The 72,089-nt window shown below is 47.2% G+C and overlaps 1 protein-coding gene across 1 annotated transcript; it reads right to left on the minus strand.

Moving 5' to 3' along the window:
* Positions 1-1,074: 1,074 nt before the first annotated feature.
* Positions 1,075-28,674, minus strand: LOC146863779 (extracellular calcium-sensing receptor-like). The gene is made up of 3 exons (XM_085636750.1): positions 28,642-28,674; positions 27,279-28,124; positions 1,075-2,642 (listed from the first exon to the last, which is right to left on the minus strand). Exons 1-3 carry the CDS (start codon positions 28,672-28,674, stop codon positions 2,598-2,600), a joined length of 924 nt encoding a protein of 307 aa, XP_085492876.1. The 3' UTR covers positions 1,075-2,597.
* Between the last annotated feature and the right edge of the window lie 43,415 nt (positions 28,675-72,089).

Consider the following 72,089-nt stretch of genomic DNA (forward strand, 5'->3'; position numbering starts at 1 on the left):
AGCCATATCTGCTACTCAGGCTGAAGCGGTGAAAACTGACACTGTCCATATTCCATAGGTCTTGCAGTCCGTAATTAGCCAATAGAGGATCTGTTAACCAGGATTTATAACCTGATGGTTCATGAGTAGAGTATCACACGGTTATGTGGCCCAGCACTTGTCAATCACCATTTCAGAATCAACATCTACCTAAGGAGACCTTCACCAATCGAGGGTAGGGGAATCTCACCAGATATTCTTCAAACATCCCGTGGTGACCTGTCATGTGCAGTTGGTGCCCAAGCAGCAGGAGAACCAATAAGTTTGCACTAGGCACAATGCACTTTATACCCTCACCCTTGTAATCTTGGATATTGTGATTCCAAAATCTTAACTTTATTTGTCCAGTCTCTCTAGCATGTTTTAATTTTTTAATACCAGTAAAACAAATCAATTTGCACTCTTTAAAAATTCTTATAACATTCTCCTGGCTGTAAAATTAATTGTTTTATGCTTATTGCACGTAATGACATGTAATGATTTGAAAAAATCAAACACAAATAAAAATACTGAAACTTTATGGTGCTAGTGGTATTTCTTGCCTCTATTGATTGTGTTCCAGTACCACTGATTGGCTCTTAATGGTGCTTGTCTTACTCCAAGGCATGGCTGCAGTAGATCTGAGAGTATCTGTTTAGTAGGACTATTTCACTATTTTGGTGTAACCTTTGTGAATTGAATTTGTTTTACTAATGTTGGGTATTTTTTTCTAAATGCATAGTCCTCCCTAAACTCCTCTTAATATTTCCTTAAACCCGTTTCCATTTGGTAGCCACTTTCAAGTCTCTTTCCCTTATTCTAAGGGCATCTTTCCATGAGGATTCTGGTTTGCAAACTATGGCCCTCGTTCCTGTGCTGCAGTGCCATTCAATTAGGCACTACATTGCCTAATTGAATGGCACTGCAGTTGTAGGTGTGAAAATGTCAGCAGATTGGTAAAGAGAGCACAGGTATGGGGGCAACCCCTATTAAAAAAACAAGAAAGCAGTGTTGCTCAAATGTGAGTTTACCTTGAAAAAACAATGACAAGAGGAGTTTGGACAAACAGTAACAGTGAGTTTATTCAAACACTTCAACCGGTAGCATAGTAACAGAAGCGAAACTGAGGACTGTCTCAAAAACAACCAATTTGAACGCCATTATATACATTTCCTGGCGCAGCATAAAACAATGTATACATTCCTTTTGGGAAGAGGAATGTGGGCCTAGTCATGAAGTCATAAATCACTCCCACCTGATAACAAATGAAGGTGGGTCTCCATCTTGCATGGACACAATCAGTGGGTAACGTGTCTAGATGTCCGGCATGGGAAGCACATGATCACTGCATGTGCTGTGTCCTGATTGGCTGAGTGTTCCTGACTTCATGGCATCTAACTTTATGGTGATTTTGGATTGGCTGCCCCTCCGACCATGTCTGCTGTATTGGGGCCAATCTTCCTGGACCATTGTGGTGTCGCTGCCTATCTTTGGGATTATTCTGTATTTTTCCTGTTCGCGCATTTGTTCTGTTGGTTACATGCCACCACACCTGTGATCTGTCAATCAGTTGCCTCAGGTCTAGGTTGCAGGGCTTGCCTGACCACATACTTCTGACTCTGGGTTGATGGAGAGGTCATATCAGGTGATTTCAACAACAGTGATTCAATTTTGTTTTTATGCACACATGTATCATTGCGTACATCAACATCAATATTAACATTTCACCATCTAGTTGAATTTTCAACTACATAATTTACCCCAATATTCATGCTAGTCACATTATATGGGGCGGATCGTGCTTCAGTTTTAACTATTACTGCTTCCCTAATTACTTGGATTCTACCCAATTTAAGGACTGTGTTTTTACAGCAGGAAACCCTCACTTGGAAAGCATACAGAAACAATATGAAGATGAGAACGGGCAGCAATGACATACACAAACCAGTCAACCACCGGGGAACCAGGAAAACCAATAGTTATACCATTCCTGCTCTGGGGCACCTCCCTCCTAACTCATGTCTCTTTGTAAACCGTGTAGTGCTCGGATGGCTAGAGTCAAAGTCCTGTTGTCTATGACATTGCCTAGGATAAATGTGATATTTGTGGTCATCAAGTGATACACATATGGATGTTGAGTCACCATGAGGCGGATGGCTCTTAGTTCTTCCTTGATCATATTAAGGCCAAGCTCAGTACGGTTCATCATTTTCAACATTTGCAACCAGCGGGCGTTTGTTGTCGTCTGCATGGTAAAGAAGGGTATGGATCCTCCTGCATTTGCTTATGTGTAAGAAAACAGTCTAAATTCTTCCTGAATGTCCTTAAACTGCACCCAGCCAAAAAACTCAGCCGTTCTTTTCTCTCAAGCCTGATGCAATAGAGTGGTCTTCTTCTGTAGCAGATGTTGGTACAACCCTGACAGATCTCCAGGAATGACCAGGGTCAGGGTGTGTATGGTGACGAGGGAGTATTGACCCCATTATCGGGGGCGAGTTAGGTGTAGGCAAATTCACTGCACTGCCAGAAAGTATCCATCAGCATGGAGGTGCCCCATTACAAATCTGGTATGTGTAGTATTACGCCACAGTTCCCATTTGTGCCGAGTGGAATCGTTCCTTTACCTATGAAACACAAGGAATACAGTGTAAGTTTCTGTACAATTAGGGGTTGCCTCTTCCTCTCCAATCATGTGTACCTATCTATCTCAGTTATCCCATATTTCCTGACATGGGTTATCTGTGCTGGTGTTTAACCCTCCCCAATGAGACTAATTTCCCTTCATATCATCGAGGTGGAAGGCCCTACACTCGAATTCACTGGAATTCCATGTCTGGTGTCCATTTGTTATTACAGAAGACTGCCCCATATGCACTAAGGGTCACCCTGGGACCACAGAGGAAATCGGAGTGGAAGTGTTTGTGCACTGGTGCAGTGGCTTTGCAACTTCCAAGAATCTCTTTCCTGGAAAGTCTTGTGGCCCAACAATATCCTCACCTATGGTGCCCCTCCAGTTCATCCTATGTAGCTCTGTTTGAATATCGCTAGGCTCAGTGAAAAGGTGCAGTGCTGTGGGATTGGCCACGTAACGAGTCACATTCACAATTCTTCTTTGGGGTTCTACTCTGTTGGGTTGTATCTTGGCCCTAATCCTACACAGGTACAGGTGAAAAAGGCATTTAGATTTTTTGGGGTCTATCTCTTGGTGCAAGTAAAGTCTGTCTGCACCTACTGCATGCAGCATCAGTGAACAGACATAACATGATTTGGCTGATGTCTGGGTGTCCACAGGGGTCATGTGCTGATACCAAGTGTTGTCAAGAGTGCACCATGCAGTTAATGTGGGATGCTAGTGTTAGGTTCAGTGTAATTATGAGTGACATTGGAGATGCCCCTATTCGACCGCTGTGCGAATGTCGGGGTGGACTCCATTTGACTAGGCAGATCTTTGGCATAATATCGATATAGCCACATCCAGAGTAAACAGAGGGTATACAATTGTACATCAATACATAACGTATTGAACATTACAGGTCTTTGGAATGGATACAGGGATGATCTATGTAGTCCTACGGTGTTCAGGGGTTTCTTTACTTTTGGAAGAGTTCAAAACTTTTGTGGATAAAGATTGCAGTCTTTGACTTACACACTTGGGCCTTGTTATGATAATGGAAGTGGTCACCACAGAGATGGGCCACTGTAAGGGGGTGCACTCTGGTGGCTTGATTGCAGAACTGTTGGATAAGAGCTACTGTTAGTTGGTTAAGCTCAGAGAACATTTGCATCTCTTTACATCATCAATCATTCTTGGGGATTACTGTGCCTTTCTTTTTAGGAGGGTGCTTTATAATAATCCACATTTGTAAAGCGCGAACAATCAACCGTAAGGGTCTCTAGGCACTGAGGGGCCGTTGAGAAGATTAAGCAAGCTATTGCCCAGAGTTACATGGTGCTGGGCTAATCTGCCACCGGCGCTGTGGATCGAACCGTGATACCCAGATTCCGGAGTCAGTCGCCCTTGCCGCAGCGCCATACCTCTTCCTGCTTTTACATTCATACGTGCTATTTCAGTAGGGCACTGGAAGGTGGCCCCAATTAGGGTTTCTACTTTCTCTGGTTTCTAAAACATTGGGTGTTTGTTCATGGGTCGCCTTAATTCTTGCTTACGGTTCATCGGTTCTCCCCCATGACAGAAAAGAATAATTGTTAAGGGGTGGTCTTCATGAGCATGCAGCTGATCTCGGTTATTTAACTAATATTTTATGGGTGTCTCTAGACTTACAATGTCCTACCTTCCCTAGTGTGTGTGTGAGGGGTGCCTTTCGACCTACACATGTGCTGTAATTAAGTGTTGTTTGTGATTGCAACATGCTCTGGGGTCATGTGTATACCCCTCCAGTCCCAGCATTCAGTGGGACCCTCTTTATTGGCGCCAGGTATTTTGACTATGCCCTTTTTCGAAAAGGTTCTTTGGGGCTACTTTTGGGCTTCTTTTTACTGGTCTTTTGAGCCTTTCCCAAGGTTTCCATGAGATTTGCTTGCTTCTACTGTTGTGTACCAGAGGGGTCAGAGAGCTGTCATGCAGCCCCCATGTCTTTCTGATGTGGCGGTGTCCCAGACTGGGATATTTACCCCCAGACGGTGTGTGTAAAGCCTTATGTGTGTCAGCTGATCGCTAGGCCAGATACGGTGGTGAGCATATTTCTGAGTACCTTGCATGGAACTGTGATGGATTTTCGTGGACTCTCTCCTTCCCAGCACCCCCTCTCCCTCTGATGATGTCTTATCCAGGGTATTTGGGCCAACTATCCCCGGCTTTGGCCCGGGACTTCTAGCCGGTAACACAATACTGTTGTTTGTTTTGGAGGACATGACCCGACGAGCAGGCTTTAGATATTTATAAAACTTTGAGGGAAAGGAGGAGGTAGATTTTCACTAAATTGAGAATCCAGTGCTAGGCCAGAACGTGTTGAAATTTGACCGATACTAGTAATGGAAAAGGCGAGCGATTTTTCTAGTGAACTTCCCTACTGATTCGGTGTACTGCAATGCTTTGCGATCGGTTGGAGTTTGTCCATGCATTAGGGACATTATGGGGTCTTTGTCATTCCAAGTGTGTGGGAATCCTGGCTCAAAGCACTGAAACATTGCTTTGTTTTAAAACTGAAAGGAGGCCACCATTGGCCTGGAGGCTGTTGCCTGCAGTTGGAACCACACACCATGAGGGAATTTTGGTCCCAGGCCGGAGGCCCGAAAGAGGGGTCCGTTTGACCTGGCTGTTGGAACCCGTCCCAATTGGACATGGGTAATGGGACCTGTATGCCTGCTTTTATACACTGGATGGGGAACCGCCCTGCCCCCGTCAGACAGCCCTCCCCTTGTGGGGGTGGCCAGCCAACCTCGCCCTGGGGAACCAGCAGCAGATTGGGGCCTAGGCTTCTGCCAGCGCCCGAATGTCAGACCTTAGTGTGGATTCCTTATCGACAAAATGTACAGCAGCCCAGAGTTTCCCGAACACAATTAAAGGCTTGAATTCCCAATGTTGCCTTACTAGTCTTTATTTTTAAATTCTTTTGAAGTCTAATTGAAGTGGATGTTTTCACTCTGGGGGTTTTAACTTACTGTGTAGGTAAGTTTTGTGATTCTGTAAAGGCATTGCCTCCCTAGACAGTTACCCCTCCCTGCTGTGATCTTTGTTGAGCTGGGGACACAGTCTGCTGTATTCTTTTCAACTGCCTGATCCCTGCTGCTGTGGTTCAGTGGTTGCCTGACCTCCCTGCAGCTGAGTATTAGGTGCTTCACGATTATTCTATGCTTGGCTATGAGAATTGTTATTTTGTGGGGCCTGTCCTAGATTTATCGATTTCTGTCCGTGATATGCGTTTAAGCGGCATCGGTCGGCCATGTGGCCCATTTGGTGGCAATAATAACATTCACTGAGGTCAGGTTGCTGCCAACCTCCCTGACTTCTGCCATTATAACTGGATTGAAACCCTCTGGGGTTCTGTGGTGGAGCCCCCTTCAAGACTCGTGCCATTTGTACGTTTGTGGCCAATGTGGCCCCCTTGAAGGCTGTCTTTTCAATTGGTGTTGGACCAACTTGGCGGTGTCTTTCTGGGCTAATTCTTGTACCCTCCCAGTTGTCTGCTGTATGGAGAGTACATATGGTTCCCTGCCCATCTCATGCTCAGGATCCCTCCACAGGTGGTCCATGGGGACACTTCCTTGGGGTGGCTCCATATTTGCTCTATGTGACAAATTTCCTATGCTGGTTATGCTTTTGGGTATCGCATCTGGCATCAGCTAGGGGGCTTCAGGCATGGGGAATATACCACATAGTGCCAGGCAACCATGTCTGTACCACCTCCCCGCCACATGGGTGGAGGTGCATTTGTGATGGTAGGGGCTGAGCAGAAGGATCTCAGAGGTACGTGGGCTCTGGCTGTTGCCATCATGAGCCCTATGTACCTTGGCCCTGCTTCCTGCCCAGTCTCGGGGGACCGAGTATGATTGTGCATGTTACGGTCCCAACTCTCTTCCTCCTTGCATACCCTGATGGCTATCAAGGTTCTCATTCCTTTGGCTGCTTCAACTAGGAAGTGGTGTTCTCGACAAGCCCACTGCCAAACTAACCTGCATACTTTAAAGACATTCCCCATATATTCCAAGACTACCTCAGGGAAGCGGGTCTGATTGGCTGGGACTGTCCTTGCCTGTGTACATGCAGTGCAGGAATGCTTCGCTGGTCTAGGTACAAGGTAAAATGCTAAAGGGGGGGAGCAGGCTATAGTTAATTTTTTGGCAAACTGGATGGACTTAGTCATTCGGTCGCACCCTAACATATTAGTCAGGGGTGAGGAGAAATATACTAACTGGTCTCTTATTCTATTCCCTCATCTACAGCTCAAGGGCTTCTGTGAAGGGGATTCCAGCCACTGTACCCAAGACTCCTTGTATAGCTGTAGTGTGATGTGATAAGGGGACTGCCCCTTCCTGAGGCATGGCCTTGTCACCTCCGTGTCTACCAGAAAACTGTATGGTGTCTTGTTCACCAGCACTGTGGCCACCATATCTTCCTCTGAGAGGTCTGGGGTGGACAGCCAGATGTGTGTGTTTATGGGTATTTTGTCAGTTTCTGGCATAGGTTCCCTATTTTCCCCTTTGGTCAGCTGGGCCGACCTTGTAGCCTCACTCCTGAGGTCGATCCCAGGGGACTGGGGCCCTCCTCCTCCTCACTCTCGCTAGTCATGTTGCAGTCCAGACCCACTATGAATCTCCCTGTCACCCATCTGTGCTCACCTGAACTGGTGGTAGTGCATTTTTCCTGTGTTCGATGGCCTCAACATGATGGGGTGATGCTGGGATTGCCTGGGCATGCTGGTCTGTTGGCCTCCCATGTTTTGATCCAGCAGTTTATTGTTCTGTAGGGGTGCATGTCGCTCCTTCGTCCGGTGGATTGGTATAACCTAATGAAAGGATGGTAGGCAATGGGCTGAGCACCTGCATACCTACATATGGTAGAGGAGGTGCAGATACCTTGTTTGCTGGTTCTGGGATAGGATTGTCATTCTTTGGGATCCTCAAAGATGGCCCATAGTTCTAACAGTGCCTCTCTTCTGGTTGTCTTTTGCCCTGCATATTTTCTCCAAATGTGTGTTCCTGTCTGTTCAATAATGTTAGTGTTGAAGGCTCCCCCCTCTGGCCAGGGGAACACATGTACCTTAGTATGTGCATGCCATTAGTGGCAATTTGTGCTATGTTTTTTAACCTGCGTGGGGAACCTTGTGTTCATGTGCTTTAGCTGTGACTCCATATTAAGCTGGGAACTTTTTAGGGCACTGATACACTCCAGCTTCTCAGGATTACGTAATTTTAAGTTCTACTCTGATTGTGGGGAAATAAATATTTCGGATTACTCTTTACAATGACCTCCACATGCTCAATTCTATATATAGATGCATCAGAATAGAGGTTTAACAAACATAAACAACAATGCATATGAAGAGTCACAACTTGAAGTAAAGGGCAATTGTTAGTTCAAAATATGTGAATTCAGCAGAAAAATAGCAGACATCAAATAACGACTGTTAGAATTGGCAACGCCTTCATAAGCACGCTGAGTCATTAACAAAGCTCACCACTAAAGACAAAAAGACAGTTGCAACAATTTACCAGCACCACAGCATCAAGAATGCATCAATTAGTAACCACAATGAAGAAAGAGAGAGAAAAATTGACACAGAAAAAATGATGACTGTGTCCCCAAAAAATCCTTAGCCTGCTTCTTAGGAAATGCTACCAGATTATAAGGGGAGGCTCTACGTGGTACACGGGACTAAGTGAGCCCAATAGTATGTCAGTATCAGCTCCGGGACAAACAAACAACAATGTACTTGAAAACCAGGAAAAACTTGAAAACCACAGGCTCTTCTTGGCCTAGCACAAACTACACCTAATCTCCAAGGTCTACATTTCCCTAATGTCTGAAATACACCCTATATCCACCCAGGGGTCATGCGTACCATCTGTATCAATCCCAGCGGTCCAAGAGAACAACACAGCTCACTTCTTTCAGATACCTTCAGTGTTAAGAAACTGGTAACACTGAGAAAACCCTTTTAGACTAAAAAATAAGATCAATGTGCTGGCCCTATACCAGAACAGGGCCTATGCGTACCATCTGTATCGCACCCAGTGGTCCAAGCGGTGAAAGCTCGCCCCTGTATCACACCCAGAGGACAATCGTACCATCTGTGTTCAGCCCAGCAGTCCAAGCAGCTAACAACATTCACCTTTCCTAGCGTTCTATCGAAAAAAAGGGGACCTCTGCGGGATCACCTCCGAGACCACCTTGCTACTACTCAGTTTGGATACATAAAATGGGCAATATGTCAGATTTCTGTCTGCTGCAGGGTGGGCAGGTTACAATTTTGCACTTCTTCCTGGGTTGCTATATGCCAAAAGCTGGGACTCAGGATCAGATGTAGTCTCTTACCCACTTGGCGGCTTCAGGACTGACCTCTTCCCCATGGATACAGCATACCTGCCAATCACATGTGCTGTTTGCTCACTTTCCTTACTGCGCTGAGGAGAATCTGTGTAGTCGGGGTTTTTCCTGCAGCTGTAGTTGGGTGCGGAGCACCAATCTCTCCTGGCTGGCTAGCTAAAATGTTACTTGAATGTGAATTAACCTTGAAGACAAGAGGCATTTGGCAAAACAGAAACTGTTGGTTTAATTAAACACTTCGCCCGGGAGTACATTTACAGAAAAGAGTCTGAGAACTGTCTCAAAGTACAATCAATTTGGGAGCCATTATATAAATTTCTTGGAACATCAGAAAAAAATTAATAGATCCTTTTTTGGGAGAGGAATGTGGGCCTAGTCATGGAGCCATAAATTAGTCGCACCTGATACCACATGCAGGTGGGTCTCAACCTTGCGTGGACACAATTAGAGCCAGTGCGTAATATATACAGATGTCCAGCATGGGGGGGCATGTGATCACTGCATGTGCTGTGTACTGATTGGCTGAGTGTTCCTAAATGCATGTGGCATCTAATTATATGGCGTTTTGGAAACACGCGCCTCTTCGGCCATGTGAGCTTTACTGGGGCCAATTTCTTCAGACCATCGTGGTGTTGCTGCCTATCTGTGAGATTAGTCTGGGTTTTTCCTGTTTGCGTGTTTTTCATGCTGGTGACGTACCACCCCACCTGTGATCTGTCAATCAGTTGTCTCAGGCCTAGACGACAGGGCCTTCCTGACCACGTATTTCCGATTCTGGGTTGATGGAGAAGTCCTACTGGGTGATTTTGACAACAGTGATACGATTTCGTTTATATGCACAAATGTATCATTGTGTACATCGACATCATTATTAGCAACAACAATCACCACAGGGCAAACACCGACATTGAGAGTGAGTAGATGTTTGCCATTAGGTGAAATGTGTGCATATTTAGGATTTGAATCAGAGTTCATCAGAGTGCAGAGTAGTAAAACTACACTTGATTGTAGATATCTGAATGCAGTTTTTCTCTTTCGTCTGTCAATCAGACTCTGTATGTGTTAGTGTAATGGAAAACCAGTATTTACAACAAGGCTGTCAGAAATTGACTTCCCTGTTGTAATCAGGTTTATAGTGGCATATGGTAAGATTTTAGAGCAGGCATATGATTTCTTGGTGCTGCTACTATCTCGTAGTGACATGTGATTGACAAAATAGCCTGCATGTATCAATATCTTATTGGCATAGTTTATGAAATGAGGTCTAACCGAAATACAGTGGCGATTGTACAGCAGCTGGGGGAATAATACAAATGAAAGAGCACAGGAGTATTGCACAAAATGATAGATAGCTGCACCAATTTCCACATGCCATACAATTTTAGATCATGCATTAGTCACTGATTGTACATCTACTTTTCCAACCAACACCAGTATGTTTACATAGGCAACTGTCTGTCACAAAAAAGTCCCTATCACTTGTGGAGTCCCCTATGGTTCCATAATGTTGCCTGTCAGCTTCAGCTTCTACATGGAGCCATTTGATGCTTTGCTCACAGATAAGAGCATCAAGATTCACCAATACGCCAACGATAGACAATTCTACTAGAAACTCTCCTCTGCTTCAGACAAGCAATCCCTCAAATACTATTTGGACTTCATCCAGATCTTGATGTCTAGTGCCTACAGAAACTCAACCCAACTAAGACAGACTTAATTTTATGTGACGAAAAATCTTACATCACACCCTGGAAACCAGGCACAATAAGGTGAATTTTGATGGTTTTGAATCCTAATTCTCACTGAATGCCAAATCACTGGACACTGATCTCTCCCTCGAGAATCACGTTACCAAACAGAAAAAAACAGTTTGTTTCTTCCAGGAAGCGACTTGAGAACTGCTGTTTCAGCCCTTGTACTCTTGCATCTGAATAGTGGTAATGCCCTACTCTCTGACACCACGCTGGCATCCTTTAGGAGCACCAGCACATCTCATTCAGGGCCTCAGGAAATATGATCACATCATCCCTGCCCTGATGGAATTCTGTTGGCTCTTGTGGACGGTGCGCACTAGATGGATCATTTACAAAAATGTCACAACCAATATTTTGTAGCCAATATTCTCGACCCCCTATATTTATCTTCTTCCTTTTTTCACATTTTTCATGTTATTTGTGATTTATGTTGTTAGTGATATGATGTGTGTCATAATCTGAGATTCATGTTATTAGTGATGTGATGTGTGTTATAATCTGAGATTCATGTTATTAGTGATATGATGTATGTTATAATCTGATATTCATGTTATTAGTGATATGTTTTGTGTTATAATCTGAGACATCTGTGACTTTATGAGCATAAAGCCTCCAGCCTGCAGTCTAAATCCAGAAGGCCCTCCTAACCACAACCAGGAGCTGGTAAGAAGATCCGACCCCAAAAGGCACCCCTGCAACTGACGCCCTATTTGTGTGTCTAAACCAATGGTGCCTAACCAACCCTTAACTTCCCAAATTACCTCTCAAAGTGGTGGTCGCACCCAGAAGTCCTTTGTCTCCCTCCCTGCAGTGCTTTTGAAAACCGGAGGTTCTCCACTAAAAACAACAGGGCACCCAATGTCGAAACAGCACTCTGCACCCGGCTTTCTCAGGGCCGCTGAGGGTGCACCTTTTGTGCTACTTTGTTTCCTCATTTGCCCTGACCTGAAACCTAGGAGCTTTGCTCCCACAACCCAGTGGCCTGCTTGCCAGCAGCCACCAACCGGAGGCCCACTATACACCATTGGATAACATTGGGCCTCAAAACTCTGCACCTGGCCGCCCTAGTGCCGCTGAAGGTGTAACAAGAGGGCATCACTGACCCTGGGGGACCCCTGAGTCTAACACCAGAACCTTAACTCCCACAGTCGATAACTTACCAGTGAACCGATAACCTGTTTTTCCTCCATAGGATAACATTGACAATTTTCTTCCAAAAAGTGTGGAGTTTTGAAATCTAAAAATATTCTTGAAAAATCGCACGAATAACCAAAAAGTATTTACTTACCTGTTTGCAGGAAATGTCCCAGTGCTGAATCTGCGTATCCAGCACTGAGTTAGAAAAGTAACGTAAAAATAACTTACCTGTAATTTACTGAAAAAGCCTATTCATTTCAATGTACTGTATTTGCTAAGTATTGCAACCCACTGCATCCCCTGTAAATCAAACAAAGTACAATTCCTATTGCATTTTCAAACTGTTCTCTGTCAGCAACTTATTACTGTAAAGTATTTAATGCTTTCCTGTTTCAGGTTTGCTTGATTCTAAAAGAACAGTATATTTTTTATACAAAAACAATTGGTCTAGAGTTCAGTCCTTGAGTGTGTTAATTCATTTGCTGACTGAGTGTGTGCATTAAATGCTTAACACTGTCCTCTGAAACTGCCTTACTGCTCAACCACTCTATCACAAATAGAGAGTAAGGTTCTATCTAACTTTAACCTCCGCCTACCTCTGGGGTCACCTGGACTCTATACATACTATACCTCATTTTGGTGCAGTATATATAGAACCAGTTTCCTACATTGGTGGATCAGCGGTGGGATACACAACTTGCATTTGTTGGACTACTTGGCTACCACTTGATCATACAACAGAACTCTTCAATTGCCTTTAGAATTCAATTTTCAAATTGGCATTTTTACAAAACTACTAAAAGTCTTGTCAGGCCCTTTCTTTAGTCCCTTTAGAATTTTAGAAAATAAAGTCACTGTAGTCAAGGGTAGAGGGGTTAGAACTTTTTTGTTAGAATGTCTCAAAAACAGAACCCAGCTATTAGTGATGATAGCCATAATGACATACAGGACATGGTTGAGGAGCATGACCTCATCCCGTACCTTCACTTGTCTTTCAAGGAAGTAAGGTCCTTATGTAACATTAAAAATATACCAATGGGCCCTCATCCAACCAAACAAAAGCTCCAGGAGATGTTGGCTGAGTATTCAAAGGCCCACCCCTCTGAAAATGGTGATAACCAGTCAGAGGGAGAAGGAGGTGAGGAGGATGGAGAAAGGTGCCCACATCCACCACTTCCTAGGGAAGAGAGGAACCCTGTTCCCTTACTTCCAAGACTGAACCCATGGGGACCTACTAGCACATGCATCAAAAATGCCATTTGCGATTCCTTATTAGCGAAAAATAAGGATTCGCTAATAAGCAATCGCAAAAGCCTATGCATGTAGAAATCGCTTACAAAATAGCGATTTCTAAATATTTCTTAATTGTGAGTCGCAAATTGCGAGTCGCAATTAAGGAACACCTCCCCATTCGTTCCTATGGGCCTAGAGGCCCATAGGAATGAATGGGAGGACGTTCTCAATTTGCGATTCTCAATTAGAGAATCGCAAATTGAGAATGCAATTTCAAGGGTGCAAGGGTGTCAAAACGACATCCTGTTGCACCCCTGAAATCGATCTGTGTACAAATGTTGCGCACACACATGTCCAAAGGACATGTGTGTGTAACCTACCACTTTGAAAAATGCACTTTCGTGCATTTTTCAAAGTTTTTACAAATTACCATGAAGTTCAACTTCGTGGTAAATTTGCGCCCCCTATCAGCGAAATCGCTAATTATTTTACTTTAATGCATTGCATTTAAGGAATCACAATTTGCGATTCCTTAAATGCAATCGCAATTTGAGAACTCGCAATTAATTGCGAATTCTCAAATTGCGAGTGCCTTGACCCTTCATGCATCGCAAATGCCCTTTTTGCGGGCGCAAACGGACGATTTTTGCAAATCGCACCGTTTGCGCTCGCAAAAATGGTTGATGCATGTGCCCCCTAGAGTCCACACAGGTGACTCAGGTTCTGGTGAGGACATTGAGGACAGTCTCAATGAGGAGGACAGCCTTTTAGCAAGGCTGGCCAAATGACTGGATCTAGAGTCCAGACTCTTGGCTCTAGAGAGAGAAAGAAACAAGATGGGTTTAGCACCATCAATGATGGCAGAAATCAAAATAATAAGGATAAAGATCAATCTTATGATCCTAAAATCCCCAAAGAGATTGTCCCTAGAGGAGGGTGATTACATCACTTAATGGTTCACAGCCTTTGAGAGGGCTTGTGACATGAGAAAGGTGAAGAAACCTCGCTGGGGTGCACTCCTGTGGGAACTGTTCTCTGGTAACTGCAGAGACAGACTCTTGACCCTTTCTGGGCCAGATGCTGGATTTTATAACCTCATGAAGTGAACTCTGATTGAGGGATTTGGACTCACAACTGCGGACTACAGAATTAGATTCAGGAAGGCTCACAAAACCCAAAACCAGTCCTGGATTGATTTTGTAGACTACTCAGTAAAGACACTAGATATTTGGTTAACTGGACACAATGTGCATGAGTTTACTGGAATTTACAACTTGTTTATGAAGGAACATATTTTAAGTAAATGCACGAATGAAAAGTTACATCAGCATTTGGCAGACCTAGGTCTAAATTCTCCCCAAAATTGGGAAAGAAAGCAGACCACTGGGTAAAGGCTAGAGTGACTAAGACGACCACTGGGGTGACCAAAAGAAAGGGGTTACAAAACCTCCCCAGGAGAAAGGTGGTGAGAATCCCCAAGATAAAAAGTCTGAGTCTTCTCAGGGGCCCCAAAAACCTGCAGAGGGGGGTGGGTCCCAAAACTCTTCCCAATCCGGTCCTAGATACAGGGGGAAGAACTTTGATCCCACAAAGGCCTGGTGTAACAACTGTAGAAAGTTGGGACACTTAACTGGAGACAGTGCATGCTCTAGATAAAAGGCCCCTAGTCCTACAGCTACAGCCACTCCTTGTGTAGCAAGTCTCCAGATGGGATCAACAGTGTGCCCAGAGTAAATCAGGTTGCACACTGAAGCAGTTCTAGTTTCAGAGGGCGACGTTGAGTTTGCCACTATAGCTGTGTGGCCACCCAACTTAAAGAAGTTCATACAATACCCTTGGATTAATGGAACTAGGATAGGGGCTCTGAGGGATACAGGTGCCACTGTCACTATGGTGAGAGACACACTGGATTCCCCTGAGCAATACTTGATTGGGCGTACTTACCCAGTCACCAATGCTGACAGTGTTGACACTAACCATGCAATGGCTATGGTGACATTAGGCTGGGGGGGGGTTACTGCCCTGAAACAGGTAGTGGTCTCTCCAAAGCTACCAGCTGCATGTCTGCTTGGCAATGACCTGGTAACCTCAGCCTGGGCTGAGGTTGAACTAAAAACCCAGACAGCAATGCTGGATATCCCTGAATTGGTGGGTGTAAAAACAAGAGCACAGACCAAAAGGCTTAGTGAAAAAGAAGTATTGGAGCCTGAAAGTGTGACCCAACCTTCTAAGAGAAAAGGTAAGAAGACTGGGGAACCAGCTTCTATTCAGCAAAAGGATCAGGACCCCTCTCCGCATGGAGAGGACTTGGACACCCCAGAGGGAACTGAGCCTATGGAGCTTGACCCTTCCCAGGTTGAACTCTTGGGCCCAAGGGGACCCTCTAGGGAAGAGCTGTGCCATGGGCAGCAGGACTGTCCCACTCTTGAAAGCCTGAGGCAGCAAGCTGTTTCAGAAGCAAAGGGAGATGTCAGTGGTATCCACATAGCTTATTGGGAAGAGGGATTACTGTACACTGAGGCAAGAGACCCCAAACCTGGAGCAACCAGGAGAGTGGTAGTGCCACAGAGGTACAGAGAGTTCCTCCTAACCTTAGCTCATGACATCCCCTAGCTGCACATATGGGCCAAACCAAGACTTGTGAGAGGCTAATTAGCCACTTTTACAGGCCCCAGATGCACCAAAAGGTGAAAGAGTTTATCAGCTCCTGTGTTACCTGTCAGTGGCAAGACAGGTGGCCACCCAAAGTCCCCCCTGATGCCACTGTCTGTGGTAGGGGTTCCCTTTGAAAGGGTAGGTGTGGACATAGTGTGTCCACTTGAACCTTCCACAACATCAGGGAACAAATTCATTCTAGTGGTAGTGGATCATGCCACGAGGTACACTGAAGCAATTCCCCTTAGGACTACTACATCTCCTGCAGTAGCCAAGGCCCTAATTGGTGTCTTCACCAGAGTAGGGTTTCCTAAGGAGGTGGTTTCAGACAGAGGTTCCAACTTCATGTCTGCTTACCTAAAACATGTGGAAAGAGTGTGGGGTGCAGTACAAGATTACTACACCCTATCACCCACAAACCAATGGCCTTGTTGAGAGATTCAACAAGACATTGAAAGGCATGATTATGGGGCTCCCTGAAAAACTCAAAAGGAGATGGGATGTCCTCTTAACATGCCTGCTTTTCGCTTACAGAGAAGTGCCACAGAAGGGAGTAGGGTTTTCCCCTTTTGAACTTCTGTTTGGCCATCCTGTAAGGGGACCACTCTGTCTTGTAAAAGAGGGTTTAGAGAAGCCTCTCCAAGACCCAAACAAGATATTATGAACTATGGCTTGGTCTAAGGTCCAGAATGGCTGAGTACATGGAAAAGGCATCCAAAAATCTTGAGGCCAGCCAGGAGCTTCAGAAGCACTGGTAAGACCAAAATGCTGCACTAGGTGAATTTCAACCTGTGCAGACGGTATGGGTTTTGGAGCCAGTGGTACCAAGGGCACTCCAGGACAGATGGAGTGACCCTTACCCTAGTCTAGAAAAAAAGAGTGAGGTCACCTACTTGGTGGACCTGGGCACAAGCAGGACACCCAAAAGGATTATCCATGTGAAGTGCCTAACGCTCTACAATGACAGGGCTGACTTCACCATGCTGATGGTGACTGATGAGGGGCAGGAGGCAGAGAGTGAACCTTTCCCTGACCTCCTCTCCTACAGCCCAAAAGATGGGTCAGTAGATGGAGTTGTCTTTTCAGATACCCTCTCTGCTCAACTGCAGACTGCAAGCAAGTCTTGCAGCAGTATGCTAAGCTCCTTTCCTTGACCACTGGTCTGAAAAACTGGTATACCCATGATGTGGACACTGGTGACAGTGCAACTGTCAAAAACAAAATCTATCGACAGTAAGACCAAGTCAAGGAATGCATCAGAGCTGAAGTCAGCAAGATGCTGGAGTGAGGGGTTGTCGAACCCTCTGAGAGCTGCTGGGCCAGCCCAGTGGTTCTAGTCCCCAAACCTTATCAACAGGATGGAAAGAGAGAAATGAGGTTCTGTTTGGACTATAGAGGGCTCAACTCTGTCACCAAGACAGATGATCACCCTATCCCAAGAGCAGATGCGTTGATAGACAAATTGGGTGCAGCCAAATTTCTGAGTACCTTTGACTTAACTGCAGGGTACTGGCAAATTGGCATGGCCCCTGGAGCAAAAGAAAAAACAGCATTCTCCACACCTAATGGGCATTATCAGTTCACTGCTATTCCCTTTGGTTTAAAGAATGCCCCTGCCACCTTCCAGAGGTTGGTGAATCAAGTCCTTGCTGGGTTGGAGTCCTTCAGTGCAGCTTATCTTTGGGCAGGAGAACTGGTGGGAAAAACAAGTGAGGGAAAGACGTGTGCCCACCTCTGCCAACTCCACCCCTCAAGTTTGGGACGCGAGGTGAAGCACAACTCCGAGGCCCTGCCATCTTGAGGATGGGGGGACCCAACCAACCAGGGACAGGCTCCTGCCCCCCTCCCACTGGAGGGTGGTATGATAGGGGGCGTACCCACCCCATGGAAGGGACCCACTGGTCCCTGCCCTTTACCTACCTGTAACGCCCCTAAATCTAGTATTTAGGGGGCACCCTGAACCTTGCTTCCTCAGATCCAAAAATGACAAGAAGGAAAGAAGAAGGACCGAATAGCCGTGCAGACAGCTAATAAGAGGAAGACGCCCACTGACTTGTCCCCAGCCCTACAGGCCTGTCTCCCCTCGAACCTGCTCCTGCAAAATCCCTGTGTGTCCTGCAGCCAGCAACCTCAAAAACCCCGGAGGACCTGCCTGCCTTCCCTTCCAAAGACTGCTTCTCCCATGAACACCGGATTTTTTCAACTGCAACCTCTGGCTGCTGCCGGAGACTGCGAATCCAGCCCTCTCGGCACCCGCCGAACCAGGCCCGAGCTCGAGTGGAAAAACACTGCAAGGAGGTCACCCTAGTGATCTTGACCCGAGATCTGTCGACCCCTGACCTGCCTCAAGCCTCCTGCCGACGCCTGCAGTCTAAATCCAGAAGGCCCCCCTAACAAGGAGCAGGTAAGAAGATCCGACCCCAAAAGGCACCCCTGCACCCGATGCCCCATGGCCTTGTATGCCCAAACCAACGGTGCCTAACCAACCTTTAACTTCCCAACTTACCTCTTGAAGTGGTGGTCGCACCCAGAAGTCCTTCGTCTCCCTGCCTGCAGTGCTTTTACAAACCGGAGGTTCTCCATTGAAAACAACAGGGCGCCCAACGTCAAAACAGCTTTCTGCACCCGGCTGCCTCAGTGCCGCTGCGGGTGCACCTTTTGTGCTACTTTGTTTCCCCATTTGCCCTGACCTAAACCCCAGGAGCTTTGCTCTCACAACCCAGTGGCCAGCAGTTATTGGATAACATTGGGCCTCAACACTCTACACCCAGCCACCTTAATGCCGCTGAGGGTGTAGCAAGAGTGCATCACTGACCCTGGGGGACCGTGAGTCTAACCCCAGAACCTTAACTGCCACAGTAGATAACTTACCTGTAAACCGATAACCTGTTTTTCCTCCATAGGATAACATTGACAATTTTCTTCCAAAAAGTTTCTACGTGTGGAGTTTTGAAATCTAAAAATATTCTTGCAAAATCGCACGAATAACTGAAAAGTATTTACTTACCTGTTTGCAGGAAATGTCCCAGTGCTGAATCTAGGTAACCAGCACTGAGTTAGAAAAGTAACGTAAAAAGTAACTTACTGAAAAAACCTATTCATTTCAATGTACTGTATTTGCTACGTATTGCAACCCACTGCATCCCCTATAAATCAAACAAAGTACAATTCCTATTGCATTTTCCAACTGTTCTACAATCAGCAGCTTATTACTGTAAAGTATTTAATGCTTACCTGTGCCAGGCTTGCTTGGTTCTAAATATAAAACAACAGCATTTTGTTTTTATAAAAAACCATTGGTCTAGAGTTCAGTCCTTGAGTGTGTGAATTCATTTGCTGACTCAGTGTGTACATCAAATGGTTAACACTGTCCTCTGATACTGCCTTACTGCTCGACCACTCTACCACAAATAGAGAGTAATGTTCTATCTAACTTTAACCTCTGCCTACCTCTGGGGTCACCTGGACTCAATCCACACTATACCTCATTTTGGTGTAGTATATATAGAGCCAGTTTCCTACACAGACCAGTTTAGGAATATTCATAGGAATAACTGGGTCAAGATTACTAGTATGCTATATGTTATTTATATAATTATATTTACAGTTACATAAAGAAACCTGGTGGGTTGGTATGGATAATGGCTCTTCAAAGTTTTTCTCTTTCATATGGGGACAATTATGCTGGGAATTATTGCATTTGCACCAAAATCTGCATGTCTCAGAGTTCTATGACCTTTTTTTATTGCTAGTAGCATCTCGTTTGTACTGTCAAACTTTAACTCTGATGGGGTCACTCTTCATTGCACCCAGTAACTTTGACAAGCTTGTAATTGTGACTTCTGCGCAAACAGAGGGTTCACAGATTTATGGAACACTCATAATGAGAGCCTAAACACCTAACTTCTTCCCAACAACTCTTTTATTTCTTTTGTATTTGTATATATAATAAAAAAGGCCTCTTACATGTAAGGTTCTACATTAGTTGGGTGTAATTCTACTCAGTTTTTTATCTGTAGTGGGGAGGAACAATTGTTATGTCACTTAACATGTAAATGATACTTTTAAAGCCAAAATATGCAGTCTTCCCTTGACCAATCTGCAGGATTTTAGTGGCCTACTGAGGTCCAGTGTTCTTCAAGCACATAGAAATGGAGGTGATGGTGCCAGCATCATGAACAACCTTTGGCAGACGTTCAGCACTTATTCAGGTTCTGTAACACGAAGTTCCCCTTCCAGACAGTATTGCTCTGGGTCAGACTGGCCTATAGGGCAATCTGGCAGTGCCTGAAGGGCCGGTCCGACATGTCAGTGTATTGGCAGTTTTTCGGCTGTCTGTGGGTGTTTTATGGTCTGGTGTGCCAGTGTTTACTGCTGATTTCTCTTATATTACCACAAACATGGCCTGCAGCAAGCACCGATGTCCAAGGTCTCAATACCTTAAAATATTCATATACAGATTGTCTGTTATTTAAAACTGTCCTGATTTGCGAACATTGGTAACTTTTTTAGCTGTCTGATTTGCTAATGGGCCCACTTTTAATTTGGTGGCCAGGCTCTTTTTTTGTCCCAGTCCTACCCTGCGACTGCTGCTTGTTCTGAATACCTTAGTGTGTGCAGATGACAAGTAAAACCTGATTCGGGGGCTTCTTGTAATAGCACCCAGGAAACTGGGTTCTGCTGCCCACGAGGGTGACATTGTATGAATGAGCCCAACAGTCAGAAACAAGTCACCAGGGTAAGAGGATACAGTGAGGTGCTGCATTCTTTCACACTCAGCTAAGGTAACTAACACTGACACAGAGATAAACAGAGAAGGGGTGCCCTCCAAATTCTAAACACACAGAGATTCTCTCTCTTGACATTTTGTCCTCCATCACTGTCTCTTTCTCCCCACATCACTCTCTGCGTATTTGTATTCTGTCTGTCTCATTTTTCTCTCTCACTCTCTCCCTCATTCTCTCTCTGTCACTATTTCTCTCTCTCCCTATCTCTATCTATCTCTCCCTCTCTTTCTTTCTCTCTCCCTCTCTCAGTAGCTTTCTCTCCCTCTCTCTCAAACTCTATCTCTCCCTCTTTCTTTCTCTTTTCCTCTCTCACTCGCTTTCTCTCTCTCTCCCTCTGTTCTACTCACTCTCTCCCTCACTCCCTCTCTCTCCTTCTTTCTTGCTCTCTGTCTCTACCTCTTGCTCCCTCTCCCTCTCTCTCTCTCTCTCCCTCCCTCTTTCTCTCCCTCTCTCTTTCTCTCACTCTTTCTCTCTCTCTCTCCACTCCCTCTTGCTCTATCTTTCTCTTGCTCCCCCTCTCTATTTCTCTCTCTTTCTCACTCTCTCTCCCTCTTTTTCACTCTATTTCTCTCTCCCTCTCCCCCTCTCTCTCCCTCTCTCACTCTCTCCCTCTCTCTCACCCCCTCTCTCTCCCTCTCTTTCCCTATTTTTCTCTCTTACTTTCTCCCTCTCTCTTTGTGTCTCTCTCCCTCTCTCCCCCTTTCTTTCTCTCTTCCTCTCTCTCCCTCTCACACATTCTCTCTCTCCCTATCTCTCTCTTTCTTTCTTTCTCTCTCTCTAACTAGCTTTCTCTCCCTCTTTCTCTCTCTCACCCTCCCCCTCGCTCTCACTCTCTTCCTCTCGCTTTCCTTCTTTCTCTCTCCCTCCCTCTCTCTCATCCTCCTTTTCTCACTTTTGTCTTTCTCCCTCTCTTTCCTTCTTTTTCTCTTACTTTCTCTCTCCCTCTCTCTATGTCTTTCTCTCTTTCTCCCCTTTCTTTCTCTCTTTCTCTCTCCCTCCCCCTCTCTCACTCTCTTCCTCTTGCTTTCCTTCTTTCTCTCTCCCTCCCTCTCTCTCTCCCTCTCTCTCACCCTCCCTCTCTCACTTGCTGTCTCTCTCCCTCTCTCTTTCTCTCTCTCTCACCCCTCCCTCTCTCACTTGCTGTCTCTCTCTCACTCTTTTTCTCACTCTCCCCTCCCTCTCTCTCACTCTCTTTCTCACTTTCCCCCTCCCTCTCTATCTCTCTCTCTCTATCTCCCCCTCTCTCTCCCTCTTTCCCCTCCCTCTCTGTCACCCTCTCTCTCTCACTCTTTTTCTCTCTCTCTCTTTCGCTCTCTCCCCCTCACTCTTTCTCCTTCTCTCTCTCTTCCCCCCTCTCTCTATCACACTTTCTCTCTCTCTGTCACTCTTTTCACTCTCTTTCTCTGGCTCTCCCTCTCTATCTTTCACTCTCCCTCTCTCTCTCCATCTTTCTCACTCTATTTCCCTCTCTCTCTCTTACTCCATTTCCATCTGTCTTTCTCTTCCTCTCTCCCCTTCTCTCTCTTCCTATTTCTCTCTCCCTCTCTCTTTCTCTCTTTCCCTCTTTTTCTCTCTTACTTTCTCTCTCCCTCTCTCTCCCACCAATGACTGCATGTGTGAATGAGTTAGTGTGACGTCAGGTCTGTGACGCAGGGAGGATACTGGTACGGGTTGTTTCCTGTTGCTGGGGTTTTTGCGCTGGATCACACGCATGCTCTGACCTATTGATATGCTTTTCGCGTATGCTTTCACTGCGTGTGACATTTCCGTGTGTGTTTTTCACTGCGTGTAATTTTCCCGATTGGCACTTAGGCACACTTGTTTTTTCTTAATTTGGTCTCAAATTGTGGGTGTTTTGCCACATCTTTACGGGCCGCGGGAACGCTCTAACGTTTCAACACGGCCAATCTCTGGTGCGCTTACCGTCCTCCCTCTGCTAGGAGGTGTGTTGGACTCGTAGATATGGCGCGTGTGTTCTTATCCTGTGGGGTTTGAACGGTGCACCATGGTTCCCTCGTGAGCATCGGCCTGGCTGAACGCCTCACGGAGGTTGTATTTATTTATCCACGCTCCGCTGTATTCTGGCACTTATTATCAGCGGAGTCCCTATTTTGTATTTTACACACCCTTGGGGTCTATATTGAGGCTTTTAAGCCTTTCTGTGCACTTCTTCCCAGGCCAGTTATTGCCATATATAAACTTTTTGCTGCACCAGACCTTCTGTGCCCAAGGCTTTGCCCTATAAACCTGCGACTAAACCTCGCACTCTGAAGCCAGGCACCCAGCCCATATTGGAAACAACGTTACTGACTCCCAGTCCTAACCTATTACCGGGCACTCCAGTGCTGGTTCCTTCCCTTTTGTCCAAGAATGGATCTGGACTATGAGGAGGACTGTCAAGGGGAAGAGAATGCCCTAGCCGACCTTCCCTGGGACGACGATTTTTATGATGCTGTGGATGCATCAATCTACAAAGCTGTGGGGGAACATGGCCCCCTTAGAGGACAGACTGTCCCGCAAAATTGACCAAGATCTGGCTCACCTCACTCACCTTCCATTAGCTCCTCTCCAGTCCCAGCTCTCTGCTCCTACTCCAACCAATGAGTTTGTCCCTCCTCCCAACAAAGGCGCCCGCAACGCTGGGGTGGACTCCTCTGCCTTTGACAAACTGAAACAGGCCTTTTTAGCCACACAGCCTAACTTACTACCTACAGGTGACGGTCTGCCCATTCCTCAGGGCGATACAGGGAACGCTGCCTCTGACCCTTCCAAGCCTGGTCCTTCGACACTCCCAGATGACTCCGCTGATATGTTTTATCCTGACAACATTATTCATCCCCGTTCATTGGTCCGGTACCCGGCGGATAAGGTAGCCAGCTATGTGGCAATGCGTATCAGGAAGCCCTTAGATAAGAAAGCGCAGAACTGCCTCCGGGCAGAATGCCCTCGTCCTTCCCTGGACGACAAAGTGGCCCTTACTCCTGAAATTGATGCCCCTATGGCCACGTTTTTGCAAAAGTTTATGCGGGATCCCAAAAAAGAGATAGATAGGTCCTGGCGTACATGCCAGGACAAGCTCTTGGATGTTTTAGGGCTCTTCACCAAAATTCTGGATACGGCTGAGGAAGCCAAGTATCCCGATTCCCTTATTTCCCCCCGAGTCCCTTTCTGGGTGGGATCAAAGGGAAATAGTGTTATTGGGCAATGCTAATTGTGCCCTTTCCACGGAGCATCGCCGCTCCTTACTCATCAAAGTTGATCCGAAGCTTGGGGACCTGGCAGATTCAGAGGCAGGACCAGTGGACCAGGGAGGTCTCTTTGGAGAGCCCTTTGTCAAGGAATTAGACAAATTTGTGAACACCTTCACCGCTCTTGACAGAGCACAAATGACTATAAAAAAGGTGTTTCCCCGGGTGTTCAGGGGGGCCGGTCGAGGAAGAGGCTGCTCGACCGGCCATGGTTCTAACCAACAATCAAGAGGGCAATGTCCCAGGCAGGGACCAGTCCCAGTTCGGGAACATTTACCCTACCAGAGGTCGACTTGGCAAGGGCAGAGGATACCGAGGAGCAGCAGCTTCAAATAACACCGGGGAGTGTTCTCCCTTCTTCCCAACTAAATATAAGGGGGCAGCTGGGGAGTTTTTTCCAGACCTGGCTTTTCTATCACCAGGAATCCATTGGTGATGCAAACAGTTCAAGGCTTTCGCATAGAGTACATAGGCGAGCCTGCTCAGCGACTCAGGCCCCGTCCCATGCAGTCTTCTCTTCTAGACTCCTCCCTCGTGGAATCAGAGGTTGATTCCCTCCTTACCAAGGGAGCTATAGTTCCCGCAGCCCTCCATCCCAGAGTCTTTGTTAGCAACATTTTTCTGGTGGACAAACCGATGGAGGCAAGTGTCCCGTAATAAATCTCAGCGGGTTCAATGAGTGGGTGGTTTACCACCATTTCAAAATGGAGGGGATTTATCTCCTCATGGAAATCTTACGTCCTTCGGACTGGCTGGTGCGTCTGGACCTGAAAGACGCTTACTTGGTCGTCCCAGTTTTCCCTCCTCACTGGGTGATTTCTTCATTTCATCTGGCGAGGGCAGACATACAAGTTTGTGTCCCTTCCAGTCGGCCTTTCATCAGCGCCTTGGTACTTCACCAAGGTCTTCAAGCCTGTGGTGGAATGCTTGAGCGCCCGGGGTATCCTTATGATCGTCTACCTAGACAACCTCCTCTTGAAGGAAAAAACGTGCCCTCTCCTGCTTCTTCGTCATCTTTGGATGACAGTGGATCTTCTCCAGAGCCTGGGGTTCGTCATCAATGAGTCGAAGTCAGTGCTCACGCCCTCTCAGTCTCTTTCCGTTCTAGAATTTGTAATAGACTCCACAACATCCACGCTCAGTTTACCGACCAGAAAGGTGTCCAAGATCAAGCACTTGTTGCGAAGGGCCCTAGCAAAGAGTCAAGTCTCTCTCAGAGACATCGATTGTTTGGTCGGCCTTCTCTCAGCATCCATCCAGTCAATCTTCCCGGGCCCCTTCATTATCGGGCGTTGCAACGCTTCAAGGCACTCCTTTTGCGCAAAGGGCGCCCCTATTCCCACAAGGTAATGCTTTCCGAATAGGCCCGGGAAGAGATTCATTGGTGGTTACAACACATGGAGGCCTGGAACGGTCGAGGGATTTTTGGCTCCGCGCCAGATTTAGTGATAAAGTCAGATGCCAGCACGTTAGGCTGGGGCGCCAGATACGGCGATTTTTCCACAGGAGGATTGTGGTAACCAGAAGAATGGAAGTTACACATCAACTGTCTGGAGCTTCTGGCAGGCTCATTTGCCATTCGCTGCTGGATGAGGGAGTCTGTTCAGTCCTCTGTCCTTCTAAATATTGACAACATATCAGCGGTGCGATATATCAATCATCTGGGAGGCATGAGGTCCAAAGCCCTCTCGGATTTGGCCGAAGGGTTTTGGCAATATTGCCTGGGTAACCACATCTCTGTGACAGCGGAATATCTTCCCGGTCAGGAGAATTCAGTAGCGGATTTTTAGTCCCGCAACTTTAAAGACTCCAGTCTGTGGAAATTGGATTCAGAGATTTTTCCGTGGTTGAACGACTTGTAGGGTCTCTTTTCGATCGATCTTTTTGACTCCAAGCTAGAATGTTCATGCCAACCGGAGTCACCTTCACCCTCCAGAGAAGGATGAAATGTCACACAAGGGTAATTTCATATCCGGGATTCCCTGATACTCCTAAGTTGTGCGTGGTTCGGTGCGTCAAGGCATACGAGAAGATGACAGAGGAGTACCGTCCTCCAGGAGAACGCCAACTTCTTATTGCCCTGCGTAAACCCTTTAGGGCTGTGTCTTCTCCCACGATTGCTAGGTGGGTCAGGTGGGTTATGCAGGAAGCAGGCATTAACCTCAGGATCTTTGGAGCTCACTCAGCACAAGATGCTATGGTTTCGAAAGCATTTGACTTGGGGGCCCTTTTTAGAGGATATTCTCAATGCGGCTGACTGGTCTTCAGACTCTACCTTTAGGAGGTTCTATTTCAAGCCAGTCCTGGATATGGCTCACCTCGTGGTGAGCAGGCTTTGAACTAGCATAATCCTTGCCTCCAATCCTGACATAGAATGAAATATGTCCTAGCTATCGTAACAGAAAGTTTCAATTCTATTAAGGACTAGGAGGTGAGGATTATCCCCCCCTAGGGTTCTGATCAATGTGACCCTCCCCGTGTTGGAGTAAGGAATTCATTTTGGTGGAGTTTCTCCTTGTTATTGCGAACCATGAATGTTTGCTTTGTGTTCAGTTATACAATCTGCCTCACTGATTTTGAAGTTCTAGGTTTAATGGTAGCCTAGTTCAGTATGACGATTTACCTTTGTCCTCGTAGGTGCTGATACAACCAAACAAGATGCATGAATGCTGTATGACGGCTTAATTCACGCGACGAAAGAGAACGAATGGCCAGTGAGGGCAGTCTACATCAAGGGAGCTGTGTCCTGATTGGATAGACCAATGCTGTGGCTAATTGGAAAGTGTTGTTTTGCCTACATCTAGCCCAAGGGTTTTGGGAAATGTAGATTTGTACTTTAAAAAAAACATTTTAAAATGTGTCTGCTGTTAATAAAAGTGAGGAAAGAAGGCATAATCCATAATCCTCGCCTCCAAGTCTTTAATAGAATTGAAACTTTCCGTTACGATAGCTAGGAAATTTTTCATTACATGAAATAAATGTTTGATCTTCAGGAGAAGAAGATCATATATCTTGAACAGTAGTTCATGAGAAATTATGGAGTAATGACATGAAAAGGGATATCAATATTGTGTTACTACTACTGAACAGAGAGAATGACGTGATAGAAGTCTGATACCAAACTGTGGAAACATAACATGTTTCTTCCATCACACAACCATGATACATGGAATCTGTGGCAGCAATGGGGGATTTGCATGTCTGCCTCACTGTGCAGCAATATATATTAACACAATGGGGTGACCCTGTGTCCCTAGGAACCTGGGTATTTAACGTATAAAGAACAATGGTTCCCTTGGGTAGAAACAATGCGTATTGTAGTTTAGCCGTAGTTACTTCAGCATAACATATAATACATTTCTGAAAGCAAAAACATTTCTTGAACAAAAGGGGAAAGAGGAACAAGAACACAGAGAAAGGATTTTGCAGCAAGGTTTACCTTCCAGGGCTTCAGCTCCTGATGTTGGTGCCCACTAGTAGTAACAGTTGCTGGTCTGGAATCAGAAAAGAGCATGTTATGTAGTGAGTGTGCCAAGGCGTACACAGCTGTGTACATGCTGTAGGAGAGTCGAAAGTCTGAGACACCATCCACGGACGATGCAAGACTTTTCAGGGTCTCATTCCCTGAACAAATCGGAAGAGTATTCATATAGTCACTGGACAGAAGCTTCCATTCCTTTTTGCCCATCAATCTGCAGTCAAAGATTTCCTGCCATAAGTCCGACAGATCTTCAATTTCTGAAAAGCTTGAAAGTCTTAAACTGTGGAGAAAATCCAACAAACCAAATATTTCCCTTTTTTTAACTGAAAACAATAGTGTCCCATTGAATACTATCATGTGCATTCCATAACTAAAGTTATCAAAAAAGGAGAAAGACACTGAAGCGATAACCGTTTTATGCGGGAATAGTAACCACTCCTCGCGCATAAGATAATGTGTTAAGGATGTGCCTGTGCCGTAGACAATCATCACCTGTGCCGTGGTCTTCCCGAAGTCATACAAAATCCGGTTCAGGGCGAAATGACCCATTTCAGTTCTTTCATTGGGAATCATATAGGAAAACTCAACACAGCCTCCGTGCTGGGTGATCGCCATCTTTAACCCTTGCACAGCTTTCACCCCACTGTCATCATCTGTGGCCAGGATTCCAACCCAGCTCCAGCCGAAATACTGTAACAACTGAGCGATTCCTGCATACTGGGAGAACTCATTCGGGACAGTGCGATAAAAGGATGGAAATCTCACTTTGTCACTTAATGCGGGATCTAATGCCCCAAAACTGATCTGTAAGCAAGAGAAAATGGTGTGAAAAAGTGATTTCCGTCAATCTTTTGGTACATTAAAATAAATCTGCTTTCAAACTCGAAGGCGAGATTGAATTACATTATGTTCAGAGAGTCACAGTCAGAGCAACAGGGAAAAACCAAAATAGGCCTGACTAAAATGACAATAGTGTATGCTACAGCACTGGCCAATGGGGTGGGAGATTTTTATGTTGGTTTTTTAAAGTCAACACAGTTGTGAAACAATATGAAATTGAGAGGCTTTGAAAGAAAAATAATGGTTTATTCATACAATTGTGTGTATTCATTAGTAATACTGCTACCCTACCAATAAAATAAAGAAAATCGTTTTTAGGTTGTACCTTGAGCCAGCGCGCATGCGCTGCTCTGCCAGACTTATTGTGAACAAGTAGGTGAATAGAAGCTCCGCCCACTCTCCATCCATATTTGCCATTGGCTTGTGTCATTGTCCGTCCTAAATACTGGCTTCTGATTCATCATTGGCTTGTTATTCCCACCTTTGTACAGGCTCCTAATTTGTCACCTTCCATGGTAGGACGTGCTTTGGTGCCTTCTCTACTCCCCTCCCCCCTTCCCATTGTCTGTGCCTTCCATCCCCGCCCGCCCGCCCTCTCGTGACAACATAAGGAAACTCTTGTAGAGATCAAAAACATTGAGAGAAATACATTCGCCAATGAAATTTCATTACGGGTACTTTTAAGTGTAAGGAAAATACTTACGTTATTTTGCTAAACAATGGGAATCCTACACACTTAAATCGGAGCGCTGGTATTTACACCTCACTAAAAACAGTTTTCTGAAGCTCTAGATTTCATGCAGCTGCATTGTATCCACACACTTAACTCCAACTGCTGGCCACCAATGGACTAGTGGCCTCAATGCTACAACAAGCCCATTTCTAAAGCACTTCGGGCCGACATCCGGTGGCACCGGAAGAGACGTCACTCAGGAAGTAAAGTCACATGCCTCTGCCGACATTGTGAGGAACACGCAAGAATAGGGACTGGAAATCGAACAGCCATAGGAAATAGGAGAATGAGAGCTGTTTCTTGCCCTTCTCAAATGCATTATTCAGCAACTAACAGCTCGAAGAACTCGCACTCTGTGGCTGCCCTAAAAGGGCGGCCCTTTAGTGCCATTTGGGCACAAACACCACCCCTCCAAGTGGTTGGACTCAGGGAAAGATTCCTGTCGCCTTGGCGGGCGAGCTAGGTGCGTCACTTCCGGTGTGCCGAGGTAAGGGTACTTATGCCTCCCCCGGTCGGTGATTACCTGCCGTGAGTCTGCCCCCCGCCCCCCTCCCCCTTTGAGGGGCAGTTTTATTTGCCTCATTTTATTTTTATTTATTTATTTTGAAGGTTTTGTATAGCGCGAACAAGACCCTTGCGAGTATCAGAGCGCTTTACAGGGTAATTGTCGGTGATGGACATAAACAAAGAAATCATATAAGATTCACTAATACATAAGTGAAAACTATTTTGATGCAGTTACAGAATGGCAGATATATACATGACTGTTTAAGAGAGAATAAAAAAAATTTGAGTGAGGGTTAGTTGATTAACATATACATAAGAATACTATAATTTACAGGCTTGCAGATATATACGTGTCTCTATGAAGAGTTCAAGTAAATTTGGCCATGAGAATGGATTTCACTTCCTCAGGTGGGGCCTTTGGGCATGCTTTCTGGCAGGGGGACCCGATCTGCATGTGTGATGAAGGTTAGGCGGCACGAAGACACTCACTGAGTCTGTCGAGGGTTGCGGACGGCATGCGATGGGATTCACAGCTCCAACATTTAAATTGGGGAGGCATTGCGGAAATACTGTTCGGTTGGGTTCATGCACAAGCGTATGACCACTGGCAGGGTGTGTGCTGAAAGTATAGTCATTACGGTGTTGACTGAACAAACACACTGCGGTTGCACCCTTGTCTGCAGCCCCTTGTTGGATCCCAGCATGGAGGCATGTTTTGTTTAGTTCGGGGACCGAGAGACCTTCTAAAGTCTGGGCCAGCCATGGGGTACGGGGGGGAGGGGGGTTTGTGGCGCAGAAATCCAGGCACACTATTAATGGAGATTGCAGACGGCACAGTGGAGGCTTGAAGAGCAGACTAGTGTTGTAAAAATGGGAAGCCTTTTGCCTGTTTGGCACCTGGAGTCAGCTGTGTGTGGCCCCGGGAGACTGCGGTGCGCCACGCAGTGGGAGGGGGGCCTCACTTCAGGTCATGCCGTGGGGTCATTCATAAGATGCATAATTACCGCAGATCAGGTTTAAACAAAATATTACAAGGCACTCTCCGGCCAAGAATAGTTTACTAAGGATGCAAGGCGCATACAGTGTGCAATGCACAATGGAGCATGGGGTTTGGGAATGATGACTCTGCCACCGACCGCGGCCCCCGCAGGGGGCTACTACAGCGGTCGGCGCCCTAGTGCAGCCGGGGCACCGGTCACCCCTCCCCACCCCCTCCCAAGGGGAGGGGGCGGGGACGCTGACCGGTGTCCCCCTCTCCTAGTGCGGGCCGGATGTGACGCACAAGCGCGTCACTTCCTGGCCCCTGTGGGGAAGGGGAGGCTATTTAGCCTTCCCCCACCCTCCTGGCGACCTGTTTGTCGCCCACCACGCCGCATCGTTGCCACAGGTCGTCGCGAAGTCGTCGTGCTTCTTTGACGGTGAGTCTTGCTGCACCCACTCTGCCCCGGCCCTGTCCCTGGGCAGTACCAGGTCGACGGGGCCCTGTGGCTCGGATTTGCCACGGGTGGAGGGGGCGCAAGATCGATGCACGGGTGGCGGTTTTAAGGGGCGGTTGAGGCGGTCCGTTTGCAGCGCTGCCGATTTGCGGCGCTGGTTAGTACCGCGGGGGATGTAGCCCGATTGGTGGAGCACTTGTCTAGCGTGCGGGAGGTAGCGGGGTCGATGCCCGCACTCTCCACCTTGAAATTTGCCAAAAAATGTCAGAGTATTGGGGATCGATGCCCGCACTCTCCATTAAAAGAAAATGGGCATACATTTCGGCCGCCTCTGGTGCGGTAAAGCAGGTTGCGTGCCTCGTGGTCGCGTTCCTTCCTGTGAACCTGGGCAAATCAGTTAATCCCCCCCCCCCGTGCCTCGAGTTGGGTCCGGGTGGGGCTTCGACACAGGGGAAGTAGCTCCGAATGGTAGACCTCCTGCTTAGCACGCGAAAGGTAGCGGGATTGATGCCCGCACTCTCCATTAATATTAGCATTAAATTTAAAAAACACGTAATCGCCTTGACGAGGATGTGGTCCGTCGGCTGCGCCGCCGCCAAAGGTGCGGGAAAGCAGGTTGTGAGCCTCATGGGCGTGTCCACATCCTGTGATCGTGGGCAAATCACTTAATCTCCCCGTGCCTGAATGTGTAATATAAATACGGTGCTATTTAAGGCGCTCCAATCCCCTGAGGCGAACTCGCGCTATATATAATATGCAACAAAATCAATTAAGATTAGTTTTGGGCCCCTGCGCCTCTGGGTGCAGGTCTGGTTCTCGGCAGCCGAGGTATCGATGCCCGCATGTCAAACACGCTGCTTAGAAATGTTGGTGTTCTTCCTTAAAAGTTAACTCAACCCATTAAAAGTGCCACAGCCTTTCAAAGAAGTGCAGCTTCCTTCCAATTAAAAAGTTCGCTGGCTTGGAAGTGCAGTTATACTCACACTAAAAGTACTGCAGCCTTTCAAAGAAGAAGGCAAATAATGCTGCCATACAAATATACCAGCCCTGCTGAAAGTGCCACGGCTCTCTCCATCAAAAAACATGGCAGCCTTTAAAAGAAGCGCAAACAAGCATCCTTTAAATGTATATCGGCCATTCTGAGAAGTGCTTGCACTCTACCTCTTCAAGTGCTGCAACCTTTGAAAGAAGTGCAAATACGCTCCCATTAAAAGTGTAATAATACTCCTGCTGAAAGTGCTGGTACGCTCCCATTAAAACAGCTCTAGAAATGGTAGTACTTTTGCATCATCAAACACAACAGTTGCAAAGCTATAGCGAGAGACGTTTGGTAAGACAGCCAGCCGTAGGACCGGGCCCTGCTTGCACCTGCCCTGCGAGGCACCCCTGGAGATTGTGCGCCCACCAGCTCACAGGCCGGTGTAGGGGGTGCTGAGTGCTGAGTGCTGGGGACTCAGCCTGGTGAAAGCAGCCAGACAGGCCCCCCACTCCACCCCCTTAAAAGAGGATCTGGAGCGCATCTTCCTCTGAAGATGCAGCGAGGGCGCAATCTTCCCCGGCATCTGAGCGATGAGCCGATAAGGAACCGCGGCTCCGCTCTACAGTCACATTTTCCCCAAAAAGACTGGCAGCCTTTCAGCTGCGCGGGCCGTTTCATCAGATCTCTGCCGCGGCCCCCGCAGGGGGCCACTACAGCGGTCGGCGAGGTCGCGTCCACATCCGGTGATGCGGAGCAAATGACTTAAGCCCCCCGCACCTGAATGTGCAATGTGTATACGGCGAGAGGCAAAGCGCTCCAATAATTTCGGGTCGAGTGCAGGAAACCACGGTTTTAGTCTCGATGTCACGCCCACATCCTGGGATGCGGAGCAAATGATTTAAGCTCCCCGTACCTGAATGTGTAATGTAAATAAGGTGCCATGCAAAGCGCTCCAATACTTTTGGGTCGAGTTTGCGCTATCGATACTCCAGTGAGTCATGTGGCGTCACGATAGTGTCTGCCACCACGCGGAATTAGCGATGGGCATTATGTGCACAGACAGGTCTCCGCTCCTCCGGCCGACAAGAGGAGAAATGCCGTCCATGGAGCGGAAACGTGGACATCACAGCGCTCCTTGGAACTCCGTGTGTTGCCCTTGTGCACCTTACATTTCACCGCGCGCTACACTGTGCGCCCGTAATCCTTTCCTCTAATCGAGAGAATTCGAACTATACCGGCAGTTTGCATCACGGGTCCCACGGCCCCAACCTTTTTGCTGAATAGGGGCATGGGTAGGCTGTTATTGTTGTTGTTGTCTTGACATCCAAACCCCCATTGCTTAAGGCCTCGCGCTCCCAAGTGCATTAGTCCTTGGGCAGGGCGGACCAGAGTGGGGATAGTCCTAACGTAGAACGGTCATTGGGCTATGTTAGTAACCGTTAAACATGGAACGCTGCCTACAGTCTAAAAGAGGTGTGCTATAAGTCCGCAACTCTGCCCCTCCAACATGCTTATGGGGGCCTTGATCTGAGCACGGTGTTGAGATGGGATTGACACGCAAAGGAGCAATTTACAGCCGTGGGGCTACTGCTAGCCGGGCCTATCAGTAACGGTCACCATTGTCCAACTAGTCAGAGCTACGAATTGTCTGGCCCAGAGACTACCGTACACGGGTATGTTCATGCAATTACTGATATCAATAGGCCTGCTGCATCTGCGTGGTTTGGTTTTGCTCGCAAAAAAGTGCCAGTCTTTGGCCTTTAACTGTCACTCATAGTTGCACAGATATGGGAGAAATCACACATAGCTAACTGAAATCTAGCCACCCAGGTGGGTTGCTAGTTCTTGGAGGGCAACGCAACCGAGATAGAATGGTAGTTTATTATCTAATGCAAATGGAAGCATTGATTAAGCCAAAAGATGGGTGTAGATATGGGTGTAGCTCAGTGCCCCAATCGCATTGAATACGGGGATGCATTGACATAGCGGCGAAAGAATAAGTGGTCACCACATAGCGCCTCACTAGGGCCAAAATCACGGCACAAAGTTACCGGTGGGATTTGACCAAGTGGTTGCAGGTGCGCCGCACGCGAGCGAATTGCAAACTGGCGCTGGGGACAGTCTGCCACAAGGTGGTGCGGCCTGTATATTGTAGCGATGACCCAACAGGCATGGATCATTGCATTGGGATTAAATTCACTGTTGCCAGCTGAACAAGCCATTCGTATAGTTGGAAGGCTTGGAACAGGCGCAAGTATCATGCCTGCACGAGTATCTAGGTTAGTTGTGGTATTACTATGATGGACAGAACGGCAGGAGCAAGGTGTGGGCGATAGGAAGTGGCCGCCTGCCATGAGCCTGGCATGCAGTCGCACAATTGTCAGGGTTCCGCAGAACTGCCTTGTGGCAGGAAGCACGCGCGCGCGTATGCCAATTTCTAGTTTTGCGCAATTTGGTTCTCTAGGTACATTTTGCTGTGAATAGCTCTAGGTCGGTGGTTGTGTGTCACTCTGCCTACAGCTGGCATTGCGGTACGCCTGCCTTTGGGGTAACCGGACAGGGTATTTGTCCCTTCACTTTGAGGAGTGACTCATTCAATGCTTTTCTTCATAGAACTATTCTCACCGTTGTTATTTCGGTGTCTCCAACCCACCAATAGTTCATTGTTAAGCCGATTACTTGCTGTCCACCGGTCCGTGTTCCAGACCGCCTCATGGCGCCCGAGTTAAATCTTGGACCATGTAGGTTGCAATTATTCAATACAACTTCTGTCTGAGCAATCAACCCGATCGGGTTGCAAGTGATCACTCAGTGGGTCATTGTTTCCCAGGAACCCCGCCCCGCATCCGTGCAGGTCAGTGGGAACAAGAGGGGCCTCCAGAGAGGTACACCTCCTCTTCAGTTGTGGGGGATTTTCGGGGGTTTGCCGTGCAGACGGTCCATGCGCGGGCTTAGATGGCCGCTATTCCCTCACTTGATAGTTCAAGCAAAAACTTACGAACACTAGATTACCTGGGAATCCAATTATCACTGCATGCGAAGAGGGGTCCCGCGGTGAGGAGCAGTGGGAACTGCGTGAAAAACTTCTGTCTTGGATGCGGCTTGGAATTTTCGAAGGCACAACATTGCACAGGGCAGGCTGTAAGCACAGCGCTCTGTGGGGTGTCAGGCAGAGAACATTAGCATGGGACTACCCACATGCCACGTTACTTATTACAACGTTGGCCGCATGGCGACGCGGTGCCCGCTGCACATGCCAGGGGTGAGCTTGCTATTCACTGAAGGGAGACACCTAAGGCTTATTCAACACAGAAAGGTGACAGTCCCTCCATTCCAGAATGGAAGCAATTTTGATATGCTACGAGGCGAAGCCAGAACTGCGGCTTCGGTCATCTTCTACAACTTACAAGCCTTGTTAAGCCACCGGCACTGGGGTTTTGTAGGGGTAGTGTGATCTTGAAATATACATTTGGAGGCCATGTGGAAGCCGCAAAACACCAGCCGGCAGCACACTGAGCTGGGTACCAAAACCAAGGGTTAGGCCTTCAGGAGGATTAGCTGCCGGCACCATATAGAAACAGGTCCAGATGTACACTGGGAGGGCATTTCCCTGCAACCAAAGGCAGGTTTCGGGTTGCTTCAATGAAGACCTATCCGCCCGCGCTTTAGCCAGGGCGGCATGCGGGTGGTATAGCTGTTATATAACAAGTATGCGGTCGTTCAAAAAGTTTGGTAAACACCACGTAGAGCCTCTTGGCGTCAGGGCATTATTGATCATGCAGCATTCGCAACATTTAGGATAGGGCCGGTATTTGCACCAAAGTTTCCTGCTGGTTCCCACAGACTTGTCTGCCCCCAGGGTTATCCTCTATGGGTTAGAACCTGAGACTGAGGGGGCATCTCCTGCTTCGGCGTCCCAAATAAGTCGATAGCTACGCTGGGGGGGGGTACCAGGTAGGTCCTGTCCACTACTGGGGTTCCCCCAGGCGATGGGATCAATCTAGGTGGGACCACGAAGCCTACGGTTCTTGAGAGCTTCCAGCGGTAGGGCATTTAGCAACAGATAAAGTAACAGACATCTGCTCTCCAGCAGCACCGTGCCCTGGGAGCACGCGCGATGTCCAAACACAGAGGCCTACCCATAGGGGGGCCGAGTAGCAAAAAACAAGTAAATAGTTTTCATAGGCGGGCCTCTGGCCTTGGCCTTACAGCTGGGTGAAATCACCATAATTCGGTAGGTAGGCTCAGGTGAGAATGGGGCATTTCTTAATGTCCGGAGGACCACTGCGGTTGGTGGTATCTCCCAGCGGAGTCACTGGTCGTGTACTGCAGCTGCAGGAAACTGGGCACCTGGGTTACGGACACTTTTACCTCGCTTAGGGGATGCGGTCAGCCAACATATGGCGCTGCCGTCTCAATAACTGGGGTGTCAGCGGGTCAAACACAAGGGGACATTATGTCAAGAGAACAATTGGCACGCCCTGGGTGTCACTAAAACTCTACTTCAACGGAGCAGGAATTTGGCACCGCAGGGGATGCCCTGGGTTGGCGGGGGGGCACCCCCCTCCCACCCTCCTACCGGGGAACGTGATAGGAGGGGCGAAGTAGGACTTAGTCAATCCTTAATGCTTGAACCATACAAGACAGTGCGCACTGCTTAAACCAGACAGATTCCGAAGCTGGTATGCCTAGGGGGTTTCATCACTGAGGGATCTGTAGGGGCATAATTCCCATAAGGAATAAGGGATGTTGGGCAGGGGCAAGAGCGCCCCTTTCCCATGGTCACGCGCTGTCAGCTAGGAGCACTCCGGTGCATCAGGTTTAGCAAATAAAGGGGACTGTTAAGCAAAACCCTTCTCTCCATAATAGCCAAAGCAGGCAGGCGGGTGGGGGAGTGGTCACCTAGCAATTGGGCTGCTGTCCCAGAGATGGGCACGCAGGTTCAGGCACACTCGGTGCGGAGGACGGCAGCTAGGTGAGATCATCAAATTGATGGGGCTTTGCGAGCCGGGGTGCCGGCATCCTCCCGCCCAGATTAGTGAAGAGGTGTAACTTTCCCACAGGGGGGTGAATAGTTCTTGGCATTTCTTCACAGGCCCAACGGGTCCTTGGTTTCAGCAGACACTATCTGACCCAGGATAGCGTCTAGGGCTTTGGGACATAGATGGGGTCATCTATAACACCAGGAGCTATAGCTCAATGGTAAGTCTTGTGCCTGTGGTTGTAAAGGATCTCACAGGACAAGGGTTGAGTCCCGCAAGCGCTGTCAAAGTGTCATAAGATGGCAAAATTTCAAACTCTTCTTTCAGTAGGGATGGTTCTCTTCCAGCTAGATGCAGGACGCCCTAGACAGGAGAGGTTGCAGGTAAGACTATAGCGGGTTGGTGGGGGGCCCTGGCTGCGACGGTGAGCTGCCTCCAGGGCTGTGACGGAGTTACAGGGCGATCTGGAAGCAGGCCGGTACAAAGGGTACCTCTGCGCGGCACCATAGGGGGTGCCTGAGCCAAAACCGAGGAGCCTCATGGGAGGGTCCCGGAAGCCGTGTCGGCGCCCCACTAGTCCTGCGGGCAGTTGTGGGCCTGAACAACCGGGGGGTTTGCTATGCGACGCTCCGCCCGAGAGGGGGGGCGTGAGTAGAAGTTACCAACGGCACTAGATCTTAGAAAGAATCACCTGGATGGCAGCAAAGATGGGGTTCGCTCCCGCGCTGCCCGGCTCATCAGGAGGGCAGACGGCCCAGTTGGTTGCCTGCCCTTGGATCGCCCGTAAGATAACCCACCCATTACATATATGGATTATGTAATAAACCTGCAGCAATTTTACCCAACTCAACAGTCTGTGTGTGTGTTATTTGGGTATGCATTTTGGGGGAGGGGGGACAGAGGGGTGCCCCTGGCGGTACTATGATATGTGCTTTCACGTTTGAAAAAAGGACATTGCTGTCATATCATACTTGATCACTCCGAGATAGTTTATGAGGCTGGTGCTAAAGATGTGCCTGATGCTGTGGAAACATCTCGAAGTTAATGGTTGCAACCTGAGATGAATGGGCATATTTGGACAAGTGCCCGAAAGGTAGGATGACCAGAATTTTAAAGCCAAAAACCGGGACGTTCCCAAAATGTAATGAGGAGTATTTGGAACAGAACTGCAAAGTTTTAATTGTTTTGTGTAACATTTCTGGGTGTATAGTGCACTGATACGTGACTTCTCAGTTCCCCGCTTACAACACTGAGACGTTATTGCATGCTAAGCATTTTTAAAAATTATGGCTAATGGGTAGCTTGCAGGAGCCGGCGCATACCTGCAATTAAACCGCCAAGACGCAGTGGGTGGAGGGGGCAAATGTGCGTGGGTACTCTCGCCCCTTGCACCGGACACGCCATGTCGGTAGGTCGTCGCTTGTTCCCCCCACTGGACACGATGTCAGCTGGCTCGTTTGTTTCCTTCTGTCTGATCGTCTTTGTATTGTGGTGAGTTTTGTCTGCTTCATGGGCCTGATGTTGCCTCTGTCCGCGGTCCCCCTATTTGGGTCCGGCTACTTTGCCTCCAGTTTTGGGTCTGGGAGGAACAATTGAGCGGGAGTCGGTGGCCCGCAGGCTATCGGGTGCACAGGCTCCCAGCGTGGTTTGGGCACGAAACGGTCACAGGTTAGACGGCAACTCTTCGTGTGCTCGGTAACTTAATTAGGCTGGTGAGGTGAGGCAGCAAACTACCATGTTGTGCCGTGGTCCACACGTCGTGTACAGGGTTTTCGCCTTCACTGTGCCGCTGTGCCCCATTGTCAAAGAGTAGTGTTAGTTTACTTTTCACATCGAGCCTGGTGTCTACTAGGGTGCTCTCAGTGACTGGTGGTGGCTCATTGCCTTGTACCGAGATCAGTGGTTGTGCACAGCGAGGGGGAGGTTCGGAAACCATGTATTATGGGCAGCACATTTGAGCCGATTTGTCTTGCACGCCGGTGTCTGGCGATATTTGCTGGGGAAACTATATGAGCATCACAGGCAAGGAGCTGGAGCTCCAAGGCACGGTTGTGTTGCGTTGAGAGCAGGGTCAGGCGTTGATGTGTGTGGTAAGTTCAGGGCCCTGAGGGACCCCTGCTCTTAGCTCCTGGCGACCCCCTTCGGTGACAGCTACTCCTGCCTTCCGGAGCGCTTCGTATTTGCGTGGTGTGGAGATCTTGAGCCTTCGTGGGCGGACATGGGAGTCTTTTCCGTTTGCCCCGAGTTATCCGTTTTCCCGGCAAGTGCGATCATTGGTCACCTTTTGACTGTTAAGGAATTGAGTTTGAGGCGGTGTGCAGGACTCGCTTTCTGGGGCTCATGGCGCATGACGGTGCAGGCGGTAGAGTGGCTGGATTGTTGTTCTTTGTTTTTACATTGTTTGGGCAATGGGGTTATGCCGTCGCCAGACATGGGCGTGGAGCATTGCTCACGGGGAGCAGGGGTCTCAGAGTCGGACTCTGTCTGTGCCTCAGCCTGCTTGGGTTGGAGATTGAAGGTGTAAGGGGTGTACACAATTTTGGATAGTCAATACTGGGGCGCGAGGAGTGGTTGATTCCCCGTCTGTGTGTGCCCTGCTGTCGACCTGACATGTCCATGCCCTGATCAGCGGTTGATTGTGTAGGGGAACCATTGAGCTGCAGGCTGGATGACTCGCAGCCCCATTGGGTGCCTAGTTCTCATGTGAGTTGTAATGAATAGATGTGAGAACGGCAGGTTGAGCCGGGCCGGTCGGTCACTGTTCAAACGATGGTTGGTGCCGCCATGGTCGCGGGCCAAACCCGGGCAAGCCAGCTCCATCTCTTGAGTGGTACGGGCAAGTTGAGCAGAATTTCTCCATCCAGGAGTCCCACCTCCAAGACAGGGTTTTATTCATTGGGTGTCACGGGACACCCCCTTTTTAAGGCAGCTTTTTCAGTACATATGCCCCTGTTATAAGAAGAGATGTTTCACCAATCCATGTTGGAGAGGGGTATCTTGTCACGTTAATTATTGGGTGTCCAGTGGCCCAGGGTGTAAATTGAATTTAACAAATTAACAAAAGCAGCTTTTCACCGTGAATGTCTTAACGGATAACGTGATAACTGCTGATCTTCACTGAAAGGTTAATTGCTTTACTCGTGGAGCGGCATAACCTTGGCACCTGTTCCAGGGTAGGTAGAGTTACGCCAGTCACAGATGTGCAATTTTACCTGGTGCTCCAAATCAACAGCTGTTCTGAGAGGCGAAATTTATGGCCAGTAGGCACATGTTGCGGCTGAAGGTGTTCATCCTAGACGGTGTCTTCCTCATCCTGATTTGTGGTAAAACGAGCCCAGCACCCACCTTTTGAATCCCGTGTCAAATCCCCTGTCGACTTTATGAAGGGTGAGCTTGCCCTCTGTGACACATCAGGAAGGTTGCATACTTTGGGTTAGATTGACGGTTGGACCCTTCAACCACCAGGCATGGCAGTAACTGCCTTATATATGACTAGCACTCTTAATGAGTGGATGGCGTGAGGGCTCGCTCACGGCACCATGTTTGATGGTATGGTACGAGATAAGATTAAGGAGGGTAGGTGCTATAGATGAGAGCTTGCTAAACACCTGCTAAATAACTGTACAATGCAGATCGCACGTCTTTAGGTCACTGCTGGTCTGAGTGGTCCTTTATGGCAGCGTAGATTGACAGGCACGTACGTTAAGTGAGATGTATCATATACCGGGGTAGCGGACAGGAGGCAGAAGAGTCCTGGCAGGACCCATAAACGGCTGGGCTGCATTATGACATTACACTGGCAATCTTGATATCAATGTAAGGTGACCCTCGCATTGTGGGCAGATCTATACAGTTTTAACTGCACATGGGGAATTCCTTTTTAAGGAATAATGGTCAGATTATTAAGCGAAGAAACCCTTCTGGCGGAAGGCCACATGTTCTAACCTCTCCGGAAGCATGGCCCTCACAGTGAGGTAGCTCCGAAGTCATAGTCACGGCCATGTCCCACTGGGCTTTCAGCTAAATGACCACTTGCGCAAGAAGGTCAAATGGTGTTTTAAAAAGGGGCATAGGTTGGGTGATGGAAAAGCGAACCTGTGAAGTTTTAAGTTGTGCAACATATATGGCCTGGGAAGCGGGTGCGCAGAACAGCACAAAACATGGGAAACGCTTTTCCAAATCTGGCACCAGAACACAAGGATAGTCAGGGCCAACTTGTTTGTTGGGTGACTTATGTAGGCGAAGACTTATTACAGTTCTTGCACAGTCCCATCATTTCAGAATTGAAGCGTTGCCTTAGGTATCCCTGGGCATAAAGGAAGGCCAGACAAGAATCCAGGGTATCACAGAGCAAGTGCACTCTGTTCTTAGCGTAGTATATGCAGGGTGCATCACCTACACCAAGAAAGCAAGCATTTCTTTAAGTGTTGGATTGGACCCATACAAGACATCAAGAAATAATTTAGCTATGCTAACTTCCTCCCCCACAAAAGGTGGCCTTCCACCTTGTTCACAGCAACTGCACATGTGAGTGTTTCAATAACCTGTGCATAGTTCATTCAGATACACAGTATCATTTTAATTTAAATAATCGCTGTAGTTGCAAGCGTGAAATTCCCTCAATGTCAGCTCAATGTCAGCAACTGCCCACATTGTCAGCAATGAAGCTGCCTGGTAAGTCTGGGTGCAGTCATCACAGATTAAACTGAACAGGCAACAGTCCGGCAGGAAAGGAGGGATGTTGAATTGATTGCCCACTGAACAGTATGGCTATTGCACAGGAGGATGAAGGCCAAGTCAAGGGACACAGGTGGTGTGATGGCAACGCTGACTGTCAGCTTATGCTAGGTAGGAGGTTCCGCATCACCAATCAAAAGGGTGCCAAGTGGCAAAAACCAGTAAATAGGTTTAATATATGTGTGTCTCTGGCCTTACGGCTGTGTAGAGCCATTCTCATTTAGAGGTACGCCTGGGTGAAAATTGTGTGCAAGGTGGGACAGGCTATTGGTATGCCTTGCCAGGACTGTGACTCACACTTCACATGAACTGGAGCCCCTATAAAGGATAAATACTGGAAACACAGACTGGGGTACATTGGGCTCAAAAATTCTCTTCACCAAGCTGCTGGGCATTTTGTTGGCAGGTGCCGTTGAGTGACAGGCAAGGGCATTAAGGAGCGGTATTAAGTAACAAGGTCATTTGCAGGGATGCAGAGGGGTCCCAGCGGATCCACTGAAGGTGGGCTGCAGCTAAACATGAAACTGGTACTCTTGGATTCCGACACTCTTGATGGTTTAAGCATCTAGGGTCACAGCTGGATAGCAGGTACTGTGCATCTGTGGCCAGACAGCAGTTAAGCAAGCCTGGTGAGCTGCATAAGTTGTCACTCCACGAAAGGGTGAGGTGTCTCCAATAGTGGGCACAATACATATATTTTTTCAAACCAGATTGATACCATTAATTTGTCCACCAGGGTTTAGCAATTAAAGAGGTCTGTGCGATTGTCTGGTCAAAGGGGCGAAATAAGTGCACTCCAGAACCGAGGGTAGGTGACATGTTGCTTCAGTTAAGCTCCAATGCCCTGCCCGGATATCTATATTAGCCAGGGTGGGTGGGGACGCTGTCGGCCAACATAGTGTGCTGCTGTACCAATAATTGGGGAAACAAGGGGTCAAGCACAAAAGGCTACTATGTAAAATGCCCATTTGGCACATCCAGTATTCTAGAAAATTAAAATTTAACGGAGCAGGTAATTTTCCACTGCTGGGGCTGCACAGGGTGGGCAGTGTGAACCCCCAAATCTGGAAATAATCTAGTATGGGGATAAACAAGGACTTAGTCAACCCTGAATGTTAGGCACTCCATTTCAGACAGGGCACACTGGGTTAAATCAGACAGAATCACAAACCTGGAAAGCCTAGGGGGTTTCACCACAGAAGGAACTGAGCAGGCAAAATTCCCATAAGGAATAAGGGATACATGGCAAGTGCTTGAGGACACACTTGCTCAATGTCACATACTTCTAGTTATGAACATTCCTGTGGCCATGATTTAGCAATCAAAAAGGACTGTGCAAATTTCGGGTCAACCGCAACAAAATATGTGCACTCTAGTCCATGGGCAGGTTATGGGTTGCTTCAGTTAAGCATTTAACTTCTCGCCCTGATAGCCAAAGTAGACAGGCGGGTTGTGCGAGCAGTCACCTAACAAGTGGGCTGCTGTTCCATAGCTGGGGAAACAGGTGTTCAGTCACATACAGTGCTAGACAGATGGCAACTACAGGTTGCAGAAGGTTGGAGCCTACATTAGCCTGAAGGTTAAGGTTAGACCTCCCTTTCCCACTGAACAGGTGTAATTTCTGTAAGAAATAAGGGATTCATGGCAAGTACTAGAGGACACACTTTATTTTTGTCACTTACTCCTAGTTCATCAGATAGTAGCCTGCCAGTTGCTTTTCAGGGACATACAAGAGCATAATGGAGTTGCATGAGGTAGGAAGTAACGTGTTGTGTGGCAGTTTGGTCCCAGCTGCCCGCAAACGGGGGCGGCAGCAATACTTGCAAGTGGGAATATTAGATTCTAACAGTATCATTGTTAATATATGCGCACAACTCCCTGGCCATGCGGGGTATGTATGTCACACCCGGAATTTTAAGGTGACCAAAAGGTAAGCCAAATGCGGTTTTGATTTAAGGGAGGGCAATCATTCCCGGGATAACAAAGTGAACTATGTCTATAGCTAGATTGAGCTCCAAGTGACTCGTGATCGAATGTTAGTTAAGCAAGCCTGGTAGACGGAAGAAGTTGTCACTCCGCCCAGGGTGATGTGGCTGCACTAAAGTGCGCAATACGAGCATTCTTGGTCGCCATAGTTGAGCAATCGAAACTGCCTGTACAAATTTCCGGTCAACTTCAACGAAGTATGTGCACGCTGCTCCCTGGGCAGGTTATGTTTTGCTTCGGTTATGCATAAAATTCCCCGCCCTCATTGCCATAGTAGACAAGCTGGTTGTGGAAGCGGTTCTATGCGTAAGTTCACAGACCAGAGGGGTCTGGGTTTTATCAGCCTGATCCAGGCTAATGTCAAACGATATTTTGATAAAGATGGGGTCAACTTGTCTCCAGTGGGGATGGATCTGTTCCTCCTGGACTTGCAGGAGGCCTTGGAAATGGCAGGTTGCAGGTGAGAATACAGCTGTGTTAGTGGGGGGGCTCTGGCGGCGAAAGAGGCTGCCTCCAGAGCTGTGGCGGAGTTACAGGGCGATCTAGAAGCAGATGGGTACAGAAGGGTACCTCTGCACAAGCACAATAGGGGTGCCGAAGCCAAAACCCAGGAGCCTCAGGGCAGGTTCCTGGACAACCGCGCTGGCGCCCCGTTAGTCCTTTGGGCGGTTGGGGGCCTGACCACCAGCGGGACTGCCTTGCTACGCTCCACCCTGGAAGGGGCGTGAGTAATAAGGGACCAATGTGTCACATGATCCGGGAAGAGGATTACCCAAAAGGTGTAGCACTGATTGGGTTACCCACAGTGCTGGCTCATCAGGCAGACAGGGCAGCATAAGTTGGTTACAGCTGCCTGCCCTTGGATCGCCCGTAATATACCCCATCATATTGCATACTTTTGTATGGAATTAACTTGCAGCAATATTTTCCCATGACAAAAGTTGTGTATTTATGCACCTTAGCGTGTGTATACCACCGGGGCAGTAGGGTCCTGATGAATGCCTGGTGAATCATCTTGAAAAGACAGAAACATGTTGACCAAATTTTATTCTTTTCACATCTAGGGTTAACTAACCAAATTTGGTACTTAGTTATTACAACCCCTTTTTAAATTTAATGCCGGGTTTACCACAATAAAGGATTTTGGTTGAAACCTAGACATTTTTTACACCCACTTTGCACATCACATTGCACCAACACATGTGACATTCAATCACCAGCTCCGCTGTAAACAGGCGTTGTAGCACACCGGGGAGGTATTAGACCTCCCTGGTGGGAGTCCAATGATGAAGCATGTCACCAACCAGGTTGGTGAGTGAGGGCTCTTTTTACAAATTTTGATTGATTTGGTAATATTGGCTTTCTTTCCCTTCTCTTTGTAGTAGTAGTTTTCCTTTCCCTCATACTCTTTTGTTGTTTATCATATTTATTTATTTATTCATGCATGCTCAGACTGTGGGTGGGGATGTTGCCAATAATGGCACTAAGCCCATTTCCAAATTGCTTTGAGGTAAAAGCGTGGTCTGCGAAATAGTGGGATTGGATTGTACTCCGAAATGGTGGACACCCAGTAAAAATTGAAGGGGTATTGGTTATTTTTCACTCTGGGATTCTATTTCCGTGCTCCTAATGCTTTTCACGAGCATCAGTTGACTTATTGTTTATCTTTTTTTCTGATGGCTAATAAATGCCTCTCGCATCTTTCGCTTTTGGGCCTTTCTTGTTTGTGTATTAATTGCGCTGCAATCCCTTCGGGTCCAGTTCTGCTCCATAAAACTGAAAAAAACATACCTTTGTCTTATTGGAGACTCCTGATCTCTAATACCAAGATGGTATTTATTTATTTATTTAGTTATTTATAATTTTTATATAGTGCTAGCTAGACCAGTGGGTATCAGAGCGCTTTACATACACAAGGGAAAACAAGTTGCATTACATAAGGCTGCATAAAGATGGAAGCCAAGCATTATAATTTGGCATATATTGCATAGCAGGACATAAGGATGCATAAAGATATAAGCAAAACATTATAATTAGTCATACAGTGAAGGGGAGGGAGGAAGCTCTGGAGGTTGAAACAGTCAAATAAGCACCTATCCTTGATGGACAAGTGAGCAGGGAGTCAGCTAGGGATTGAAGTCTAGGTTTGTTGACTTGGACAGTAAAGTATTTTTTGAGGTGAAGGAGTTTCAGGTCCCTTTTGAAGCAGGGGAAGGAGGGGTTGCATCTGAGGTCTATAGGGAGTGAGTTCCACGCCTGGGTACGTTACTAGAAAAGGATCGGGATTGAGTGGTTTTCCTTTTCAATTTCAGAGGGATGAGAATAAGTGAGTTGGAGCTTCTCAGAGTTCTGGACCATCCAGCTTTTACCAGTTTGCTGTTTAGGTAGTTGGGGAAAATTGAGTGAAGGGCTTTGTGTGTGATGCAGGCCAATTTGTAGATACATCTACCATCAATGGGAAGCCAGTTGAGGGAGTGGAGGGTTGGTGTGATGTGTTCAAACCTTTTTACCGCAGTTATGAGTCGAGCTGCCATGTTAAGGACTGACCTAAATGGGGCTAGGTGAGCTTTTGGCGTCCCTGTTAGGATGGCGTTCCCGTAGTCCAGTTTAGATAGGATTAGGGATTGTACAATAGTCTTAAAATCATCCTGGGGAATGAAAGGTTTAATTTTCTTCAGGTGTTTTAGCGTATAAAGCGCACCTTTTGCAGAGTTTTGGATGTGGTCCTTCATCGATATGTTCTTGTCCAGGGTAATGCCTGTAGAAGGGTGGAATCTGACTATATGGTTGCCCCCACTTTTTGCCTGGTGTTTTGCTGGTTTATGACTTAGTTGGACTGGGATCCTGCTATTCAGGGCCCCAGTCTATCTGCTTTCTCTGTAAAATGGTTTGCATGTACATTGGGTACATATCTAATTGGATTCTGGAGTGCCTTATAAGCCCCTAGTTTATGGTATACTATGTACCTAGGGCATAGGTACCTCAGAGGACTACCAGGGGCTGCAGCATGTATTATGCCACCCCTGGGAAGCACTCCAAAATGGCACCACAGGTCTGCTACTGCAGCCTGGGTAAGGGTGTGCTTGCACCCCTTACAGTGGTATAGGCTACCTATATCACTACCATATACAGACACATATAAACCTTTTTTGGTATATGGTTTGGTACACCCCTAGGGCCCAAGCGTGTATTTGTGCTATTACTGTTGATTTCTAACTTGTAACTTAAGTACTTCGAACTCCAGTCTCATAAAGAGACTAGAGGGGTGCGTTTGATCTTAAATACTTATATTTTGAATATATACCTGGTGTGGTTGTCTATTCATTTGATCATTCAAGAGATTATAGACTGGGAAACAAGCTGCTTTACATTCCTTCAAGACTTAGCCTGAAGCTGCTCTCCATAGCTACCACTAGGATAGCTTTCAATAAAGGCTGCCTTTAACCTATCACCATAAGGGGTTGTTTGGACTGATACAAGGTGCCCACTAGAACTAGTGGACAGCATATATCAGGCCACCTTCTCACAATGCCTAGTGATTTAACCAAGTCGGATAGGACGAGAGAGCAGTTTAGGGCATCAAGGTTCTTGAGCCAGTCTTCGATAGGAAGGTGGTTACTTTTTGGAGTGAACAGTATTAAATCCGTTTTGTCCGGATTCAGCTTTAAGTGGTTTGCGTTAAACCAAGATTGGATCTTGGTTAGTGTGACACTGAGGTGTTGGATGTCACTGGGTGATTTGATTTTGTAGTACAGTTGTGTGTCGTCTGCATATAGGTGATATTTAACTCCTGCATGTTTCAGAATGATTGTAAGGGGTTCCCTTGAAGGGATTGAAGAGGGATGGGGAGAGGATCGAGACTTGAGGGATCCCAAATGTGACTCGTGTTGGCATAGAGAGACAGGAGTTGATTTTAATTTGTTGCAAACAGTGCTGAAGGTAGGAAGCGGACCATTTTAGTACTATGCCATTAATGCCAGTACGGCCCTTCAAAGTCTCAGGTAAAGCTGGATGATTTATTGTGTCGAAAGCCGCTGATAGGTCAATAAGGATAAGAAGACAAGCTTCACCTTCATCTAAGGCTCTGTGGATATCATCTGAAATATTGAGCATAGCTGTTTCAGTGCTACAACCTTTTTTCTGAATCTCGATTGAAAGGTGTCGAGGAGGTTGAAGTCATCAATATGTTTGTTGAGTTGTTGGAGAACGCACTTCTCCAAGGTTTTGGCTAGGAACGGGAGGTTGGAGATGGGTCTGAGGTTGAGATCGTTAGGGTTGTTAGGGTTTTTTGAGTATGGGTGTGATTTGTCCTAATTGAAGGGAGTCTGGGGCGCAGCCTGATGTGAGAGAGGAGTTGATGATTTTAGTCCAGAAAGGGGCAATAATGTGATTGAGTTTTTTGTACTATTGTGGATGGGAGAGTGTGGGATGTAGGCTTTAAGTTCGCTATTATATTGAAGACCTAGTTTTCTGACACGAGTTCGAAGTCCGACCAATTCGCATCATTTTTCAGTTGGCAGCGGACCTGGTTGTCCTTGGTATGATTAAGTTCTGCTTGGTCAAGGGTGAGTATAGGGGAGCAGGTTAAGATTAAGGGTGGGCGTAGTTCGCGAAGTAGCTCTTCGCGAAGCTACGCAAAGTGAAGTTCGCACTACGCGAGCTACGCGTAGCACTTCGCGAACTGCGTAGTAACATGTTCGCACTGTGCAAGATGTTGTTTTCAATGATTGCACAGTGCGGACAAGCAACCGGCACTGTGCAATCATTGAAAATGGCATCTTGCACAGTGCGAGCTGTAGTTTTCTGCTGCTCGAGTAGATTTTTACTCGAGCGGCAGCTTTCTCAACGCGAACTGGTAGTTTCTCATCGCGAGCGGTCGCGAGCATACGCGACCCCTCGCAATGAGAAACCTGACCTCCTCGCGTTGGGAATCTCGCCTGGAGGTTTATTTTCCATGCTCGCGATCGCCAACTTGATGTTGCTGATCGCGAACAAGGAAAAAGTCTCGCCGGGATGTCATTTTGCTTGCTCGCGGTCGCCAACTTGACGTTGAGGACCGCGAGCAAGCAAAAAATGAACGCAGCACTACGCAACACTACGCTACGCGTGTTCGCACTGTGCTACGTGCAGTTCGCGTAGTGCGAAGTAGCGCGAACTGCGCAAACTACGCGAGCGTAGCGTAGTGCTTCGCCCAGGCTTAGTTAAGATTGAAGGTGGATAGGAGGTTTGGATGAAGGATTGCTCAATTTTTGTGACTTTTTCTGTGAAGAAGCTGGCAATTTCTTCGTATCGATCCTTGGTGGCTTTTATTTCATGTGGGGATGCTCCGTTCGTTTAACTTTTAACAATGTTGAAGAGTTCTCTAGGTATATTCAAAAAAAGACTGTTTGCGAGCGCAATTTAGCCATTTCCAATTCAGGAACACAAAATCGCAAAAATAGACACATTGGCAAAAATATGGGAAAAAAAAAAGCGAAAGCAAATTAGCGAATCCTTACCTGCGAGTACCTTAATAGCGATAGCAAATAACGATTTGCAAATAAAGAATCGCAAACCAATGCATGTAAAATCGCAAATAGCGAATCGCACGAAAATCGCTATTTAGCAAGTGCAGATTAAGGGGAATCACAATCAGGTGGTAAACAGGAGTAAAAAAAAAATCACACAGGTGCAGCTACTCAGAAACCTATTTAAACTGACCCAGGAGGCGTCTGAACCTTTTCACAATGACTGTGCTCCACGTGATGGCAAGGAGAATGAGGATCCATGCACCAGCCCAGCGCAGAAGGAGAATACAGAAGCGGATTTTCAGAGTGCGCATCACATTGTTGGGACAAACAGAAGATGAAATAGGAGCCATGCCATCCCCACTCATGTACAGGTCCTATGTTGCACCTACTTGCGTCAGGCAGTTTCCAGGGGTTAGTAGCTGTAGCTGGAGGGGTATCACAAGGCTCCCTTTCACGTTTCTTCAAGTCCTTCTTGAAAGCCATGATGACAAGGATCCACACCCACATCACCTTCCCCACAACCCAACAGGAATTGAACAGGCCCAAACTGGACTTCTACCAGGTAGCACAGTTCCCTCATGTGATCGGTTGCATAGATTGTACGCATGTTGCATTTGTCCCCCAGCAGATAATGAATACATTTTCACGAACAGGAAATCCTATCATTCAATCAATGTACAAGTAGTGTGAAATGCAAACTATTACCATAACAGACATTGTGGCGGAATACCCTGGAAGCACACATGACTGCTATATATTTCGACACAGTGGCATTCACACCCGTCTGCTCAGAGGTGAATTTGGCGAAGGACATCTGCTTGGTAAACACATTTACTTATACCCCACAAAAAATTACAAAATGGCAATGCATAACTGTCGCTAACCCTTTGCTTACTACCCTGTAGGTGACAGCACATACGCCGTGCAGAACTACATATTGACACCATACCGCAACCCATCCACCCAACATGAGCAGAGGTACAATGCAGCACACATCAGTACATGGAATGTAATTGAACGCACATTTGGACTGCTGAAATGTCGCTTTCGCGTCCTCCACAAAATTGGCGGAGCGTTGCAGTACCGGCCAGAGACCTGCTGCAGGATTGTGGCTGCATGTGCCATGTTGCACAATATTGCAACCAGGAGAAGTGTCCGACAGTGAGTCTGAGGGGGACAATCAGCCACCGGCACAACTACGACAAGGCCATGGGGCAAGCTCAGCAGAAGGGCAAAGGAGATGCGCAGACATCACACAACATTATTTCTGAGGTATGTAATGATGAGACACAACACTTCATGTTTGAACAGAAAAGTATTTACTACCATGATACCATATAGTAGTGTTTAGCCACACATAGAAGGTGCCAAGTAGCACAGTGATTGCATGCATAAAAGAGCAATTTACCTTATATCAGGGCTTGGAACTCAGTCACTATTATGGTTTTGTTCATGGTTATGTCACCATGGGCAAAAAAAGATGGACAAGTCAGTCTAGCGCTTCCTGCCACACACCCCCAAACGCCTTTCGCATGCATCTGCGCCATCACTCATGGGTGCACCGGAAGGTGTTGTGCTGTGGGTACTGCACCTCCTGCCAGTGGGGACTGTCACTGACTGGCTGCTAAGGCTGGATGCCTCCTCACTCTCCTCTTCCCCCGTAACATTGCTGTCCCCAACAATAGAAGCCTGGATCTGTTCCACAGCAGTGGTTACTTGGCCAAGGGCCCTGGCCACATCCACACAACAATGGCCCATTTCAATTAGCATGGCCACGGACTGACGTGACAGCAGTGCAGTGGTGTTGCAAAGGTTATTGTTTGACCTGGTATAGCCAGCCAAGCGCATCATGAACTGCCGATGCCTTCTCCTCTGTGTCGTGGCCCTCCTTCATCACCCGGATAAGCTCCTGCATGCTTGCATTGATCTGCTTGTTTCCTTCCAACACCGCTGTAGTTAGTTCTAACACACAATCAGTCATGACTGATGTTCCTAGCCAATTTTGTGATTTGCAGCTGTATTAACCCCACATGTCTCGCTTGCAGGCGCTGCACCCGCAACATCTGGGACTCCTGCCACTCCACACATTTGGAGTTTGGTCATCCTGTGCTGTGATGCGGGCCCTGGAGCTGCACCGCTGTCTTTGCTGGACCTGTTCCTGGGGTGTAGTTGTGGGGCTCACACGAGGTTGGCTAGTCTCAGGAGCGGGTTCAGGATCCAGCTCAGATTCCATGGGTTGCAATAATGTAACTGGGGCCCTGGGTTTTGTGGATGCGGGGGCTATGGTAGGTGGGGCCACAGGTGTCGCCACATCAGCCTCTGCCGGAGTCTCCGTGATGGCTACACATTCACTGTCCTCACTGTATCCTTCTGCTGCATCTGTGATGTGAAACAGTGCAATGTTAATTTGTGGTAAGGTTAATGTTGTGTGACATTAAGCATACTTGTCTCTCATTAAATCACTGACTGTAATCACTGACTGCCATGCACTTTTGACGTGTTTCACTTGCCATTGTTGTGTTTGACTACCCACTTGCCATACCTGCATACAACTCCCATAATGCATTTGGGGTTTGAGGGAAAAGGCGGACTGGAGTTTGTATCTGTACACTGGGGTTGAACTGTGGTGATGTGCACATTTGATTAGTACTTTGATATGTATAGTTGCATGCATCTTACCATGTGCAGTACTGGCCGCTCCAGATGTATCCAGCTGGGTCACTCCCACCATTGCTTCTGGCTGGATTGTGGACTCAACCAGGTCCTCCAGGGCTGTGTTGTCAGGAACTGTTGATGGGCCCCTCCAGTCCTCTTGGCCTCCTTCAGCCTATCTGTAATTCACTCCTTGGCACGGCTGCGCAGGTTGTACCATAGCTTCTTGAGGTCATCTATACTGCGGTGTGTGACCCCCACTGCATTTACCTTGCTCTTGATCCGGAGCCATATTTTCTTTTTACTGCCTCTGGCACTTTGAGTGAGAGTTTGCAAAAGAGCTTTTCATGGCTCTTGGCCATCCCTTCTCTAAGGTTTTCAAGTTCCTTCTCACTAAATTTCAACTTGTACCCCAAGGATCGTCACTCAGCCCGACACTCTTCAACGTCTACATGGTACTGCTCGCCAACATCGCCAGATCGCACAACCTCAACATCGTCTCATACATCGACGACACCCAGCTGATCCTCTCCCTCACCAAGGCCCCCACCACCGCCAAATCCAACCTCCACGAGGAAATGAAGGTCATCGCCGAATGGATGAAAAACAGCCTCCTGAAACTGAACTCGGACAAGACGGAGGTCCTCCTCATCGGATCCACCCCATCCGCCCGGGACGACTCATGGTGGCTGGCCGCACTGGGAGCTGCACCGATGCCCACTAACCATGCATGCAACCTGGTAGTCATCCTGGTCTCCGCATTGTCAATGACCCAGCAAGTGAACGCCGTCTTCTCCTCCTGCTTCAACACTCTCCGCATGCCCCGCAAGATCTACAGATGGATCCCCACCAGTACCAGAAGGACAGTCACCCAGGCCCTCGTCAGCAGCAGACTGGACCACGGCAACACTCTCTACGAAGGAACATCAGCCAAGCTCCAGAAACGACTACAACGCATACAGAACGCCTCTGCACGCCTCATCCTCGACATCCCCTGCCACAGCCACATCACAGCCCACCTGAAAGACCTCCACTGGCTTCCCATCAACAGGAGGATCACCTTCAAGCTCCTCACCCACACTCACAAAGCTCTCCACAACACCGGACCAGCGTACCTCAACGAACAACTCACCTTCTACACTCCGAACCGCCAGCTTTGCTCCGCTGACCTCGCCCTCGCCACCGTCCCCCGCATCCATCGAGCGCCTGCCGGCGGCAGATCATTCTCTCACCTCGCCACAAAAACCTGGAACACCCTCCCCATCTGCCTACGACAGACCCAGGACCTGCTGGCCCTCAAAAGACTCCTCAAGACCTAGCTGTTCGAGCCGTAGCAGCCCCCCCACCTCCCCCAGCGCCTTGAGACCCTCACGGGTAAGTAGTGCACTCTACAAATGTATTGATTGATCAGTATCTTGCACAATAATCTGGGTGAAGGATCTCTCCTGACAAGTGGTCAAGTGGCAGTCCTTACATACTATGTCCTATCTGAGATTGGAATTTCTGGCATAAGTTTAGGAGTTTCTGCCATAAGTGTATCAAGGTGTGTGCCTTATCCGTATGAGCATATCAATGAATGCACATCAATCCAGACTATACTGTTTTGGTTATTTGTTGATGTTTGTTCTGGCTTGGCCGTGACATAGTGATAATATGATTCTTGTCCCAGACTGATGTCACATCGGGTGTTTTATCTAGGTCATTGTCTGGATGACTTGATATTTTCATAGCTCTTAGAAAGATAAGGACAAAAATCATCTGCGTGATCATTGCAATGATTCTGCAGAAAATAAAGAAAAATCTGACTCTTTGTGCCTAAAATGGAGTCGGCCTGCCCAAAAAGGAGTCTGGCCTTATGCACTTTGCATCAACATGAATCATTCTCTTTGCTTTGTGTGCCTTATAATTATCAGAAATGAACTAATTAGGGGTCATTAGCATAACGGGCGGATCGCCACCGCCCCCCTTCATTGGCATACACAGGGTGGCAGGCACTGCGCGCTGCCTGTCACGTTGTGCATGCCAATGCACAACATGCATATATTGCATTGCGGCGGGTGCTGCTTACAGCACCGCTCGCCGCAATGTAATATATGCGGGATGCGACCGCCAGGGTGGCGGTCGCATTCTGATTGCCATTGAGGGACCGTCGCACCTCTAGCGGTCGGCCTGTGTACCTTTACGGTGGCGGGCGGACAAAGTCCACCCGCCATCGTAATGGACCCCTTGGTTGTGGAATGTCAGGCTTAGCCTTCTATAATGCTATATATACAACATGTTATTCTTTCCTGTTCGGTTTATCATTTTTGACAAGAACTAAAAACAATCTTTGACACGAACTGAAAGAATCTGACCGTAGTACCTCAATAATAACTAATTATGAATTAAATCTAAGACATTTGCAGGATTGACTCTGGAGTTATGAATATTTGTCTAAAGATCTCTAGAGCTTGGAATTTAGGGAAGAATTAAGTGGGAAAAGTATGCCAAGTAATGATAGATTTCATGAGGACTTTTGCATGATAAAAGTGTGTATATGGCCCATAAAGGCTACTTGCAAAGAAGCTTGATTAATAGCAAAGTTAAATCTCAATGTTGGTTGACTGCTATAGATATCATAGTGGAATCAATGGTGAAAAAATAATTGTGCAGCAAATGATAAAAGCTAATTTGGAATAAATCCACACTGTCACCAGTAGAAGATCCTATTAAACACAGGAACAGGCTAGTACTAGATATTATCGGGCCGGTAAATAATCAACTTTTGTATGGTAGGTACATACATCTACTGACAGACCATCATTCCTACTGGAAAGTTTTAAAGAGAGTGCCAAACACTACAACCAATATATACACAGATGTATTTAGTAAAACAATAATAAACAAAGCTGTTCTAGATGTGCTTATAATGGATAACGGTGTGCAATTAATTTCTGTTTACTTGTAGGACTTACTACGGTTAATGTATGTATTTCATCATAAGGTGAAAATGTACTGCTGAACGCAAATGAATTTGTTCAACTGCATGATCAAAGAAAGTATTCAACTAGAATGGACTTCCTATATAGAAGTAAAGAAGTCCCTTCAAGATACGATATTGTGTTATGAGTAAGCAACCAGAGACCAAAGGGTGTCCCACATGGCTTTTGGGTGGGAGTCCAAGATGGGTCATGATGCCAGTGGTTAAGAATAGAATAAACACTTGACAGGAGGAGTAAAACAGGAGGTGGGATGGTGTATGTGACGTATCGTACTGTGAACATGGTGCAAATATATAAAACATAGATGCATGAAAGTATCTATGCCTTTACCTCCATAGAGAACTATAGACGTAGGACATAACATGTGTAAAACTGAAAAATGAATGTTCAAATTGTCTCAAGTTCCTGTATTTGATAAAAACAAGGCAAATTGTCTTCTAAGAGAGTTGTCTTATTCAAACACAACCTCTAGCAACAGAAAATCCAAAAGCCTTTATTTGACACAAGTATGTTATATGACATATTCTCTGCATTTACTATCATTTACAGTAAGAAACCTCACATGGTATTCACTAATACTGCCTTACATTTGTTCATATCCTACCTCACCAACTGATAGTTACTCAGAAACTGACAGCCACTAATTTATTATAAAGTTTAATAAATGTTTTTAAAAATGTTCATACACTTGACCATGGCAAGAGCTTCACCCCTACTGTGGAGTCTCATTATGCTAAAGTATAGGGAAATGTAAAACAAGTTTATTGAACTTGTGAAAAACTGGTAAAGTATTTTTTTTTAAATATTTAGGTAAATAAATTCTATATATGTATTATTTTATTTTAAATGTAGAACAAAATGAAAAGATGCTACAGCACTTTTAACTTAATTTTTAATTAAATACTTAAGTAATTGAAATATATTAAAATAAATAGAAATTATTTTACACAAGTTTAAGGGCCTGATTTAGATCTTGGCGGTCTTACAACCGTCCCGTCGCGGTGGCAGTTCCAAGTACTCCATCAAGTCGTATTTAGATGCATGCAGGCTGACTCTCCATCGACTGAGTGTTTCCCGCTGTGGTTGCACCACACCGCCATCGACTCAGCTGCCCCCAATGCTGGCAAACAGTACTCTGTTGCCTTCAGGTGGATGGGTTCCTGCCATGTTGATTTAGATGTCACAGTTGTGCTGGCGGTCTCCTAGCGGCGGGTACCTGACAGAGTGAATCCGTTGCGGTTTGTGCTCAACAATGCACCATCACTGTGGCCATTGGATGGATGCTAGTAGAACACACCTGATGTTCATTATCCAAATGGAAACACCTGCACACCACACTATATAACACACCCTATTTCAGACCAAAATACCTTTGCCATTACATTGCACCACAACACAACACAGACTGCATGGAACTCAGTGATCCTCCTGGATCTACGGAACCCTCCGTCCCTCAGCGCCTTGAGACCCATTCCGGGTGAGTAGTGTGCACTATACAAGCCCATGATTGATTGATTGACAAAAGTTTGTACCAGACCCTTTGGCAGTGTTACATTTCTTCTGATTCTTGTTCCTTTCATGTCTTCATTTCAATTCCTTGTTGTGACATTGTTTATTTCTTCATATTTCTTTGCACAATGCCAGGCACAAAAATCCCTGTTTCACTGTGGGAGAATTGTCAGTCCTGGTGGTTGAAATGATAAGAGTAGAGCGACAATTGTTTGGAGCCCAGGAACAAAATACTCCGCTGTCTCAGAAAAGGCAAATGTGGACCAGAATAGTTGACAGAGTGAATGCGGTAGAAAACAACCTGCGCACCCAGGTGGAAATCAGGATAAGGTGAAACGACCTACAGGTCATGATGCATTCCCTGGCCTCCAAGTGTCACCTGACAGCCCAGAGCACTGGTGGTGGCTTTCCACAATCACCCTTACAACTCATGCTCAGTAAGAGAAGCTCTTGCGGATCCTCCACCCTGTAGTCTTGACAGGAATACCTGGTGGAGTGGAGTCTGGAAAGTTACACATGACAAAGACTCACTGAATCGTAATGTCCTGATTGTACACAACTCAGCTATTTCCAATGTGTTCTGCACATATTTTTCTTAAACAGAAACCTCAAAGTTTCAGCTAATTTGGATTGTTTGCGTGAATGTACTGTTGCATTTAAGATTAGAGGTGTCAATCTCCATTACGTTTTATATGATGGTATGTTGCCTATAAGGGTTACGGCGCCTAATAACCCATAAGTGTGGCATAGTTTAACTCTCTGTTTCATTTCAACTGCATTTTTCCACAGGTATGTTCCACTAACCAGTTTGCAAGTGTCTTTTAAATTACTACAACTACCATGATGCCCTGTTTCTGTTTTGTCAAAGGATGATTGCTATGTTATATTGCTCTTTCTCACTTCTCTAACATATTTCCACATATGGTAAAGTTTCATGTAGTGAGCAATCTCTATTCCATGTTCTCTTTTGAAAATGGTTTGTCTTGTATCCTTTATGTTGTTCTCTTCTTCTCAACCAATCAAATTGATGTCATGAATTCTCAGGTCAAACTGTATTGACCCAAAGAATGTAAGGTAGAAAAATGACTATGTTGAATATAAGTAGGAAGTGCACAAACTGGCTCTGCACTGTTCACAAGATGACTAATACCAAACATCTATCCAAGTTGTGTTATTGTCTATTTTGAAGTCAGCTAGGCCTTGGAATTGTCTATTACACATTTCACCTCTTCACTGTGTAAGGTTGAATGTTTGGGAGATGTTAAGTATACTGCCTAATCACTTCATTAACATTTCAGGTCATCTTATTACCTGCTTTTTTAAAGTTGTACTGTTTGAAATTGCAAAAGGATATGGTAATATGTTCAATACCACTGAAATCTATCATTAATCTCTTCTGTTTTTGTATGCTAAGTGTTAGAACTCGGGGTCTCTAGTTGGCAATGGTATTCACCTTTGTCCAAATAGGGACCCTTGTGTCTAAGTCAGGGAAAAGGGATTACATTACAGGATAACACCTGCTCACCCCCTTGGTAGCTTGGCTCGAGCAGACCGGCTTATCTCAGAGGCAGTGTGTTAAGCATTTGTGAACACACACAGTAATACAGTGAAAACACTACAAATGGAAACCACACCGGGATGTATAAAAATAAGTTAACTTTACATAGACATCACAAGACCACAAACAACAAAAATCCACAATACTGTAATCACAATTAATACTTCACGATGGTAGAAGTAATTCAAAAATAGGCTCTTCAATTCAAATAGTCTCCCCAACAGGAGTTATCACCATAACAAAGCAAAAGTGTCCTCAAGGTACAGCACTGACTGCGAGGTGCGCAGCATCGGGCCAGAAGTCAAAACAAGACCCCTACAGAACAGTACCTTAAGAAAGTAAACAAAGGCCGTTCACTGCGTCGGGGAGATGTGATGTCATTGGCGCATTGCAGCGTTGGTCCCTTGCTTTGGGGGAAAGCGATGCGTCGTTGTCCTGGATACTTGTGCAGGCAGGGGAGGCTTCGGTCCTGACCGGAGAGGATGTGACGTTGTGGCAGCACCGGCACAACGGTTCCTTACGATGTCGCTAGGTTGATGGATTCATGCTCACCTTTGTCGATGATCGGCTCTGTGCAGATGTTGGTCTTGGAGTCGATATGGCACAGCAGCAGGTGTCTGTCTACGGTTCAAGTTGGAGCAGCGCTCACGACTTCGATGCAGATGGCAGCGCTGTTCGCTGGCTCTTGGAGTTGCAGAGTTCTTCCATAGCGACTGAAACAGCAAGTTCCAGCAGCACACAAACAGAAGGGGTGAAGTATTTTGTAGCCCTGAGACTTCAGACAGGAGGCAAGCTCGATTCAAGCCCTTGGAGTAATATTTTGCAAGATGATGTAGTTCCTTTTAAATGGTTCCTTCTCCTCTCCTGAGCAATGAAGACACCACTGCAGGCCAACCCACTACAGCACCCCGGCAGAGGGGCAGTACAACTCCTGCAGGTTCCTTCGGTGCTTCTTCTCGGCAGAATAGGCAGATCACTTGTTGTTCCAGAAGTGATCTAAAACCTTGGGGTCTGGGGCCCTATATTTATACCCATAAATCCTTTGTCCTCTGAAGGCAGAGGGTCCTGTACCAAGTCCAAACCAGTTCTGGGCGCATTCTGCCAGTGCACAACTTCTTCCTTTGTTGGAGTAGGCCAGGGTCATCAGACGCACCACAAGAGGTGTAGCCAGTATTGTGGAAGGCAGGCACAGCTCTATTCAGGAGGTTCTACTCCTCCCACCACGCCTCACGTAGATCGGCCTATTCAGCCTAGCCCTGACTCACCCTGTCTCCTGGCACCCCCCCCCAACCCCCAAGACCTTGTCACTCACAATCCCAGACATACAATACACAATCTAGCAGAGGCAGGCTGGATGGTTAGGTAAGAAAATATCGACTTTCAAAAAGTGGTATTTTCAAAAACAGGCATACTAATCTTGAATCTCTACCTAGTTCCCTGAGTCAGTTAGGATTATAGGATGTTATAATCAAACTGCCCATTCTGGCCTATGGGAACAGGTAGCCTTGCAATAGTGATAAACGAAATAGGTTGTAATTCACTATCAGGTCATGCCACACACATCAGGGCATGACCTACCTTTTACATACAACGCACCCTGCCTGAGGCCTACTGTATGGGTGACTGATATGCAGAAAAGGGAAGGTTCAAGGACCAGCGAGTGGGTGCACTCCCCAAGTCGGCACAGCAGTCCCAGACTGCGTACGGTGCTCTGAGGGCAGGCCCAAGTTACACTTTACGGACGGCTTCAGTGGGTGGCACAATCGGTGCTGCAAGCCCACCAACCGCATTTGAGTTACAAGCCCCGGGCACATGCGGTGCTCCATACGAGGGTCTGACAGTAATCCAAATAAGTCAATCGTAGAGTCTCTAATCAAAACATCAATTTAACACAGGGAGCACTTGGAGAAGTGTGGTTCAATGGATAGAGCAGCAGACCCTGATGCAGAGGTGTGGCCCGGGACCAGGGTTCAATTCCTGCCTCAGCGGGTCTTGGGCTCAATTTCCTTGGACCTGATCATTCTCGCCTCGGTGCCTATTCTAATCATGGGTCCCACTCTGCAACTCTGGGCAATAGCATGCTTAATCTCCACAATGGCCCAACTGCGCTGGGATGCCTGGCTTCACCTTGGGGGTGCCCAGGAGTGGACATTTCACAGGGAAAAGCCAGGAAGGGTTCCACAGCGGTATGAGTACAGCGCCAGGACACCCCGGTTGGAGTATAAGTGCGCTATACATGTACAAATTCATTCATTCATTCACTTGCACTGTGGTATCTAAACCAACAAAACATATGAAAAACAGAGGAGGCAATCAGTAAAAAATGGAAGGGAGACTCACGCCAATGGTACCAGGTCTAACACGTGTCCCCTCCAGCTGAAATGTGGGGAGAACTACCCTTCTCCTTGGGAGTTCTCATCACTAAGGTGGAAAAATCTGGACAGACCATCAGCATTGGCGTGCTCTGTTCCAGGGCGGTGTTCCAAAGTAAAATCCATCCCCCTGTAGGGAAATGGAATACCTCAACAGCTTTGTATTCTCTCCCCTCATCTGCATTAATCATCTGAGGTGCCTGTGGTCTGTCTGAACCCGGAAGTGAGTCCCAAACAGGTATGGTCTCAACTTCTTTAGTGCCCAGACCACAGCAAATGCCTCACGCTCAATTACACTCCAACTCTGTACCCGGGGAAGTAACTTCCTACTGATGACGGCTACAGGTTGGTCTAGGCCCTCTTCATTAATCTGTAATAGAACAGCCCCCACACCATGCTCTGAAAGCGTCTGTTTGAACAACAAATTGTTTTGAGAAGTTGGGCTCCTGAAGCACAGGTGCTGTGCACATGGCAGTGTTCAGGGCGTCAAAAGCCTTCTGACAGGTGTCAGTCCAGTTCACTAACTTGGGCTGCTTCCGAGAGGCCAGCTCAATAAAGGGTGCAACGATGTTGCCATACCCCTTGACAAACCTCCTGTAGTACCCTGTGAGTCCTAAGAATGCTTTCAACTGAGTCTTCGGGGGTTCCCATACCAGGATGGTATCAAACTTGGGTTGTCGGGGCACCACCTGGGCGCTCCCTACCTGGTGCCCCAAGTGCATCACCGAACCCTGCCCAATCTGGCACTTACTCGCCTTGATCGTGAGGCCTGCCTTCTGCAGTGCCATCAACGCTTCCCAGAGGTGATGCAGATGTTCTTCCCAACTGACGCTGAACACTGAGATGTCATCCAGGTATGCGGCACTGAAATCTTCCAGTCCAGCCAACACCTGGTTGACCAACCTCTGAAAGGTGGCAGGGGCATTCTTCCTCCCAAAGGGCATAACCCGGAACTGGTAGTGCCCATCTGTTGTGGAGAATGCTGAACTCTCCTTTGCCCCATCGGTCAAGGTGATCTGCCAGTACCCAGACATCAAATCAAACGTACTGAGGTACCATGCAGCCCTTAGCCAATCCATGAGCTCATCAGCTCTGGGAATTGAGTGCGCGTCAGTCCTGGTGACTGAATTGAGCCCTCGGTAGTCCACACAGAACCCGAGTTCGGGTGTGGCACCAGGCACGGCTGCTTTCAGGACCAAGACCACTGGGCTGGCCCACGGGCTGTGAGAGGACTCAATCACCCCTAAGGCAAACATCTTGGAGACCTCCTCCTTGATGTGAGATCTGACCCTGTCGGTCACTCTGTAAGCCTTGTGTTTCACAGGAGGACTGTCCCCAGTGTCCATGTCATGGACCCACCGCTCAGTGACACCGGGACCCAGGGAGAACAAATCAGCGAATTGCCCCAACAGTTGGTGAAAATCTTGCTGCTGTTCATGAGTCAGTGTGGCAGAGAGGGTGACACCATCCACTGACCCATCTTACTCGGACGCAGACAGGAGGTCTGGAAAATGCTCGGGCTTCTCCTCCATTCCATCATCTATCGCTAGGAGCATGCCCACTTTGGACCTTTCTAAGTGGGGCTTCAGGCGGTTAACGTGCAGGACCGGCAAAGGGTTCCTCGGAGACCGCAAATTCACCAAGTAGGTGATATCACTCTTGCGCTCCACCACCTCAAATGGTCCGGTCCACCTGTCCTGGAGTGCACAGGGCTCTACAGGGGCCATGACTAGGCCTGGGCGTAGTTCGCGAAGTAGCACTTCGCGAAGCTACGCAAAGTGAAGTTCGCACTACGCGAGCTACGCGTAGCACATCACGAACTGCGTAGTACCTTGTTCGCACTGTGCCAGATGTCGTTTTCAATGATTGCACAGTGCGGACAAGCAACCAGCACTGTGCAATCATTGAAAATGGCATCTTGCACAGTGCGAGCTGTAGTTTTCTGCTGCTCGAGTAGATTTTTACTCGAGCTTCAGCTTTCTGAACGCGAACTGGTAGTTTTTCATCGCGAGCGGTCGCGAGCATACGCGACCACTCGCAATGAGAAACCTGACCTCCTCGCGTTGGGAATCTCGCCAGGAAGTGTATTTTCCATGCTCGCGATCGCCAACTTGCAGTTGCTGATCGCGAACAAGGAAAAAGTCTCGCCGGGATGTCATTTTGCTTGCTCGCGGTTGCCAACTTGACGTTGAGGACCGCGAGCAAGCAAAAAATGACCGCAGCACTACGCAACACTACGCTACGCGTGTTCGCACTGTGCTACGTGCAGTTCGCGTAGTGCGAAGTAGCGCGAACTTCGCAAACTACGCGAGCATAGCGTAGTGCTTTGCCCAGGCTTAGCCATGACCCAAACTTTCTGTCCAGTCTGAAGCTCAATCAGAGTGGCATTCTGGTTGTACTATCGCTTCATCTCTTCCTGGCTGGCTTCCAGATTTGCCTGAGCGAGCTGTCTGAAACGCCGAGTCTGGTTCCTGAAGGCCAGCATGTAACTGTATACATCCTGGGGAGGTTTCCTGAGAGATTGCTCCCAGCCTTCCTTGACCAGACTCAAAGGTCCTTGTACCGGGTGAGAGTACAGCAGCTCAAAGGGGCTGAACCCTAAGGACTTCTGTGGCACCTCTCGGTACGCAAACAAAAGGCATGGCAAGAGGACATCCCATTTACACCTCATGGGCTCTTCTAGACCCATAATCATGCCCTTAAGGGTCCAGTTGAATCTCTCAATCAGCCTGCCTGTTACCTTGGGGGTGGTAAGGAGTGGTGAACTTTTATGTAACACCGCGCTCCTGCCACAGGGACTTCATATAATTCGATATGAAGTTGGTATCACGGTCGGATACCACCTCTCGGGGAAACCCCACACGGGAAAAAATCCCCATCAGTGCATGTCCCACCACGGGGGCCGTCACTCTCCTGAGGGGGATGGCATCTGGCTAACGGGTAGCATGGTCCGCCAAGACCAGGATAAACCTGTTGCTCATGGCTGTCTTAGGGTTTAGTGGCCCCACAATGTCAATGCCCACCCGTTTAAAGGGGGTACTGACTACAGGGAAGGGTTGGAGAGGAGCCTTCTGCTTCCTTCCACTCTTCCCACTTGCCTGGCAAGTTTGACAAGTCCTACAATGAGTGTCTGAACTCTTACGCATCTGGGGACAATAAAAATGGGTGACACGCCGTTGAAAGGTCTTGTCCTGCCCCAGATGTCTAGCTAAAGGCACATCATGAGCCAAACCCAGTAGGAAGGCTCTGAAGCGCTGGGGTACCACCAGCACACAGGCTGACCCAGGCTCAGCAACCTTAGGCTTCGCTATACAGGAGTTTGTTCTCCCAATAGATCTAAAGTGATCCAGAGTGATCACCTGCTGCCTGGTTTTTGGCATGTTGCCGCAAACCCACAAGAGAAGGGCACTTCCTTTGCTCCGTGCAAAATTCCTCCCTGGAGGGGCCTCCTTCCTGCTGCCAATGGTTCAGCTCAGGCAGGTCCCCCAATTCAGCCACTTGTTCCCCTATTGGTACCAGGGCAACCCCCTCGAGGTCTGCCTCCTCCTGGACTGCAGGAACTATGGGGGCTGGTTTCCCGTGCCCCCTACCTCTTCTCTTTAAGGCAGGGATCTGGGCCATCCTTTCAGGCTGCAGAATCTCTTGCTCACCCTTACTGGCTGCCATCAACTGAGTGGTCACACACGCCCACCCCGGCAAACCCAACATCTCCAAATGAGACCGTCTCTCTACCTTAGCCCAAGGGGAGTTCTCTAAATCGTTTCCCAACAAGCAATCCACAAGCATGGCTGGCCTAACACCTATTTGAAGAGTACCAGAGACCCCCCCCATCCACTTGAAGGGAACTTGAGCCACCTCACACTGGCTCTGCGAGTTGTCAACTGCAACTACATGGGGGATAACCTGCTCTTTGGACACCAGCCGGCAACTGACAGTGGTCACATTAGCCCCGGTGTCTCGTAGAGCCTCCACCCTATTGCCATTGATGGTCACCCATCTCCTTCCTTCCCAGGGCTACACTCGCCATCTGACGGGGTGGTGCAGGGGATGGTGTTTTCGAATCCTTCAGGGGACACAGTGGATCGCACCAACGGTGGCCCACTTGTTCACATGTAAAACACTAAAGGGGCCTCTTTGAACAGGTTTACCTGTCGGGGCTTCTTGCTTTTTCTCAGGGGGAGGCTGGGAACCCTTCCCTTGGTTCCCTTTGGGAATTACTTTGGGGCCCTTTCTGGAACTCCCTCTGTTTACCCTTGTCCCTCCCACTCTTCTGCTGGGGACCCTGCCCACCTTTGACGGAGTCTCCCACGTGACCCTTGTGGACCCGGGTACTAACCCAGCGGTCCGCCTCTTCAGCAAGCTTTCTAGGGTTAGTCAACTTGCTATCAATAAGCTGGCATAGCTCTGGAAAACAGTTAGTGTGGTGTAATTCCTATTTCCCTAATAGGCTCTGTGCATTGGAATAATATAAACTATAGGTTTGGCATGGGACTGAGGTCAGTATGCCCCTATCGAGTATATTAAACTTAATTACTTGTACCAGCTAACTCAGAGGCCACTAAGAACTCCTTGCAAGCAAGAAGGGAGTACTTTCTGTCAACCGCAAAAACATGACAACTTTGTTTCCCTTTAAAATCGGAACAGTCTCAGAATCGTGGAAACAATAGATAACAGTTTCACTCAGTCAATCGTGCATGCTTAGTTTCTTCAGAGTTACATTGAAAGAATAGATGGGTGTTTCAATAAAAGGATTTATTGAACAGTCTTGTTTCTCGCGCAAGAGATATGTGCTGTTACAATCATAAGACACTATGCGAGATATATTATGTACAGCGTAAGCAGTAGAAAGAAATAATACTGAGCTAGCATTGTCTTTTAGTTATGATGCATATGCTTGAGCAAGGGAAGGTATATTTACACCTGGAGGGTGCTTTGGAATGTTAGCATTGACGTAAAGTCAGACAGAGAAGACGTCAGGAATGAACCCTAAGGGAATAGCGGTTCATGCATAATAAATAAGTTCTTGGAGAAATCCATAATCCTGGGCTAGAGAAACTCCCAATAGCTTAAGGGTCTGAATTCTAAGAACTTGTTGTGACGTTAGGGTGGACGGATGTATGTGACCATGCCTGTATTTGGGTAGCATGGCAAATGTCTAAATAAGGACTGGGATTCTATACCTATAGATGGGTAATGCGAATTGTGCCTATATAAGGGTATGTTTCAGGGAACCTTATTTACTGACACCTAAAACGGAATACAGCATTATCAGACAAGTGCTAGCAAGCTAACAAATCGTAGAGCGCTTAAAACATATCCACTTTGCTACCCTTCACCCAAACATCCATCGCTCTGCAAAAGAAAGACTGATACTTCACCCAGGTAGTTGCCTCCAGCTTCTTACAATTATGAAACCTCTGTCTATAGAATTCTGGGCTCAAACCATACCTTGTCATCGGGGCTACCTTCAAATGGGCATACAACATCCTATTCTCACTGAGCAGGTCTAGCAATGCATCCCTCCCATCACTCACAAAACTGCCCCACAACCCCGCTCCCCAATCCTTCTCAGGGACCCGGTGGGCCAACATTGCTATCTCATAGGCTGCAAACCACTGCCCAATATCTTCCTGTCTATGAAACTCCTTGATTACATCTTTCGGGATGTGGACTCTGTTTTCTACAGGAACAGATGGTGTGCTGCTACCAGAGGGATTAATCTCTAAACTGTTCGCCTTGAGCTCTAGCTCCCTCTGCATTCACTCATGGTCCAACCTCATTTTCTTTTTCTCCAAGGACACCCTACTATTCTCTAGGTCCCGCTGACCCTCCACCTTGAGCTTAGCCATCTCCAGCTTGTGCATCCGGTCTCTTTCCCTGTCTTCTAACTCTGCGGGAGACAGGCCTTTGGAAGAGATGCTACTGTCGGGCGAGGACGTTGCCCCTGTCCTGGCTGGAATCAATGGATTATCCAGCTGCCCTTCTCCATCCCCGTCTGGCTCCACCACCAGCTCTGGGGCATTTTGTGCTTCGACCCAGGTCGTCATCCTTCTTGGAAATACCAGGGGTCGCAACTTTAATTTTTCGGTAGAAGTACTTCAGCTGTTTCATGTTGTAGCTTTCCAACCTCACTTCCTCAAACTCGAGATCCATGGATGCAACGGATGCTGGTCTGCTCATGACAGTACGAATAGGCAGCTCTCAGAAGCAAAAATAGTGGTCCAATGGAAAAAAAAAACTACCCAAAAGTATGTGGTCACGTTTTGGCCTGCACTCACTAGTAGTGTACACCAATCACAGTATATGCGTCACAAATGTAAGTCCAAATCCTCACCGCTGACCATCAGTGTTAGAACTCGGGGTCTCTAGTTGGCAATGGTATTCACCTTTGTCCAAATAGAAACCCTTGCGTCCAAGTCAGGGAAAGGGATTACACTACTGGATAACCCCTGCTCATCCCCTTGGTAGCTTGGCTCGAGCAGACCGGCTTATCTCAGAGGCAGTATGTTAAGAATTTGTGAACACATACAGTAGAACAGTAAAAGCACTACAAACGGACAACACACTGGGATGTATAAAAATAAGTATTCTTTATATAAAGGTATCTCAAGACCACAAACAACAAGAATCCACAATACTGTAATCACGATCAATACTTCACGATGGTAGAAGTAATTAAAAAATTGGCTCTTCAATTTAAATAGTATCTAGCAACAGATAACCCCAATGGGAGTTATCACCACAATGAAGCAAAAGTGTCCTCAAGGTACGGCATCGACTGCGAGGTGTGCATCGTCGGGCCCGGAGTCAAAACTAGACCCCCACAGAACAGTACCTGAAGAAAGTAAACAAAGGCCATTCACGGCGTCGGGGTGATGCGATGTCATTGGCGCGTTGCAGCGTCGGTTCCTTGCTTCGGGGGAAAGTGATGAGTTGTTGTCCTGGATGCTTGTGCAGGCAGGGGAGGTGTGGGTCCTGACCGGAGAGGATGTGGTATTGTGGCAGCGCCAGCACCACGGTTCCTTACGATGTCGCTACGTTGATGGATTCTTGGTCACCTTTGTCGATGATCGGCTCTTGGAGTCGATATGGCACAGCAGCAGGTGTCGGTCTACGGTTCAAGTCGGAGCAGCGCTCACTACTTCGATGCAGATGGCGGCGACGTTCGCTGGCTCTTGGAGTTACAGAGTTCTTCCGTAGCGACTGAAACAGAAAGTTCCAGCAGCACACAAACAGAAGGGATGAAGTCTTTTGTAGCCCTGAGACTTCGGTCAGGAGGCAAGGTCGATTCAAGCCCTTGGAGTAATATTCTGCAAGATGATGAAGTTCCTTTTAAATGGTTCCTTCTCCTCTCCTCGGCAATGAAGACACCACTGCAGGCCAACCCACTACAGCACACCGACAGAGGGGCAGTACAACTCCTGCAGTTTCCTTCGAAGCTTCTCCTCGGCAGAGGGTCATCTTCTTCTTCTAGAAGTGATCTAAAACCATGGGGTCTGGGCCCCTATATTTATACCCATAAATCCTTTGTCCTCTGAAGGCAGAGGGTCCTGTACCTAGTCCAAACCAGTTTTGGGCGCATTCTGCCAGTGCACAACGTCTTCCTTTGTCAGAGTAGGCCAGGGTCATCAGTCACACCACAGGAGGTGGAGCCAGCATTGTGGCAGTCAGGCACAGCTCAATTCAGGCCCAGGTGCCACTCCTCCCACCACTCCTCAGGTAGATCAGCCTATTCAGCCTAGCGTTGACTCACCCTGTCTCCTGCCCACCCCCCCAGACCCTGTCACTCACAAACCCAGACATACAGTACACACTCTAGCAGAGGCAGGCTGGATGGTTAGGTAAGAAAATACAGACTTTCTAAAAGTGGTATTTCCAAACACAGAATGGTAAAACCAACTTCACTAAAAGATGCATGTTATCATTCTAAGTTCAGGCATACTAAACTCGAATCTCTACCTAGTTCCCTGAGTCAGTTTGGATTATAAGATGTTATAATCAAACTGCCCATTCTGGCCTATGGGTACAGGTAGTCTTGCAAAAGTGAAAAACGAAATAGGTTGTAATTCATTATCAGGTCATGCCACACACACCAGGGCATGACCTAACTTTTACATACAACACACCCTGCCAGTAGGCCTACCGTAGGGGTGACTGATATGCAGAAAAGGGAAGGTTCAAGGACCCACACGCAGAGTCGACACGGCAGTCCGAGACTGCATACAGTGCTCTGCAGTGGCAGGCCCAAGTTACACTTTACGGGTGGTTTCGGTGGGTGCACAATCGGTGCTTCAAGCCCACCAGCCACATTTGAGTTACAAGCGGTGCACCATATGAGGGCCTGACTGTAATCCAAATAAGTCAATTGTGGCGTCACTAATCAAAACATCAATTTAACACAGGGAGCACTAGCACTGTGGCACTGAATAGCATTGGCACCGTGCCAAAAACCTCTAAACCAGCAAAACATATCAAAAACAGAGGAGGCAATCAGAAAAAAACGGAAGGGAGACTCACACCAATGGTACCAGGTCTAAGGCAAGGTATCTACATTGTTTGTATCTAAAGATTTGGAAATATAATCTACACTTTTACAAATAACTAATTTCTCAAATTCCTAATAGGTCCAACTACCAGAGCACGTGGCCAGGACTCTTCCAGTGAAGAGAACTCCACTCCAACCCAGAATCAAGCCTTCAGTGACAAAAACCCTCCTGGGAATCTGGATGACTAAGAAGCCTGGTCCATCTGGTCAGCAGGGACAGACAACTCCACTCTCACTGGGCCTACATCAACACCTCCCACCCCTGCTGTTGCACCTTAGCCAACAAAAGGCTCCATTACCTCACACAGATTGTTCACCTCCAAGTCCTGGGTACTGTTGAGACCATAGCACCACCAGCTCCAACTCTCCCAGTATCCAGTTGGATCGGGTGCACTGGGCCAAGGGCACAGGATAGTGTGGTTAGGGATCACAATTCCAATATGTGTTCCCTGACTTGGGTGCTAAAGTGCATTTTCTCCCATATGTGCAGAGCTTTCCCAGTACCATCTAGCCCTTTCTGTGGTCCTACAACATATGGTCTATCTACATGCCACAGGAAGGAGGCCCTGCTCTGGAAGAACCACCTGCACCCACCCCAGGCCTTGCAACTATGGATCGCCCCACACTCGCAGGATGAGACATCCATGCAGATCGTCAGGAGATGAGGATGGCAAGACCTCTGTCCCCACCAGAAAAAGCCCAACCCCAACCCTAATTTCCTCCAGTATGTTACCAGCATTGACTCTGTGTACTATATCTGGACACTTTTGCCTTTCTGATGACTGACTTCTTCACTTTTTTGGTTAAGATGTTCACCCTGTTTAATTTTTTTATGTTTAGTTAAATAAATAAGAAACTGAAAAACACATAAACTTGTGATATATATCTCAACTCGAATTGACATTATTGTGTAGCTATAGAGATTCTACAAGCAAGTAATCTTTTATCAGGATCACAACTGTGATTCCCCAAACAATTAGACCAGGCAATCATCTACTACTATGGTTATTCTATTCAACCAATAATTGTTTGTCAACATTGTCAATAACATAACATTCCATGCATGACACTAATACTCAGTACTAGTTTTCACATATCCAGTTCAAGACCTTGCCAACATGGGAGAGGTGATATAGATCAATTAAGCAATTTGTCATTGATCCAAAACATTAGCTGGTGCCGGATAGATTGGCTCACATAAGGAATTCCACATCAAGAACACCAATACACAAAAACACGGCATTTACTGCTCCAAGTTCTGGTGAAATTTCATAACCAACTTACAGTGGTGTGCCATAAGAACTATGTCCTACAATGTTGAGACACATTAACAGCTACATACACTTTACCCACAATGATAGTTTTTGCCAATGGGAAGGGGCATTAGCATGATTAGGCTCCAACATGTGTTTCGAGCTAATAATGGCACACATATTGCCTTAATTCCAACAAATGACAGTTAACAAGTCCAATGTAATCTTCAATTCTTCCATTATATCACAGTGCAAGTTGCCTTGGTACAACATTTGTACACCCAAAGTCTGTGTCTGTCTTTCCCAGGATCAACCTGTTTACTTTGTACTTCAAAACAGCACGTTATACCAGCAAGTGTCTTAACTCTGAAATGCCTAAATGAAGATGACATGCTGAAGGAACCTAAAACAGATCACAAATATTACCAATCAAACATAACATAATAGACACATTACAAAGTCAACGTATGGATGGTCCAGTTTTACAAAACAATCAGAGAGATACAATATACCTGAACACAGTATTCAATGAGTCAAACCTTTGGTCCACAAATACCTATGGCCTGAACTTCCCTGACATTGCGCTTTCTTAACAAATGGCAACCACAAACTTCTCTCATCATCACATCAATAGATTGTAACGGTGAAAGTGATAGCATGTAAAGATATACTTACACTCATGTGAAGAAGTTGTCTGTGACATCTTGACGAAAGTCAACTCCTTCCTCTTCACAATTATCTTCATCATTTGGCATTCCAGGACCTGTGGCCCTTCATGGTTTACATATTCTGCGATGTAAGGGATGTTCTGTCACAGGGTGATGTTGTGGAGCATGCAATAGTTTACAGTGATTTGGCACACCTTAACGAGTGAGGAGAGTAGGGCTCCACCAGCTTTGTCCAGACTGTTCTAATCTGAACATTAGGATCCTGAGAGCCCGCTCCACTGGCAGCCATGTTCTTCAATGGGCCTCATGGAAGCGGACTTCCCTGGCATTGTTGGGTTAATCAGCAGTTCCAAATACCATGGTTGGTTGGTATAAGCTGAGTCTCCTAGATGGAAGACAAAAAAGTGGCAAAAATTGTAAGTATTCAACTACATATTGCCCAAACAACATTATGAAGATTTGTACTGACCAAGCCAGGGCCTCTAAAGTCCATGCTGTGATGTTTAGAGGAAAAGACACACAATTGTTGGACGGAATGCAAATCAAAACATTCACCCCAGTCAAGAGATCTAGATTAAATCCATCAATCTTTTGCTCACCATGCCACCCCAGTTTAGACCTGTCCATATGCAAATCAGTCTTGACCCTGTGCCTCATGGGAACAGTCCAGCCCGAACTGCCAAGCCAGGTCCTCCCTGGACCGAAAACAAGCATCCTAGGACTGGTATTGGGGTTTCACCCCTCATTAGCCAGGATAGCATGAATCCAGTGGCACAGTGAGCCCGGGACCCACGTCTGAGCATACCCGGCGCACTTATGGCGAGAAAGCAAAAGACACAAAATTGATGGACGGAATGCAGAACAAATCAAAACATTCACCCCCAGTCAAGAGATATGGGTAAAATCCATCATTCTTTTGCTCACCATGCCACCCCAGTTTACACCTGGCCATATACAAATCAGTCTTGACCCTGTGACTCATGGGAACAGTTCAGCCCGAACTGCCAAGCCAGGTCCTCCCTGGACTGGAAACAAGCATCCTAGGACCGGTTTCAGGGTTTTACCCCTCTTCGGCCAGGATAGCTTGAATCCATTGGCACAGTGAGCCCGGGACCTACGTTTGGGCATACCTGGCGTACTTATGGCGAGAAAGCAAAAGACAATAATTGATGGACGGATTGCAGAACACATCAAAACATTCACCCCTAGTCAAGAGATCTGGGTTAAATCCATCATTCATTTGCTCAGCATGCCATTCCAGTTTGGACCCAGCCATATTCAAATCAGTCTTGACCCTGCGCCCAATGGGAACAGTCCAGCCCGAACTGCCAGGCCAGGTCCTCCCTGGATTGGAAACAAGCATCCCAGGACCGGTTTTGGGCTTTCAGCCCTCATCAGCCAGGATAGCTTGATTCCAGTGGCATGGAGAGCACGGGACCCACGTCTGGGCATACCCGTCCCACTCGGGGTGACAAATGCAAAAAGAACAATTGATGGATAGAATGCAGAACAATGTCATAC

This window comes from Triturus cristatus, chromosome 2_1 (genome assembly GCF_964204655.1).
Source record: "Triturus cristatus chromosome 2_1, aTriCri1.1, whole genome shotgun sequence".
Classification (NCBI taxonomy): Eukaryota; Metazoa; Chordata; class Amphibia; order Caudata; family Salamandridae; genus Triturus; species Triturus cristatus.

Coding starts and splice junctions, on each gene's coding strand:
- LOC146863779 (XM_085636750.1), bottom strand. CDS start 28,674: ATGGAAGGTGACAAATTAGGAGCCTGTACAAAG. Junction 28,125..28,641: donor AATTAGGAGCCTGTACAAAG/GTGGGAATAACA, acceptor TCTTGCTTACAG/ATCAGTTTTGGGGCATTAGA. Junction 2,643..27,278: donor AGGAGCTGAAGCCCTGGAAG/GTAAACCTTGCT, acceptor TGTGTTTCATAG/GTAAAGGAACGATTCCACTC.